This window comes from Juglans microcarpa x Juglans regia, chromosome 8S (genome assembly GCF_004785595.1).
Source record: "Juglans microcarpa x Juglans regia isolate MS1-56 chromosome 8S, Jm3101_v1.0, whole genome shotgun sequence".
NCBI classification, from domain to species: Eukaryota; Viridiplantae; Streptophyta; class Magnoliopsida; order Fagales; family Juglandaceae; genus Juglans; species Juglans microcarpa x Juglans regia.
The window spans coordinates 8,683,462-8,748,565 of NC_054609.1; the positions used below are offsets into that span (position 1 = coordinate 8,683,462).

The 65,104-nt window shown below is 34.6% G+C and overlaps 5 protein-coding genes, 2 non-coding genes and 1 pseudogene across 9 annotated transcripts; 1 reads left to right on the forward strand and 7 right to left on the reverse strand.

The window, feature by feature from the left end:
• Positions 1-716: 716 nt before the first annotated feature.
• Positions 717-6,066, reverse strand: LOC121244050 (potassium transporter 5-like). Its single transcript, XM_041142093.1, has 7 exons — positions 5,831-6,066; positions 5,488-5,713; positions 3,119-3,367; positions 2,699-3,010; positions 2,263-2,430; positions 1,910-2,164; positions 717-1,752 (listed from the first exon to the last, which is right to left on the reverse strand). The coding sequence occupies exons 1-7, from the start codon at positions 6,023-6,025 to the stop codon at positions 830-832; spliced, it is 2,328 nt and encodes a 775-aa protein (XP_040998027.1). The 5' UTR covers positions 6,026-6,066; the 3' UTR covers positions 717-829.
• A 14,076-nt stretch (positions 6,067-20,142) lies between these two features.
• On the reverse strand, positions 20,143-20,748 carry LOC121244196. Its single transcript, XM_041142219.1, has one exon. It carries the CDS (start codon positions 20,746-20,748, stop codon positions 20,143-20,145), a length of 606 nt encoding a protein of 201 aa, XP_040998153.1.
• Positions 20,749-23,797: 3,049 nt separating this feature from the next.
• LOC121244197 lies at positions 23,798-26,603 on the forward strand (annotated as a pseudogene).
• Positions 26,604-27,155: 552 nt separating this feature from the next.
• TRNAQ-UUG lies at positions 27,156-27,227 on the reverse strand. The gene has a single exon. It is a non-coding gene; the product is annotated as a tRNA-Gln (tRNA).
• Positions 27,228-39,191: 11,964 nt separating this feature from the next.
• LOC121244053 (NAC domain-containing protein 30-like) lies at positions 39,192-42,767 on the reverse strand. 3 transcript variants are annotated; one of them, XM_041142098.1, is made up of 4 exons: positions 42,576-42,767; positions 41,573-41,746; positions 40,543-40,814; positions 39,192-40,171 (listed from the first exon to the last, which is right to left on the reverse strand). In XM_041142098.1, the coding sequence occupies exons 2-4, from the start codon at positions 41,733-41,735 to the stop codon at positions 39,572-39,574; spliced, it is 1,035 nt and encodes a 344-aa protein (XP_040998032.1). In that variant the 5' UTR covers positions 41,736-41,746; positions 42,576-42,767; the 3' UTR covers positions 39,192-39,571. The 3 variants fall into 3 exon arrangements, with proteins under 3 accessions (XP_040998032.1, XP_040998030.1, XP_040998031.1); XM_041142096.1 differs by lacking the exon at positions 42,576-42,767 and having other exon boundaries at positions 41,573-41,975; XM_041142097.1 differs by lacking the exon at positions 42,576-42,767 and having other exon boundaries at positions 39,193-40,159; positions 41,573-41,973.
• Positions 42,768-46,354: 3,587 nt separating this feature from the next.
• On the reverse strand, positions 46,355-46,471 carry LOC121245132. Its single transcript, XR_005936545.1, has one exon. It is a non-coding gene; the product is annotated as a U5 spliceosomal RNA (small nuclear RNA).
• Positions 46,472-51,295: 4,824 nt separating this feature from the next.
• Positions 51,296-51,841, reverse strand: LOC121244198. The gene has a single exon (XM_041142221.1). The coding sequence runs from the start codon at positions 51,839-51,841 to the stop codon at positions 51,296-51,298; it is 546 nt and encodes a 181-aa protein (XP_040998155.1).
• A 1,654-nt stretch (positions 51,842-53,495) lies between these two features.
• On the reverse strand, positions 53,496-55,739 carry LOC121244199. The gene is made up of 3 exons (XM_041142222.1): positions 54,683-55,739; positions 53,914-54,597; positions 53,496-53,764 (listed from the first exon to the last, which is right to left on the reverse strand). Exons 1-3 carry the CDS (start codon positions 55,737-55,739, stop codon positions 53,496-53,498), a joined length of 2,010 nt encoding a protein of 669 aa, XP_040998156.1.
• Between the last annotated feature and the right edge of the window lie 9,365 nt (positions 55,740-65,104).

The following is a 65,104-nucleotide window of genomic DNA, read 5'->3' on the forward strand; positions in this document are numbered from 1 at the left end:
TTTTTCCCCCTTAATTTTCTCCTCTTCGTCCCCCATATTAAAAATGTTGCAAAAAAATAAAAAAATTAAAAATTAAAAATTAAAAATAAAATAAAATAAATTAAAAATTAAAGAAAAAACTGTTATCTGCTAATATCTAAGAATCAACCTTCCTCGCTTCATTTTCCTCTTCTTCTTTTTTCTTCATTTTCCTTATCCATTTTTCTTAAAAGTAGGCACTCTTTACAGAGAACCTCCCATTTTTATTAAAATTCCAAATTAGCCTGTATGTACGTATGAGGAAACATGCATCTGATTTCCTTCCATTTTTCCTCTCACATAATGCAAGTAGAAGGAGATTCTGATAATTCACTGTCAGAGAGATTTGAGAATTACTGCAAATAAGTGGAGTCAACAGCAGCGTGGGGAAGGAGTACATACCAGATTTGAGATCTGATAATTAGAGCTTGGTGCTTTAACTCCCTGCCTTATAAAACACATCATGATATACTCAGGGTCATTCCCTGATGTATAGAGATGGGGAAGGAGTATAATATCAGATGGTGGGAATGGTTCATCAGATTTTAAGTATCATGCTATCATATCAAAGGCATGCATTTGGCCTAAAGGAGCACACTATAATTCTGAGAAAAATTTATTCATCATCCATTTTCTCATCATCCTCTCGTTATCCCATGATGTGGCATTAGATGATAAGTTCACAAACTGTACCAGGATCGAATTTCTTTTTAATTAACAAACTAAAACTGTAAAAATATCCTTCACATGAGAAGTCTAATTAACAAAATAGAAAGAGGAAAACCACACGGAATTGATCAAAACTCTATTATTAGACATCATAAGTCATCCCCACTTTGAGAAGTCGCTTGCGAGGAATCATAAAAACTTCATCAACCTGCCTCACACTTCTTCGCAACCAGTTATAGGCGTAGTTTATAACTAATTTCTTCAAGAAGCTTGAACCCTTTGAAGCAACCACCTCATTTTCACCCATCAGATGAACAATATCCCCAACATTCAGAGCTTCATCCACTTTCTCTACCTCCCTTTGAGCTATCTCTTCAGTTCTCAGCCTCGAAACTTCGTTATCATCTGATTCGTATGAATCCATATTTGTAGTGTGTGGCAGCCTAGACATGAACACATCTTTTCTTATGAAATCCTTCAACTGAATTGCCAACATCTCCTTGAAAGACTCCCACTCCGTTCTTGCATCCTTGTATCCATACCGCACAATACATCGGAAAATGCTCAGATCACGAGGCTCCACTCTTTTGAACAAAAATCGATCTTCCAGAGGCACTGTGCAAATGGGCAGGGATTTGATTGAGATAAAGACAAGAACTGAGTGCAGAGCTGGGACATTGGCTACATAATGTGTGAAGATTGGAGAAATGCCTTGGACAAGCTCAGTGTAAAACAGTGCAAGACCGGGGATCCGGTGGATGCTAGCATCAGAAGCTATCTCAACTAACTTTACTGGAGAGACTTTATTATCAAGCTCGTAAATGTACTTCTTGCGGTAGCCATAATTCCATAAATACATAATTGTCATCATAACCATGGCAAATAACAAAGGAAGATAGCCTCCATCGATAAATTTGTAGAGTACTGAGCTCAAGAATAGGAGTTCCAAGAGCCATATAGATAGGGCATAGATGACTATCAAGTACATGCTTGTCTTCCATATCATTACCATCACAAGGACAAGAAATGCAGATGTGATCGTAAATACGAACGCCACGGCAATTCCTATGAACATAACAAAAACAGTGAAAATGGTTTCAATATAGAATTAGCAATTTATATAGTTTTGACAATCGATTAGAAACTTCCAAAAATTGCATGCATACGAAAGATGACAGCTAAACTTGAAGTGTTCAAAAGAAAGATCATCCATTGTATTTACCATAAGCGTTACCGATCTTCAATGTGTTTTTGAATCCAAGGGTGACACCCACACAAGCCAACATGAGAATAGTGTTGATCTCGGGTACATAGACTTGTCCTTTGTATTTAGAGGAAGTGTGCACTACCTTAACCCGTGGGAAACAACCCAACGCTAATGACTGTTGGATGATGGAGAAGGAAGCTGAGATCAAGGACTGACTAGCAATGATGGCTGCCATTACAGCGATAACAAACATTGGCCAGTATACCGGTTCTACATTTACAAGAGATAGCTAGTCAAATTAAGTAGAAAAAATGCAAAATCAATGACAAATTTAGAAACAAAGTTTGTTGTAAGGCCAAGTGATGTACTTGGAACTGAACTATAGAAGGCATTGCTAGCGTCCTGACTGTGTTGGCGGAGATAGGAAGCTTGGCCAAAGTAAGCAAAAACAACACATGGAAAAACTAGAGTGCATGAGCTTATCTGGATTGAGCGAACACTGAAGTGACCAAGATCAGCAAAGAGGGCTTCAGAACCTGATATTGTTTGACCAGCAAAATTAGTTTCATTTTTTTAATATAGTAAGTTTAAAGAAAAACTACTTCAAGTAAAGCTTCAGCTAGTAATTAATTGACTAGAAATTTAATGAACTTGAGTATCAAATATAAACTATGATGTCTGATAGAAATAATTCTAGTCAGCCTACTTAAAAATCACGTTTTCTGGGCTTGAAACTTGAAACAATACCTATGCCATCTTATAACTAAAACAGAAAAAGTCAAATTGATACTGCACGATACGCACCTGTTAGGCATAGGATGACACCTCCAAGAGAAATCCATGCATCCTTCTTGTTCCTACTGAAGTATTGAATGATATACATTGGATTAATTGCCTTGATAACACCTGGATCGTACTTACAGAAGTTGTACAAGCCAATACTTCCAATGAAAAGGAACCAAATTGCGAGTATTGGAGCAAAACTGTAGCCGATTTTATCTGTCCCAAACCTTTGAATTTGGAACAAAACAATCAAGATTCCCACTGAAAACCACATGATCATATTATCAGTGAGACCAGTAGCAGCTTCCTTAACTCCTCCCACTGCTGACAACACTGCACGAAAGACATCATGATATATATTGTTATCACATATTGATGAATAAACTTATTAAAAAGAAATTAGTAGATACAGAATCAGTTGCTCTCTAGATATCGTATTACCTGAGATGCATGGTGTAAGGATTCCATCTCCAAGAACCATGGAAGTGCCAAGCATGGTCATGAGCAATATGAAGAACTTTATTGTTTGGCTATTTTCAAGCATGGACTTTACAAAGGATGCCCTCTTGAGCCGTCGATTTGGCGAATCTAGTCGGTAGTTGGACACTTCTTTGTCTTCAGCCTGCTGGTTAGGTGTCAAGCTTGCCTTGGCATGGCGGCACAGGAGAGAATACAGAGCAAAAGTTCCTCCTATGTAAGATTTTTAAAATATTAATTAACAGAAAATACTTTGATGTTAAGAACGTTGACTACATACGTTGATTACACATATATATATTTATATATAGACATATACAATATAAAAGCCTCATGTGGGGAAGCTTGTATTAATTTATTGAAAAATTAAATCCCGTGACTATTTGACTAATTGGTGCATGCATACATTAAATAATTAAAACTTACAGGTTGGAATATTATACATGCATGGGGTGATTAGTTATGTTATCACCTCTCACCTTGGACCAACTTCAGATTATTATGAACAAGTGATTTTCAAAAAATATTCACAAATTGACGTAGTTTGATATGATACATCATATTATAAAATTATTTTTATTATAAAATAAATTAAATATATTACATAAAATTACGTCAGTCTATGTCAATTTCTGATACCATGTAAATTTCTGTAGAATTAGTCTTGGCTTCAATGCATTCAAAGGAGTTTGAATGCATAAGGAGTTTGAATCAAGATTACATGGAGAGTAGGGGTGGGCAGCGGGGCCCCGCCCCCGCTGCCCCGCCCGGCTTCCGCCCCGCCCCCGCATGGGCGGGCGGGCTAACCCGCTCCGCCCATGCGGGGGCGGGGTCCCCCGCCCCGCATAGAGAGGGTATAGCGGGGGCGGGGGGCGGGATGACCCCAGCGGGGCCCCGCCCCGCCCCCGCCCCCGCTCCACATTAAAAAAAAAATTTTATTTATATATATTAAATAAATATATTGTATATAGATATACACAATTTATAAAAGACTTAAAATTATATTCAAGTCATTGGATTGTTTTGGCCTCCTAGGCCAATCTTTATATAGGAGGCCAAGGCAATACAATAGTCATCCTTAAGCAATGTGGGACTTACTACTAAGTCCCACATTGCTTAAGGATGACTATTGTATTGTCTTGGCCTCCTATATAAAGATTGGCCTAGGAGGCCAAATCAATCCAAAATCTAACTCTAATGAGTTTATATTTTTTTATATTTATAAATTTTAATTTATTATTTAAAATATATTATAATTTTGGTCTAAAAAAATATTTTTAGACCAAAAAAATTTTTTTTAACATAATGGCGGGGGGCGGGGCGGGTGGGGGTTTTTCCCCCGCCCCCCGGCACCGGGGCGGGGGACCCCGCCCCCGCCTCCCGGGGGCGGGGGGCGGTGGGGAAATCCCCAACCCCGCATGGTGCGGGGCGGGGTGCGGGGAAGGGCACCCCCCGCCCCGCACCATGCGGGTAGCGGCCCTAATGGAGAGATTACAGAGATAACAAGAATTCAAATGCATTCAAATGTAGTCAAGAGTTATCTCCTAAACTTTCGGTGTTATCACTTGATGAAGAGTTATCTGCAGCATTCAACCGTGGATAGGATAAGTGAGGATCTGGGCTGTTTTGAATCTTGTGGTTATCAGTCAATAGATTTACTTTTGTAAAATACTTTTTATAATTTGTAGGAATACTATGACAAAAAATAAATCACAGACCAGATCATGTGATCATTGATATTACCTTTGCGTGGATGACAATCGAATATAATATAATAGCTTTGACTATATACATGAATATATAAACAAGAAAATCACAATCATTAGAGATTTTGCCAGGAAGGTGGTGGCAGGCAGATGTGATTGCGACCTTATTGGATGAGTTTTTAGGACTAGCTAGGCAAATCGGAACACTAGGTCTCTTTAAAATAAAAAAAAGTGAGAGGAGTGCACATTCATAAAAAGATTATATAAAATATAATCTCACAAACTGACGTAGGTTTATGTGATCCGTCAAATCTGTTTTATAATAAAAATAATTTTACAATCAAACAAACCATATAAAATCATATCAGTTTGTAAAATTATTTTTATGTAATTATTTTGTGATTAGAATACTTCTCATAAAGTAATACTCTGGGTCGAAAATATAAAGTGTGAGAGTCTCGCGAAAAACGTACATGTATGCAAAAAAAAAAAGGAAAAAAAAAAGGAATTTATCTCCACCAGGGAATGAAACGCATGCATCCTATACCTAAATGATGCAACCATCAAAGAGGAAAATCAATAAAAACGTTGAAGATGTTAAGCATATGTAGGAGATCAGAAGATTACCATCACCATTATCGTTGGCCGCTAGCACAATGAAAACGTACTTGATCAAAGTGATTAACATGAGCGAGTAAAAGATAAGAGACAGCACCCCAAGTATATCATCATTGTGCTTAATCCCAGTAGGGAAAATACCCGGTAACACATACAAAGGTGAAGTGCCCAGATCACCATATACAACACCAATGCTCTGAAATGCTAACTTCATCACTGTTTTCCAATCTCCGACCTGCAATCATTTAAATGTCTTACGTCCCATATATGTAGGAAATAATGATTATAACATGCAAATACGAAAACAAAAGCCTAAAACATGGAGGAAATTAAAACAGAAAAAGTAAATTACCTGAGACGAGCCTTGGTTTGTGGTGAATCTACTTGCCTCTAAATCGAAAGAATCACGAATATTAGCCGGCTTTTTGAGAGATAGCAGGTTCTTACCTTTGAGTATGTGATCATCTTTTTGTTCTTCTAATATTTCTTGATCTACATGATGTTCTTCTCTTGACCTTTCTTCTTCCATAGCATTACCAACCTCCATCTCTCTCAAACAATCTACAACTCAAGCTGGAATATTGTTGATTTTTGAAACGACGTTTAAAATGGAGTCAGTATATCTGCTGATCAGTGAAGTGTTTAAAATGGAGTCAATTAATATTCAAAAGGACTCCTTCTATAACTCAAATCTCTACCAAATATGTCTGCCCACGAGTCATTAAAATTAAAAAGATTGTGCCGTTTTTAACGATAGAAGCGTATTTGTACACGCTTCCATGAGTCCGATGTTGAAGAACCCACACGAGGACGTTGTTGAGTCACCTTGGACTTACCTTTAAAAAAAAAAGTAGCCGAGCCAAAGGAGCTCTCACAAATAGAATTTGAGCACCACGGAGAAAAGTTTGGGATAATTTTGACAGCTCAATGACTAATCTATGATAATAACCCAAAAAAATGATAATAATCTGATAATTTCTTTTAGAAGGGATAAATATATTTGGGAGTTAAAAGAAACTATTACAGAATGTCATGCCAGAGGTTTTAGAAATCACATTATATCATATCAGAGTACAGAACATTTTTAAAATAGAACAGAATCATATCACAAAAATATAATTTATGCACAATTTTCATATTCTCTCTCTTTTACATAGTTCAGAAACAAAATGTCAAAATAAGCTCATATCTACACCAGTCATGATAGAAAATATTTTCTTCTTATACAAAATTTCCCGAGTAATTCAAAACAAATAACTGAAGTTATTTAAAATTTCTTTTCATAATAAAACATGCATATTTTTCCAAAATCAACTTCAGTTCATTTTATTTTATGCAAAATCTAGTATAGAAATCTTGTTTATCTGAACTTTATACCTTTTGAGTTTGCCTACAATAATGTTGAACGAATATTAACCATTACCTATAAAATAATTACATAGCTTTCATAATTTTTTAATTGAACACATATTTTTATACTTAAACCTGTAATATTAAAATAACCTATTTTTTCCTACAAATCTAATATTCGCGTAACCCTCAAACATCATCATTTCTCAAATTCGTTAATGTCCACTTAATTTTTCTGACTAAGATATAAACTCTAAATTTTTTAAAAAATTTGATACCAACTAATTAATTTGAAACCTTAAATATTTTTTGCAAGACAACTTTTTAGGCTAATTTAAAATAAGCCGTTTTCTAATTGTTTTTAACCTTTTAAATGATTAATCTAATAAAATTTAACCGAGTGAACTAAGAATGATATTGTGTACTATATATAGCTTTTTTAAAAAATAAATTTAAAAAATTATTCTTTTTTTTTTTAAGTATAAACAAATTATTCTAGACGTATAAGCAGATGTTGCACTTCCTATAGGAGTTTTAGCAAGTACGTAGCAGTTAGTCTACAAATTTAAATTTTTAAATTTTCTTTATAAGTCAAATTATGTCATATTAATAATTAAAAAAATATTTTGAACTGGAAATTACTTTTAGCATTTAGAATTTAGAAATTAGAATTTAGTTTTATTTTGGAGCCTTGCATTGTAAAATATATACTACGTAAATGTGATATTATTATGTTTATTATTTTTTATTTTTGAGAAATTTATTCTCTCTTTTATAAAGATTATTTAAATACTCTTTAAGAGAGTTTTTTTTTTTCCTGTGATAGTAATAAAAAACTATTTACATACCTGCTACTGAAAGTAGAATTAAATATATGAATAATGCTAAATATAATTTATAGATGTACAAATTTTAAAAAATACATGATACTTGCATATTCTACGACTGCATATTATATATATATATATATATATAGAATAATGATAGAGCCATCCTGCTAGGAGCTACCGTTGGCTCTATTATGTCTTTTTTTTATGTGTATTTTTAATTCCTTTTTTAAATAGATTTTTTAACAATTTTAAATATTTTAAAAAATAAAAAAATCTATGATATCATTAAAAAATACTTCCTTAATCACGAAGTAAAATAAAAAATTTTACTTCGTGATTAAGGAAGTATTTTTTAATATTTTTTTACTTTATGAATAAGGAAGTGTTTTTTAATAATATTTTAAATTTATTTTATTTTTTTAAAATATTTAAAAATATTAAAAAAATTTTATAAAAAATAATTAAAAAAAACATATACTAAAGCCAGCAGTAGCTCTAGCAATACTCATATATATAATACTCATAACTTGACACGTATACGATAGGAACACAATCCTTGCCAACCCTAAATTATGAAAGCCTTTCACTTGGTGAACAACGGGCCGTGAATAAATTTCATGAAATAATAGGAATTAGAAAAAAGTTGGAATAAATATTTGTTGTGGACTGTTCATCCAAATTACATGGTCCAGTAAGAAATAGACACTCAAATTCTTAATTTAATTTGAGAAGATTACATTGTAGTACTCACGCATTGCTAAGTACTTCACACGATTACATGTAGAAAATCTAGAATTGATAGTGTCACCAATTTTAAAGTTTCCCGTCACTAATATATACATATATAAAATAAATTCAACAACTCGAAAATAACATCCTCTTTTTTATTATTTATCTATAATTAAGGTGGAGTACCGCGACCTATTATTACTAAGAGTAATATTAGGTTGTCACTCAGCAGTGATGGCAGAGCGTGCCGTCTAGACAAAATTTATTATTTTTGTTTTTTTTATTTTTTTAATATCTTTAAATATTTTTAAAAAATAAAAAATATATCAATACACTAACAGTCACTTCCTTAATCAGTAAATAAAAATAATTAAAAATAAAATTAAATACTTAAACAGTTAAAATGAGAGTAAAATGAGAGGACTAGTATTAATACTGTTCCATTTTTAAAAAATAGGCATAAGTGCATAACAAATTCAGATAAAGTGATTTCAATCAAATAAAATCAGAATTATTGGGTATCAACAGTACTATATATCATCCGAAATAGCCTTTGCTAAGGATAATTCCCTCCTAAAAAGGTATCTCTTTGGCCATTATTAGCTCTTAACATTATCTGTATAATTCCCTCTAAGTTTCCAGTGTTATACATAAAGCACGAAGATGCGACTTTTAAGGAGTGGAATGACGTTGATTTTTATTGATGAGAAGTACCGCTACAGTCATAAAAATATTTTATAAAATTAAATTCATAAATTGTTATGACTTATATGATATATTAGATTTATTTTATAATAAAATTAAAATTAAAATCTAATGTATAACATCAAGTCTAGTCAATTAGCAGATTTAATTTTGATAGGATCTATTTGTAATTAAAGTATTTTCTTATAAAAATAAATATACTTGTATCATTTTTAAAAGAGCAGTGCTACTCTGCCGCTAGAGTAGCACCGCTCCATTTGACCGCTAGGCTATTTTGGTTTTTTTTTTCCTCTCATTTTTCTTTTATATTTTTATACTTAAATATTTTTAAAAAATAAAAAAAATATACTAATACATTAAAAATCACTTTCTTAATTACTAAGTAAAAAAAAATTAAATACACAAATAATCAAAGTAAGTAAGTAAAGTGAGAGGGTAAAATAATATTTTCCCTTTTAAAAACTATCCTCTAATCGAATGATATTTCATGGAAAAAAATGAAAAGAAAAAGAAATTAAAAACTATGCATCCAACTCTATATGGATAAGACTCAAGCAACTGTCGTGTTGCATCAATAAAGTTATAAACATTTCAGGGTAGAATTGTTATAAGAATAATACTACTATGCCCACCAGTGTAAAAAGTGAGATTTGTGGCAAGACCGAGCAGTCAAGACTCGTCACATAGAAATGCTGATATGCCACACAGCTTTGACAGTTGGGCGTGGCATCAATCTAAATTTCATTTTTTTTTTATTTATATTTTTTTAATATTTTTAAATATTTTTAAAAAATAAAAAAATATATTAATACACTAATAGTCAATTTTTTAAAAAAACTAATACACTAATACACTAATGCTACTATGCCCACCAGTGTAAAAATATACCACCAGTAAGTAAAAGAAAAAATTGAAAAGAAAAACTAAATAAATAAGCGGTCAAAATGAGGGTACAAAATGAGATGGAATAGTAACATTATTCATTTTAAAATATGATTTTTGTTGGTGATGAGTCATGTCATCTAATTTTGGATTAAAATAAGTAAAAATTCATGTAAAAAAACTTTTAGATAATTTAAAATTTTAAAAATTTAGAACACTGCATATTTTCCAAATCGAGTGCGCCATTAGGGAAGTTTAGATAATGAGTTAAGTTGAGATAAAATAAGATGAAATGAAATGAAAGTTGAATAATATATTATTAAAATATTATTTTTAAATATTATTTTTGTTTTAAAATTTAAAAAAATTGAATTGTTTATCAGATTTTATTTAAAAATTTGAAAAAGTTGGACCTATTTGGATTCAGAGATGATTGAGATGATTTTAGATGGGTTGAATAAAATATTGTTAGAATATTATTTTTAATGTTATTATTAGTTTGGGATTTGAAACGTTGAATTGTTTATTATATTTTGTGTGAGAATTTGAAAAAATTATAATGATGAGATGAGATGAGATGAATTTCTAATCTAAACCGAGACTAAGGGTACGTTTGGGTAGTGAGAATACCTAAAAAGTATTGAGAATGTTTGTGAATAGTTATGAGTAGATATTAGAGTGAGTTTGTGGGTCCCATTGAGAGTATTTTGAGTTGTTTGGATGTATGAAGTATGTTAAGTTATTAACTTTTGGATAGGTAGTGGAAAAAGGTGTGGGTCCCATAAATATTATAGTTATTTTATTTTTAGTAATAAATATTATAGTGATTTTATTTTTATATATAATAGTGACAAATATTTTAATGATTTTATTTTTAATTTATATATAATAGTGATAAATATTATAATAATTTTATTTTTATATATAATAGTGATACATATTATAGTAATTTTATTTATATATATATTAGTGATAAATATTATAGTGATTTTTTTATATATATCAGTGATAAATATTATAATGATTTTTTTTTCTTTTCTCATTTTCTCTCTCTCCTCTGGCCCAATTCACCCCACGCCCGAAATGGGTTTTGAGCCTAGCTCGGCGCCGCCGTGCGCCGCCCCTTCTCACCGCCACAACTGACGACTCCCCCTCACGCCGACGACTCCCCCAGGCACCACCAATCTCCCCCACGCACAGTGTTACGTCCCTTGCGGTAACCCAACCGAAATGGGTGAAACCCATTTCTATCTCCCTCTCCGTCGCACACACGCAAACTACCCTCTCCCCTCAACTTCTCAGTCAACTACCTCCGGCTATTTTTGGGGAAGAATGTGTGTGAAAAGTGCGAAAAGAGAGGGAGAGAGAGAGAGAGAGAGGGAGGGAGGGAGAAGGGTGCGTGCAAAGAGAGAGGGAGGGAGAGCGAGGAGTGCGAAAAGAGAGAGAGGGAGAGCGAAGAGTGCGAAGAGAGAGAGAGGGAGGGAGGGAGAAGGGTGCGTACGAAGAGAGAGGGAGGGAGAGCGAAGAGTGCAAAGAGAGAGGGAGGGAGAGAGAAGTCTCTGGGCCGTACGAGAATAGGGTGCGAAGAGCATTTGGATGTAAAATACTTCTCATCCGTACAAGAACCATCAAGAGTATTTCAGAGTAGTTGAACACTCAAACGTAATCTAAATAAGATGAGATGAGTTGAGAGTGTTCTTAAATCTAAACAAGAAGGGCAAAGTCAATGACTCATGGTACGCAATGTTGAGACCTTGGAGAAATTCTAAAGGGATCTTTTCAGCTTGACGGAACAACATGAGTGTCCACCACAAAGTAAAATTTATGAAGGAATCATTAATGTGTTGGCTTCCTCCACACACTAAGCAAGCACGAACTCTACGAGTTCGGAAAGAATAAAGATTTTGGTAGCTGTGATGATATCTTGAAAAAATGGTGTATATATATATATATATATAAAAGAAAAATGATATATATACAATATTTTTTTATAATCTTTTATTCAACTCTGTTTTAAATAGGGGTATTTTCATAAATGACTTAAAAAAATATCGTTTTATATATAGCATCCTTCTTTCAAAACGAGAACAAAAAACAATGTGTGGGTTCAAAATGCTTATAATCAATTTACACATTGTCCTAATTAGAATAGAGCAATGCTAGATACAATTCTTAAATGGGGACTGCAATGCAAGTTTAGACAATTTTAGTTTTAAAATTTTTTAAAATTACAAAACTATCATTCTTAAAATGATGTTTTTCTCACAATGCAAGCCTAGACAATTTTAGCTTTAAAATTTTTTAAAATTACAAAACTAAAATTTTTTAAAATCACAAAACTATTTCTCTTAAAATGATGTTTTTTCTCATTTAATATAATTTCTCATTAGAATATGCTAGAAAATTAAAAGAAGTCATCACTTAATTTTAAACCTCCGGTACAATCTCGGCTTAGATGTGTGAGACTAATTATCATGATAATACAATCTTGAAAAATGATAATATCATTTAAACAAGAAAATAATATTAAGAAATTGAAATAGTAGTATTCTAATTATTTCATATTATACGGATTTTAATAAACTTAGAGAGAAAGATAAGATCAAGGATTGTGGATAAAGATAATTAAATAGTTACGAGGGGATGGAGCTTAGATTTCAACACCTAAAATCCAACTATTTCAAGATGGAGTGATTTTTTAATTGAATTTACAAGTTAAAAAAGGGAGAAAAAAGTCAATGGAAGAGATATTTTTATGTGGATTTTAAATTTATCCACTTTTTTTTTTTAAAAGATCTCAGATTTGCCCACTTTTATACACTGTAATTAAGACTATAAATATTTTTTTTTTTTTTAGATATTTTTATTTATTTATTTAAGTAACGCTACTCTTCGGTCAATATTTTATTATTCTTAATCTTGTTGATTGATATGACATTTTAATTCGCTTTGTAACCCAATTATTTTAATGAAAACCACTTAAAATGCAGCACATCAATAAGTGTGATTGTGGATAATAAAATAAAGGATGAAAAAGAACATATCTTTTTTTTTTTTTTTTTTTTTTTTTTCCAAATTTTTCCAAATAGAAAGAATAGGAAAAGATAAAATTACCTATTTCAAGTTATGCATAAATTCCTTAATTTTTCAAGCAGAGAGTCACAATTGTATCCACAAAATTTCGGCCCAAGTTGATTCATATGGCAAGTGGATCATGCTTTGTTGTGAAACCATGATGATAAACAAGTGAAAGTAAATATAATCAAATCAATCACATGATATAAAACTAACATGGTTCGGCAGCGTGCCGACATTCATTGAGCGGAAGAGAATTGTATTATATTGAAGAATCACAAATTACACTTTGGGGGCAAAATCTCACTCTTCAAAACACTTAGGGCATACTAAAATGTTCATTTAGTACATATTTATAATGTCACGTGGTGGAAATCCTAATTTTCACTTTTCTATATTATTCATTCTAGTAGAGTGTCGAGCGCGTATCGAGCGAGATTTCTATCTAATTCTCTCTTGAGCTACCTGTCGAACGATACTCGAGCAATGGAGGGAGTATGTGTACGTTCTTTATGTGCAAACGCTATCTAATTTTGAAGTGAATAACATGTGTACGTTCTTTATGTGCAAACACTTTGTAAAGTAGAGAATATGTAAAATAACAAGAACAAATTAGAAAAATAAAACTTATTGTTAAGGTAAGTTGTGATGGACGCTTTCCTTAGAGTAGATTCCGCCGCCTCAAAATTTAAATATGCGCTAGGCTTCTTGACAATCTACTCCTAAGATATAACATCGGTTCCCGTTAATTACCTTGTCGATGTACACAAATTGAAATTCTCGAACCTAACATAAAATAGCCAAAGCCCATAAAAAGAAAAACAAAAAGAAGGACAAAATGTTTCTCTAATTTTTGTAAAGAATTTGGAGTGAGTAAATTTATGGGTGGAGTTTCCTATTTATAGAGAATGAATGACACTTATAAGAAAAACACAACTTATATAAATGAAAGTATATTTGTGAAAAATCATAACTTATAATATAAATGAAATGGTACTTGTGAAAAGTCACAACTTTTCAAATATAGAGAATATATTGAAAATATTTATAATTCACCATAGGGCACAACCTTCATTCTGCAAAGGCTTAGTCGAAGGTAGATAGATACTTGGCAGCAGATCTTCACCCATTTACACGAGACATTGATATATGGTGGAATACCAATGTCGGGAAGTATCCCATCTTTGGAGAGATAACCCGTAGTATTTTGCTCATTCCTATTAGCGTTGTAGCCTCAAAGTCAGCCTTTAGCACCGAAGGGAATATATTGGATCTATTTCAAAATTCATTGTCTGACCATTGTGGAGACATTGATTTGCATGTAGGATTGGATCAACGAGACATTTCTTCAAATTTTGGATGTTCTTGACTTTGAGGATACTGACAATGAGGAGGGTGGTGATCAATTTGGATCTAGTAATCGTGGATATATTTCATTTATTTTATTTTAATTTATTTATATTCATTTAGCTAATATTAATTTCAAATTTAATTGTTGCAGTGATACATGAGACGACGACTATCTCCATTACAATATAACTTTGTGTCTATTGGACCCACTATGCCATTGGTTACAATTTGTCCCTTAATTATTTTTTGTATTTATATAATTTTTGGTAATTTCAATTTGTTTTTAGTACTTTTTTTTTTTAGTTTTTATAGTCTCACTGTCATATACCCAATCCTAATCCCAAGGACCCAATGATCTCATTGTCATCTCCATCCCAATCTTATCTTGGTTAGTACTTTTAATATTTTTAGTTTCTACATTTCTAATAGATGTTTGTATTTTTTATTTTTATTTCTTGTTTGTAATTCTAATTTGTTTTCCTATGAATGTTTTAGGTATTATGTTCTCACAGTCTCATAGTACAACTCACTAACTTTTTCCACCACCATGACCACCCTAAATTCCAATGCCAAAGCCAATTTAAAAATTGAAATTATATTCTTGTGTTAATTGTAATCTTGCTACAATTTGTTCCTTAATAGTTAACTATGTTATCATTATTTATTTAAATTACGTGACAACTTGAAATATTTTTTAGATGAATTTTTAATTTTGTAATAGTTTTAGCTTAATTTGTATTATTGTAATAGTTTGATTATGATTATTAGTTGCAACTTAATAGTATATAATTGTAAATTGTTTTGTTTTATTTGTATTTTTTACTCCAAGCTATTTTAGTTAATTTTTGGTCCCAAAATGGTCCAAAATAGGTTTTGACCCATTACATGTGTTTCTAGGCCCAAAACATATTATGAGTCCAGTGAGCCAATTGCCCATTTGGAAGGGGGTGTTTGCCCCTACCTCGACATCCAGACGAGGGACCCTGCCCCCTGTGTGTGGGAGTGAGTGTAGAGGGAAAAATCCCACCCCTGCCCATTTTTTCACCCCTATCCATGCATGGGCGGGGTGGGCGGGGGTGGAAAGGGAGCTACTCCGTCTTGTAGGGTACGGGTAGCATTCCTAAGTCTAGCACCAAAATAAAAATAATATTAAAAAATTAAAATACTATTTTTTTAAATTTCAAAATAAAAATTATATTCAAATAAATTTTTTATTTTTTTATTCAATTTTTTTCTTTTATTTCTTAAAATTTAATAAAATATCTTTAACTCAACATGTGTGTGTGTATATATATATTTTATATATAGATATAGAGGTTTCGATCCTTAGTTCTCTTAGAGCATCCCCATTGGACTCGACATATGGGATCTATCCTTATAATTTGGGGATAAATTTAGGATTTTGGAGAAAAACCCATCCCCAATGGATTCCCCATTTTGCAGTTTACATTTACGAGTTCTACAGTCGTTCCCCATATATGGAGAACGACTGTAGATCCCCATCGCATTCCAGAGGCCTTCTGTCCTGCGTCTTCTTCTCTCTCGGCTCCAACCCCTCCCTCGAAACACCAACGATCACAGCCCCTCTCCATTGGCAGATTTTGTAAGTTTTGATTTCGGTTTCCTCAAAATTTTGTGACTTTGATTTCGCAACACCAAATTTCGCCCCCACTCTCCCTCATTTTCAAATTTTTTTTTTGCAAATCATACCTCTCTCCTTCTCTGTTTCTCTCTTCCCCTTTTTGCTTCTTCTCGAGGCCATGGTTAAGGTAAGTATGCGATGGAGAGCCTATAATTTGGTGCTCTGCATCGGTGATCTCTTCGTTGTTTGGCTGCCGAGAATGTTTCAATGCTTTCAGATTGATTCAATTTTTTTTTTTTTTTGTCACTCTCGTTTAGTCATTCTCATTTTGGGCTTTGATTGAGGAAACCGATTATTATTTTGACCTTGCATTGCCATTGATTTTTCTGTATTTTGGTTGGCTGTGTTGAGTGTTTGACTGCTGAGAAAGTGATGATGTTTTGTAGATTTTTTTTTAAATTACTATGTATAGATGTTTTTTCTTTCACTTTCTATGAGATGTGACTTTCGGACTTATGTGGTTGTGAAATTTGTTTTGTGCTGTGGTGGAAGCTGATATTTCCAATTTTGTTGATATTTTCTCACCGTTGTTTGGTTGCTGTGAAAATCCAGTTATATTTATTGAATTAAAATTGTGTTTTATGTTGTGCTTGTGTGGGATTGTTTTGATTTTGCTCTCATTTTCCTTCATGGACTGTTTGCTTACTGTGGAAATCTCCAGTTGCAGAAATAAGAAGAAACTAAATATGGGACCCATTGTTTTCGAATTATCTCTTTGTTAATGTGTGATTCAACTTGTGGTTTATCTTTTTTCAACATGTACTATGTAATTATTTGTGGTGTTTGATTTCATGGGGGGAACTATTTGTGGTGTTTGATTTCATGGATTTTTGCTATTTGTTAGTTTATGCTGAACTATTTGGAGGGTAATGTAGTGCTCATGATCTTTTTCTGAGTTCAACTTTCTTATTACACTGTGCTTCTGAAGTTATTGTAGTGTGTGTGTGTCTATAGCAGTTATGTGTCTAGAACTTAATATATATATATATATATATGTGTGTGTGTGTGTGTGTGTGTGTGTGTGTGTGTGTGTGTGTGTCCAAAGCTATATATATTTATAGTATGTGTGTGTGTGTGTGTGTCTATAGCAGTTATAAGTCATAAATGAATTACAAATAGTATTAATTTTTTCTCTGCAACCAAGAACTTAATATTTCCTAATCAAAATATTAAGTGGAGAATGGAAAAGAATAAGAAATGATGGGTAAATTTCATGGGTTCCTTAAACCAATTATGTAAATTCCATGATATCCTACAAAATGTAATTTTAGGTTCCTTAAACCAAGTATGTTTCATTGCTCTTTCCATGAGTAATTTGTTCTGTGTTGTTGGCTTTCTTTGCAGTGTTTCGTATCTCTCGAGGGAGGGGCTGTTATTAGGTTGTGATGATGGTGTTATAGTGCGGGTTAATTCACAAGTGTTAATAGGGCCCCATCGATATGGCGGGATAATCCTCACCCGAATTGCCATATTGCAATTTGTGGTACTTTCTAGAAAAGGCAATGGACGTTCAGGTGGGGTTTTGCAGCCATTCGATGTGAATGGCTCATTGCTTACGCATGCTGTCAATATTTTCACCATTCTGAACCCCATTTATTTCTTTATTTTCATAACTTTATGGGGAATCCAATGGGAATGCTCTTATTTAACATTATTGTGATTTGCATCTTGTTTGGTTATTGTTTTGTGTGAATATGTGAATTGGTCAGTTCTGTGCAGTTACTTTTTGCTGTGTCATTGTTTTGTGTTATTTTGTGATAGAAAAGTAATGTGTCAATTAAACCCCCCTCGGCTGTGATGATGACAAAGCGTGGTGGAAATACATAAAATTTATGGTCATTTCCTCAATGGCTAGGTAACCCGAACTGCCAACAAGTAGTGACAACCGGTTGTTTAGCCATGAAAGGGTGGCCAAATTTCATAGATGTCACCATTCAGTTCCTGAGCCAACGATGAAAAAATCCCAAACTTCATTCTTACGTGTCTAACATTTCAATGCATTTTTAGATATGGATTCACAAGACCCTGGCCATATGTACTTCACCAACCTCCTAAGTGAAGATCCTCAACTAGACCACACTTACAGTGGGCAAAGTGGAAACTCTCCTATGACTATTGATGACTCTCCACCCCTAACCCATAACGATCTTATCGGCGTTAAGAAATTAGTCAGGAGTGCAAACTTCACCCCCAAGGAAGACAAGTTACTTGTCTCCGCATGGCTTAATTGTAGCTTTGATGCCGTTTAGGGAACAGACCAAAAACACTTTCAACTTAGGAAAAAAATTTATGAATACTTCCATCAATTTAAAGAAACAAAAAATGACCGGACCATCAAGTCTTTAATACATTGGTGGTCAGTTATTCAAAAGGCCACAAACAAATTTTGTGCGAAACTAGTGCAAATTGAAGGGTTGAATCAAAGTGGCATGACCGAGTAAGACAAGGTAGAATATCCACACCCTTACTTGTTTTATGAATATTTATTTTTTTTATACATTGGTTTAACATAAACTTTTTTGTTCACATGCAAGTTTGACAAGGCGAAGGTTATGTACACATCGCTAGAGAAATGCTCATTCCAGTTCGAGCATTGTTGGCACCTGTTAAAGGACCAACCTAAATGGATTTGGCGTTCCACAAATCCAGATCCAAAGTGAAGGAAGACGATGTTTCCGTCCCTGACCCCGACTCGATGTTCGGGCCCTACGGTGGATTCAGTTTTTTATCTAGAGGCGGATAATGTAGTAAATAATGACGTGGTCGAATTTGATCGACCAATGGGAAGGAAAACGAAAGGCCCAAGCTTCGTTAGCACAGGAGATTATTAGGCTTAGCAAGCTGAAGTATACGCTTTTGGAGAAGTCACGTACTCAGGAGAAAGATTATTTTCGTCTTAAGGCTGAAAAGATGAAGTATGACAAGGAAAAAGAGCTAAATTTGTCTTGAGGATGAAAGACTGAGGTTGGAGGCCGAGAATATGGAATATGAAAAGTAAAAAGAGTTAAATAAAATCCGTCAAGAGGACGAAAGATTGAGGTTAGAGGCGGAGAAAGTAGAGCTCGCCAAGAAGGAAGCGGATCAGCGCATTATGATGATGGACATGAGTGCCATGCCAGGATTGCAACGGTTATATTTCGAACAACTATAGAGGGACATCATGGCAAGACGCAATGATGCAGGACATTTGGATTGATTTTTTTATGTAAAAAAGTTTATTTTTTTATTTATTTTTTGTTTCAGACAATGATGGATGACAATATTAAAAGTTTATTTCTTTAATTTAATTTAAAAGAAATATTTTATACTAACATAAAGGAAATACGAATTGAAACTTGATTAACTCAAATATAGTCACTATAACATAAAGGAAATACGAATTGAAACTATTAACTCAAATATAGTCATTATAACATGAAGGAAATACTAATCAATTATGCGACATGTCTACTGTTGGGAATATAATAGCCATTGATGTTCAATTAGATCTGCTTGGAGCTGATAATGTGCCGAGGTGTCTCTAATATTATGATGACGTTGGATGAAGTCCGTAAGCTCAGTTGTATGATTGCGTGACAATTCGGAGACTTTATCATCAAGTTGATCATACTCAATGTTTGATTCCTGACTATCATCACGCTCGTCTTCAATGATTATAATATGTAGAATAACACATGTCTTCATTATATTTGTTAGTTCCTTGACTTTGAACATTCAAGAAGGTCCACGAATGATTGCAAATCGTTGTTGAAGTACCCCCGATTGCACACTCAACATCTTTTCGTGCGGATTCTTGTGCTTTCACAAAATGTTTTTTCTTATTCACTTGTGGTGATGGAATCGTTTTGACAAAAGTTCGCCACTTGGGATAAATATCATCCGCAAGGTAATACCCCATCTCGTAGTGGTTGCCATTGATTGTATAATTGACTGGAGGAGCACGCCCTTAGGCAAATTCTGTGAAAATAGACTCTCTAGCACATTAATGTCGTTATGTGAACCGGATATACCAAAAAATGCATGCCATATCCAGAGATCATATGAAGCAACTGCTTCTAAAATAATAGTTGGTTCACAAATATGGCTGGAGTACATATGTTTCTAAGCTGCGGGATAATTTTTCCACTTCCAATGCATGCAATCAATGCTTCCCAACATTCTTGAAAATCCTCGTTGTTCACCAACCGCAAGCAATCGAGCAATATCATTGGCATTTGGAGACTGCAAATATTCATCTGAAAAAATACTTACTATTGTCTCAGAGAATTTTTTAAGGCTCTCCATTGCGGTGCTTTCACCAATACGTACGTATTCATCCATAAAATCTCCAGTAACCCCATACGCCAGCATTCTAAGTGCTACGGTTTTCTTTTGCATAGAAGATAAACCGAGTCTTCCGGCACTATCTCTTCTTTGGACAAAGTACGGCTCGTACGACTCTACCTCATTTAGAATACGGAGAAATAGGAGACGGCTCATGCGAAATCTCATTCGAAATAGATTCGAGGGATATACTGGATTTTCTGCAAAATAATCGCGTAATAGGCGCTCGTGCCCTTGAATATGATTACGCCGAATAAACTTACGGCGTTGGCGATTGGTACGATGACTCGATGACTGTCCATCGGACTCGTCATTAAGAACAACATCCAACTCATCTTCAAAGGATAAGTATGCGAGCAATTTGCGAAAGAATGTACAAGCCATTTGATGAAGTGAGTGAGATATTAGGGGAGACTGTTGAATTTCGGTTCTTTAGATCAAATGAGACTTGAGTTTGTGAGAATGTGAATGCAAGCATAATGCATATTTATAGAGGAAAAAGTTACCGTTACATGTAGGACAAAAAATGTTACCGTTTATGAGAAGACAAAAAAAGTTACCGTTGGAGAAAAGACAAAAAATATTACCGTTGGAGGCAGGAGTTGAAGATGTTACCGTTGGCGGTAGGAGTTCAAAATGTTACCGTTAGAAAATGCACATATTAAAAAAAATTACTATTTTTATAATACGGATTTCGATTTAAAAAATGATACTATATTCGGTAGTTAAAATCGTATAAGTATTTTGGAGAATGTGATATTTGAAAAGAAGATAATAAGACAAAAGAGTTAGTAGTTAAGATTGTAAATGGAAATGAGAAAAAAATAATAAAGAAAGAATAGAGAAATATTATTTAATAGAATAGAGATATGGACAAGGAATGAGATGTAGAATGTTTTTGAAAGATGAGTAAAATTTAGAAAAAAAGTTTAGGAAATGTACTTTTTAGTTAAATTATAGGAAAAATTATGGAAAATCCAATAGGATGCTCGTAGTATACAGAAATCAAAGTGTTGCAAATGGATCAAAAGATCTTTGCAACTCAACGTATATATTGTGAGATATTTTAGTATACAAACGGCCTTACTACTCATTTTCTCCCTTTCCTTAGCTCCTTTCTCTTCCCCTCACTCTTTTCCTCCTTATCTCCCTAGTTCACTCTAGTCTCGCACTGCTTCCTCAGTAGCTTGGCACAAAGGTATTTGTTTTTTTTCCCCCTTGTAGAAACCCTAGAATAGGGAGAGTATTTTGGGAAAGTATTCCTCTTGTTCGTAAACTCTTATTTCCCAAATAAGAAATGAACAATACCGTAATTACAATGAGAAGAAACTAATTTATATACATGTCCAAAATAGCTATAAGCTATCTAACTTAACATAACTAAGAGACTAAAATGTAACTTTTACCAGCTAAGCTTATTAGCTCTGATACTCCACCTCAAGAGTTAGTAGTTAATTTATATTTACTGTGAATTTGCTGTTTGTGCCGGACTGAGTCCGAAGAGTAAAGAGGTCGGTTGGATTGGATGATGGAGTTGTTTGTGTGATTGGTTTATGCTATGAAATTTGTTGGCTGTTTCGGATTTAAATATTGGTGTTTTGAGTTTGACGTTGGTCATGGTGGATATTTGTGATTTTTTTAGGAAGTGGTGATATATTTTGGGATTATGAGGGTTTTAAGTTTTGAAAAATTAAGATAGATTATTTTAGAAGCTTAGGCTTAAATATGGAAATCCGTGATTGATTGAAAACTTACGGAAATTGTGTGATTATTTTTATAGGTGACGATTTATAGTCGATTCGAGATTTTTGAGGAAATTTCTGAAAAGCTAAGTTGCCCAGGTAAGCGGGGTTCATATACTAGTTTTGCATAAAACAAATAAAATGAGGTTGACTTTGAGAATAAATATGCTTAATTTTTTTGAAAAGAGATGATCTGAAAACAACCTTAGATGTTTATTCTGCATATGCATAAATTCTACATAAGAGAAAGTGTTTTTCTGTCATGACTGGTGTAGACATGAGCTAGTTTTGTGCATTTTATTTCTGAACTATGTAAAAGAGCGAATAAGGAATTCTAAAAGTTTTGTTATGAACAAATGAGAATGTTTTGTTTATGTTTATCTCGAACATGTGAAATGATCTGAAGCTTTTCAGTGTTTTGTTTTGATGTGATGTGTCATCTGAAAACATTGGCATGAAGTTCTGATTCTGTATATGATTGTAATCGGATTTTCGATGAAATCCGTTCTGTTTCTGTTAAGGCCCAGCCACGGGTATAATGGTGGTTTATAACCCTACCACGGGGGTGAAACATGGTATACGGCCCAGCCACGGGTATAATGGTGGTTTATAACCCTACCACGGGGGTAAAACATGGAAAATGGCCCAGCCACGGGTATAATGGTTGTTTATAACCCTACCACGGGGGTTAAACATGGTATTGTCCCGATGTGATATTAAACGATGATAAGATTATAATGTTTCAGTTTAGAAATGCCAACGGATTCTCTTTTTGGAATAAGTATATTTTTCTGAAAAATTTCGCTCTAATGTTTTTGTACAAGTTTTGTTTCTGCATTCTGAAAGTAAATGTTTTGTTCGGCTTATCAAATGTTATAAATGCTCATGTTTACATGCTAGTATATGCTCTCTGCTTGCTGAGTTGTTGATAACTCACCCCGTTAATCTTCATAATATTTCAGATGACATCGATGGCTCAGCTGAAGATCAGTATTAGAGTCTATGGAGAAGATTAGCATTGATTTGTTGTTGGGTATCTCATAATATAGTGTTGAGGTTGGAGGTTAATTATCTTTCTTAAGTTTGCTTCAATGGATTTAGACGGTTTATGGAAACTATGTTAATGTTTTATTATTCTTAGTTGTTATTTGAGACATGAAGAAGAGTTGATTTTATTTGGGTTATTGGATTGAATATTGGATAAATGAGTTTATTTGATTTATTTAATTGAAGTATTTACGTTCGATTTGAGGTTTAAAACATGGATATATTCTTGAATTTGGAAGTACTCTAGCCTTGTTAGAGCTGATTATCAGGTTTTATGAGTTAACTCTCCGGACCCTCGGGATCGGGACGTTACAGTTTGGGTAAAAACGCAGCTAATATTCAATATCTCGAAATGGGTGTTTCTGTTTTTGTAGAAAAAAGGTTTCTTCGGTTTTTTCATCTTTCTATTCTTTTGACACATTTTTCTGCACCCTTAGTCATCAAAATTGGTCTGCTGTGACCAATACCCGTTTCATTGATCACCACGTACTTTCCTGTGAATAACTTGAGGATATACATGGTAAAAGAATAAACAAAACAAAATAAGGTATTTACGTGTACATGTAAATTCTCGTCTTTTGATTGTAATTTTTAAACTTACTCTCTGAAAATTACATCTCTGTCAATCTCTTATGGTGATCGCTATGGGTTTGTGTTGGTTTTCCCATTTTGTTAGTGTTGGTGTCCTCCACCTTTTTGTCCCTGAACTCAAGGTCTTGGAAGTTGCAATTGCCTTATCTATTTCCTCTCTCTATTTGGTGACAGAACCGTGCATTTTATTTTCATATAGGTACAAAAGTAAAGTGAACATTGGTGTTGGGTTGAGAGTGAAATAGCAGGTAAACACGACTTGAGGGCTGAGGACTTGAACTTTTGCTTAAAGGAGGGGTGAAAATGGAAGGTGGTATCATCACTGAGTGGAAGGATATTCCCACGAAGTGCTTGTTGCAAATTGTTTCTCTTGTTGATGATCAGACGGTGATCATGGCGTCCGGAGTGCGTCGTGGGTGGTGAGATGCTGTTTGCTTGGGCCTTATCCATCTCTCTCTCTCATGGTACATTTTTTTTTCTTTTCTCTCTGTTTTCTTTTTTTTTTTTTTTATCTTTTTTTGGCTTCAAGTGTTCGTGTTGCTATTTTTCTGGGTTTTGTATCGTTTCATGGACAGTAGTATCATATAAATTGTCATCCTTCAAATTAGAAGAAATTTGGCTAATTGCAGTTGGTCAAGCCTTTAGGTTTAAGGGTGAATTCAATTTGTATATTTCATATTTTGATCTTTATGGATTTAACCAGGCGCCCTGAAAGGAGGAAGAGGATAGAGAGGGATAGGGTTTTTATAAGAACTCATTGCTGCGCAGTTCTGTTGTGGAACCATTAAGCTTTAAGGGTGTAAAGTCTTTTAGCTCCACTTCTCTTTATTTTTGTTATTTTTCATCTCATCATTATCTGGGAGGGTCTTATCTTGTATTTTAAAGTTGTCTATAGTTTCTGTAGAATCTTACGGTACAAAGTTTAAAAACATAGCATTAAGTGTACATTCCTCTTGCTCTATTTTCTTTTTGTGAAAACTTTGATGGAATGAGTTCCAGTAATTTGCACTATTTCTTCTCATGATTATAAGATTTTGCTAATTTTTTTAAAACTGATGGGCATCTCAAAACAAGAGACAGCTTCTAACTTTTTTCTTTGTAGTGCTAAAGATCATGTCATTGTGTTGCTTGATGTTTCAGTTTCAACTCTTGCTGTTACACAATTTCACCCGGAAATTTTCTATTTCTGGTGATTCATGGCAAGGGAATATCATCAGTTGAACTGGAAACCTGAATTCAATAGATGGCTTTGTTATTTGTTACTGTATGGTCATGGAAACCTTTTTTTTTCTTTTTCAACTACTCCTGGTGATTTATATGCATTATGAATGGTAATTATTTTATTTCAGAAATCCTGGTTCATGTGGAATCAATTGCATGCTGCCTTCCGTTGGACCTTCATGTTTGTGTTCAGATGTGAAGCTGTGTGAGGAAGGCATGTTTCTGCAGTAGATCCAAATTATTTTGTTTTTTTGGGATATGATTTCTTTCCTCATGAATTTCAAGATTGTTAACTGGGGAACAAATGTTTCTTTCAAGTTTTAATACCTTAGATATTTGAGTTTTTCTGAATATGGTTTATGTTCAAATGAGTTTAACCAATCATATATTTTCCTCTTCTTTTACATTGTCTAAAGGTGATAAACCGAGATATTTTATATTTTTTGCAGTTTCTGTTTTACAGTATAGTCCATCAAAAATTGTTAATGACGTTGACGGTACATTTTTCTCTAAAATTTTAACAACATAAGTAGATCCCGGTTCCTGTGAATACCTTACCTACCAGATGGCAGGACTCGTTTTTCAGGTGCAGCAAGAACATGAACAACTTGGTCCTATCTCTTGCTCCAAAGTTCACAAAATTGCAGTCTCTCATATTGCGGCAAGTTAAACCACAGCTTGAGGATCATGCTGTTCAAACTATTGCAAACTGCTGTCATGATCTGCAGGTCCTGGACGTCTGCAAAAGCTTCATGCTTAGTGACAGATCACTGTAGGCCCTGGCTCATGGTTGTCCTAATCTTTCAAAACTCAACATCAGTGGATGTTTAGCATTCAGTGACAGTGCTCTTGCATATCTGGCTAGTTTTTGCCATAAGTAAAGGTTTTAAATCTTTGTGGATGTGTTAAAGCTGCATCTGACAGTGCATTGCAGGTATAAATGATTTTCTAAATTCTAATTGTTTCTTTCAACTCAAGTCATAAGAAGTGAGATAATTTAATTATATTTCTTTGATGATATGCAGGCTATTGGATGTTACTGCAGTCAGTTGCAGTCTCTAAATCTAGGATGGTGTGATAATGTAAGTGAAGTGGGAGTGATGAGTTTGGCATATGGATGCCCTGATCTCAGAACTCTTGATTTGTGCGGCTGTGTTCGCATAACAGGTATCTCATATAGAGGGGCAATGAATCTATATTTTTGTTAAAATGCTAAAACTAGTGGGTTCTGTTGCTAAATTTTACCAAATTATGAGTCCCTTGTTTAGATTCAGCGGTTTCATCACCTGCAATTACCTGGTTCCTTCTGTATACTTAGTCCGAGATATGGGTAATGAATCACAGACAGAGCAATGTACTCTTTGTCCCAAAGCCAAGTGAAAGAAGTTAATGATAAGGAAGGACTTAGGACTCTCAACATCAGCCAGTGCACGGCGCTCACGCCCCTGCTGTTCAGGTGGTGTGCGATTCATTTCCTGCACTCCACACTTGCTCGGGAAGGCATTTGCTTATCATGACCATCTGTCTGAACTTGAAGTCTGTGCATTGTGCCTGTGCACACCGCACAGCCAGCAATGTTGGTCACCCAGATCATTGAATGAAGGTTTGAGCTAAAAAGTAGTATGTATTTTTGTCAGAACCCAGCCACAATTTGAGAAGTCTGTTACTAAAAGTTCTGTTGGTTATGGATGGTATAAAGTTGAGAATACTTGTATCGTTACTAAAAGTAGCAGTCATTTACTCACAACTCAAATTGCCAATTAGCATCTGTTTTTATGAAGCCCTAGCCTTCTTGTTTTTAACAGGAAATTGTCACTTTCTCGGTAGTTGCTGACAAGTCATGTTTTTGTATGCCTCATTTTTCTATGGCAATGTTAGATACAGTTTTAAAGTGTGTAAGTTTAGTACACTCATTTAAAAAAAAAAATGAGATTCACTATTTTTTAAAAAAAATAATTTTTTCATTTAACTCCCAAATTTAATTATTTTTTTAAAGAGCGTGAAATTTCACATTCTAAAATTATAAATATCATTTTTCTTTTTTCTCCTAGGAATCATCTCCCTTGATATGGTTAAATTGTAGAGTATATAGTAGTAGCTTTCATCCAAGCAATAGACCACCAAATAAAATAAAATAAAAAATCGATTATGAATAAAATCATTCATAAAGAGACTGATTTCTCAAAGAAGAGGTCCTACCGGGAGTCGAACCCAGGTCGCTGGATTCAAAGTCCAGAGTGCTAACCACTACACCATAGAACCACTTGTTTCTTCGCAGTCAGGATTTTATATATTTCAATGTAAAAACGCAATACTTGTTCAATTCTTGAAAACAAACCTCCATTTTTTATAAGTGGGTTACTATACTGCCCAGTGCTATTTTTTTTATAATTTTTTAATATATTTAAATGTTTTTAAAAAATATACTAATATATTTAAAATTACTTCCTTGATTATTAAGTAAAAAAAAATAAATTATTTTGACCAGCAATCAAATAAAGCGGTCAAAATTAAGAGACATAATAGTTTTATTCTTTCCCATAACCCTCAATATTTGGAACGTACCCAAACTGTGCTGACTCATCTCTGCCATCCAAGCCAGACCGACGCAGCTCGTACCCTCCCACCAGACTCACAGTGCAACGAAGGTTTCGAAGACCATTTTCACAAATCCTCCCCGAGACAGATTGCTTGATTTTATAACTATTATAAAATACATAATTATTATGTCTATTTCTTATAATAGACATTTTCGATATTTTATAATTACGACTTCATTGGATTGATAAGATTTTAATGTAAACAATAATTTATTAATGCAAAGAAAAATATATTAATGTAAAGAATAATTTTTGAATGCAAAGAATAATTTATTAGTGCAAAGAAAAATAAGTATAAAATTGCATAAGGCTTTACAATGCGAAAATGCAAAGAATAATTTATTATAATAAATTTGTAAAATTATTTTATATTAATTATGTGGTGTTACTATTTTTTGGTTATATATTTCATTATTTACCAATTATCCATTAAAATTTATTTAAAAATAATACTTAAATTATTACAAACACAATGCAATCATTGGTGGGACCCACAACTCTCAAATCCCAAAAAAGTTAAAACCATCTCATCTCACATTTAATTCAAACACACATAAAAGAATCTTATCTCATCTCAACTTAACAATTTCACTACTATTCACAAACAATCTCAACGCATATCAACTCATTATCCAAACCCTACCTTCATTTTTATATTAATTATGCTTAAATTTGGTTTGGTTTGATTTATTTTATCTATTTGATTTGTCAATCATATAACAAACATGATTGACAAGTTATTTTCGGTGGTCGTAATTGGAGTAGTAGTAGTTTTGGTGGAGGATCTACATGGTAGTGGTTTTGGTGTAGGTGTTGGCAGAATTAGAGAATGAGGCGACGGTGGTGGCAGTGGTTAAACTCAGGTGGAGGAGAATGTGCATCTAAATGGCTTCCGTAGGATTCAATAATAATACACTCAATGAATGATTTTTTGTAATATAAAATATGATCGTGCTACACCCATCGAGAGTGTAGCTCGAGAGATTCTCCAGATAAGGTCATTTGACCTTTTTTTTCATATATTTTTTTATACCTTTAATCATTTAAAAAAAAAATTGAATCGAAAAAATATTTCGGAACCACCTATGTCCAAATATTTTCCTATGAAATACTATTGTCAATGTTCCATTATTTGTGAGTATAGGTGAACTACTGATGGATACAAGAACGGGGCAGCACATGAGCCGTGCATAATCTCTACTCCTCATAAGGTTTCCTGTCATTAGGCATATATACTTTGGGTTTTGAACTTCTGTTTTTGTTTTTGTTTTTATTTTTTAAATAAAACTCATCTCTTTATTTATCCACGTCACGTGGTGTGCGGAGTGTTCAATTTTAAATTCTCAATTTTTTTATTTAATTATTATTCAAACACAAGAATTAATACAAATTTTACAAATTTCAAAACAAAAGTAAAATTTAATTTTATAATATTTTTATTTAACTTCTTATTTATCATTTTTCAAGATTCAATACAATATTTATTTTTAAACTATTCCATTATTATTTACAAAATTCCGAAATACCCCAAACATGCCTCACATGTAGAGCATCTTCTCTCACCGCTATTATTCCAAAGCTTTGTTAAAAGCCCTACGAGCTGAGGAAGATATACCCAAGGGTTTGCATTTTTCTCTTTAGAGGTATGGGCCTATTTTTGGAATGGGCTGAAGCCTTATTTGGTTAAAGGTCAAAACGGACCCAACCCGAATATTCTGATTCGATGCAGTACTTTGATAAATGAATATCTAATGCTTCTATAATACTTATATATATATATATATATATGTAAATATAATGAACTTTTTCTTTATCAATATATTGGCAAATAAAAAAGGAGAGGCATGCTAAGGGGCAAAAGTCATTGGGGGCCAAGGGCGGCTAGTAAGCCCAAAAAAAAAAAACCAAATTTAGAACACAATTTTGGATTGTTCACAAGTTTTTATTAGACAATGTTTCAACATATACCCATAAATCAACACGGGAAAACATATAGAGAAATGTTTTGGCTATAAGAAATTTTACAAAAGTAAACCTATAAATTAATATAGTTTGATGTGGTACGTCAAATTGTAAAATTATTTTTATTATAAATTAAATTTAATGTATCATATGAAACTATGTCAGTTTGTAAATTTATTTTATGAATTTTTTTTGTAGCTGCAGCACTGACTGAACATGGCACACTTGTAGATTCGTATCTCGTTGGGATACGGTCATGAGCTGGATTTCCATGTTAGTAAAGTCTTTCTAGTGTTTATATCTATGGATTGATCCCAATATTAGAGAAATACGAGTATTTGACTTTATCCTTGAATCCATAAGATATATTTGATGTAGCTATACCTTTTAAACGCCTCCTATCACATAAATCCCTCGTGATTTAACAAAGCAATGATTATCCACATGTTGAAATCCAAATATAAATAAAAAGCTTTTCCTTTTTTTTCTCTTTTATATATATATATATATATATATATATAATGTTGTTCAGTAAATTAGAAGTATTGGCTAAACAAAAGCCTTTCATCAAACAAAAAGCATCAGCTGATCATATCGAGTTCTCAATCCGATCATGCCAGAGACATCTTATTCATAGAAAAATCACCAAAATGTCGAAACATGCAGGCAATATCAAACTAAGACCCGTGATGGTAAAGAAATGTTAATTGTAACTCCAAGCATCGTTGCTGAGGGAAGGCTCAAAGAACAACCTTACTAAGAAGATCAAGAGGAAGAGCTCAACAGGAAAGCTAGCTGTTGGAGAGGATATATATATATATATATATATATATATGGAAAATGCTACTTGAACCAATTATAAAATTTACCAATAAAAGTGATCGATTGAATCTTTAATTTTTTTTACTTAAGGATTAAGGAAGTGACTATTAATAAATTGATATTTTTTTTATTTTTTAAAAATGTTTAAAAATATATAAAAAAAATGATTGAAATAAAAGGGAAAAAAAAGGGTGCATTTGCACTTATCAGTCAAATTTAATCGGTTCATCGTCGGTTTCTGTAGCATTACCTTATATATATATATATATATATATATATATATATATATTTATATATCCTGTATAAAGCATCAATGTGTACAAATATTGTAGCTTATTCCCAGGAAGTAGTACTACTGGCATTAGCATGCAATAACTATCCCAAAGTTGAAAGCTTATTTGTTATATATATATATGTGTGTGTGTGTGTGTGTGTGTACGTATGTATGTATGTATGTATGTATGTATGTATGTATGTATATGTCTGTTGTGACAAGTAACTACTCAAGGTTGCTAATAATCACTAGCTCACACCGGGGATACAGTAGTTGTTCGACGTTTTGGTCATGATCTTGCATGATGTTAATATATACAAAAATTTAATGGCCGCTGCTAGTAATTAATTAATTGAGAACTCCTTTGATAAGGCTCAATTTTAAAAAGGCAATTTTGGGCAGCATGCCAAAAAAAAAAAAAGAGCTCAGATGATTTATAGGATAACTAATTAAGGCAAGCAAATTTTAAAGATAAAAAGGAATTCCATGCTATATATTCATCATGGGTTATCATGATGATCAGGAGAAAAGGATTGGGTCTTGGAGATCATGCATGCACTTGTGACCCCTACCAGTACTAAACGTTAATTAATCTACAAGCAATTAACTGTACGCTATGCCAAATTCTAAAGCTAGAGAGAGAGATGGAAGAGAAGTTGCAAGATTAGTCATGATGAGTTACAACAAATGATCCTTAATTAATTTCCTCCTTACAACAAGCAATGAAGTACTTGGTTACAAAATAAAACCCAAAAAATAAATCCAAAATTTTTCCTTATACCATGTCGTTGTGTATTTCTTGCAAAAATGGAGGAAGTAGGAGAATTTTCGATTATGTCGATCCATTTTGAAAACAATAGCAAAACACTTTCTGAAGTTTATCAGCAAAGACTTTAAGAATAGAGTCAAATTGGTGCCACCATCTTAAGAACCAAAGAGAGAAATTAGTATTGAATTTCTTGTCAAAATTAAGAAACCAACAGTGTGCCATCTCTGGGGTTTAGAATAGCATGAATTTAAACCAAATATCGAAGTAATCATAGTAATAGTAAACAATATCAGAATGAGGGAGTTTTTTTGAAGTATAGGGATGGGTTCCCCATTTTTCTTCAGTATTAATATTCAAGATGTAGCCACTATGATAGTAATCATAGTGAATTCAAATTCATGACAAACAATGATAGTAACTTTAAAAAACCATTTGAGAGTAATAGTATGATGGATCAAACAAATTTGATTGTTATCAGGAGGAACTTCTTGTTGACTTGAGTCAGAATCATCATTTTGTTACTCATCATTATCAGAAGGAGTATCTTGATAAAAAAAATTTATCAATTTTTAAACACAATATTTCTTTCTAAAAGAATTATTTTCAGAGTTGATATTGTTCATCTAGTTTTGAGGACAACAATCTCTTTTTTAATGGAAACGATTTCTCGTTGTAAATCATTACTAGAAATTTCTTTGGATTTTTTTCTTTTCAAATCTTCCCAAACTTTATTGAAAACTAATTTTGGATTTAGAAATCTCAAGTTCTTTGTCGAACCATAGTTTTCTTGAACTTCTGAAGATACTTTTCTTTAAGCTCAAGATTAGTAATTTGCCTAATCAAAGTTAACAAAAGATTTTCTTATTCTTCGGCCTTGGTTAAAATATTGATTATTTTATCCAAAGGTTTACAACAAGTGTAATGCCCTGTACCCTGAAGGGTCAGAAAATTACTACCTGTCACTTACCAATTTGTCTCTTCAAGCACCTAAAACTCCAATGATTTCATAAATCGCACACAATCTCATATTTTCCAAATAACCATAATACAAACTCCATAAGTCATCATTACAAAATAACATAAATCAAAGAGGTCCACAATTTTCCAATAATCTCAACGAAACAGAACGATACATCTTTAAATCTCAATAGGTTCAAACAACTCAAAGTACTTCAATTACTCAAGTTATACCCTTCTACTAACAATGGAACTCGACCTTCTATCCATATCGAGCCAAGTTCCAATTTCTAATCCTGACCCCCAGTTGGGCAATCAATGTCATCTGAAAATATATGAAAATAAGATGTGAGTTATTAAAAACTCAGTAAGCAGATAACATATACTAATATGTAAATATGGGCCATTTTTAGAAAGTTTGGTATGCAGAATTAAAATATTTCATTTTTATATGCACATCTCGAAACGTGTTATTAGAAAAATCAGAGCGACTTTTCAATCTTTTCATATTCATAAACCATTTTCATATTTAAAAACCGTCTTGGCATAACATAACTGCACATCTTCATCTTATCATGTCATATCATATCATATCATATTATGACATATATTATGTTTAACCCCCGTGGTAGGGTTGTGCTATTTCCGGTGGCCAAACTAGGCAGTATCATGTTGTGAAACTTCTCATGTTTCAATCTCGGAGCCCCGAGTGTGCACACAGGAAAGAACACATCAAAGACCACTTTGTTTCCAAAGTGGGTGCACTCATATCATATTATATCATGTTGGTACCAACCATATCACGTGAACCAGTATCTTTATATCAGAATCAGAATCAAAACAGATAAGTATGCCAAAAGTTTTTCATATCTATATCATATCAAACACGTGCATATCATTTTCAGATGATCAATAACAGATCCAAAATATTTCATATCACATGTATAAAAATCTAAATTTTCATATTCGCTCTTTATACATTTCAGAAACATATCAAATTTTGCTGATGTCCACATTATTCATGTCAAAAAGTATTTTTCTCTTTTATATAGATTTTCATGAGTGAATGCAACACACAAATTGATTCTCTTGTTTTAAAATTTTCAGATTTTAGTGGGTTTATTTTATGATTTTTAATTTGTGAAAATTAAATTTGACATGTTTCCTTAATATTAATTATTGTTATGCATTTAAATTTCTTTTCATATTAAATTAACTTCTTGTTGGATTTAATTATTTATTTTCATTTTAATCACTACGTTTGAATTATTTTATTTTACTTGCTGTTTTGAAATCATTTTTGTTGGATCATTTTTGTGACCCAAGATGTGGGGATTGGACCCCATTTATTTCCCTCCATTTTTCTTTTTCCCTTTTCCTTTCTTTTTCTCTTTCTTCTCTCTCTCTCTCTCTCTCTCTCTCCCCGTCCGTTTCTCTCTTCTCCCAGCCCAGTCGCCGCCGCGCTGCTGTGGTCGGCACCGCCCACCCCTCTAGCTTCCCTTCCATCCAGCGACCACCCCCTCCAGTTTCAGTCTCCCTCGCACCGTCGTTAGCCACCACGAACTCCTCAAAGCCGCGACGCATCTTGAGCTCCAGCGCCGCCGTCGCGTCGCCGTCGCGCCACCTCCGGCCACCAACTCTTCACCACTTCATCCTCGACCTCCTAGTAACCCAAAGCATCCATCCTTGGCTCCGATCCGTCACCGGTGAAGTACATCCAACTCCATTTTCATTTTGGGCATTTTTGGTCTAAAACCACCCTCTACGCCGCCACCCACGGCAAACCACCACCACCACTAGCTTCATTGACATCCCTAAGTCCTACCCTATCAATTTCGAGTCTTGGTTTGTCCCCGTTCAAAAGTGATTTTTTGAGACCCACGGCCACAGTGCATTTTGCACTGTTTTGTTACTGTGCCGCCACTTTTAGCACCTCCGTGATCTTTCAAAAATTATATTATGACATTGTAAGTATTGTTCCAAAGAACTATCGTGATTTAAATATATTTTTTACACTAACTCATATTATTGTGATCTAGATGGACATGCCGGACTGAGTCCGAGGAGTTCGGGGGTCGGTTGGATTGGATGATAGAGTTGTTGGTGTGATTTGGTTTATGCTATGAGATTTGTTGGCTGTTTCGGGTTTAAATATTTGTGTTTTGAGTTTGACGTTGGTTACGGTAGATATTGATGATTTTAGAAAGTGGTGATATATTTTGGAATTATGAAGGTTTTAAGTTTTGAGGAATTAAAATATGTTATTTTAGAAGTTTAGGCTTAAATATCGAAATATGTGATTGATTGGAAACTTACGGAAATTACGTGATTATTTTATAAGTGACGATTTATAGTCGACTCGACATTTTTGAGGAAAATTGTGGAAAAAATAAGAATTCTAGGTAAGCGGGGTTCCTATGCGAAACCTTACACAAATTATTGAGATTGAAATTGACTTTCTGAAAACTTTGCATATTTTTGTGATGAAATGAGAACTTGGAAAAAACCAACCTCGGTCGCTTATTTGCACTATTCATGAATTCTGTATGAAAAAGAGAAAATATTTTCTGACATGCATTGTGTATACATGAGTTAAATTTTGTCATATTGTCTCTGAAATCTGAAAAAGAGCGATATTCAGAATCTGAAAAATTGTGCATTGATTTAGAAAGATGCTCTGACTTTTGTTTTCGGTATGTGAGAACGATCTGATTATGCTTTGGTACTCTGTTTTATTTTGATATGGCATCTAAAAACCTTTGGCATGGTGTACTGATTTTATATCTGACTCTGTCTCTGCTCTGCTCTGTTTGGATTGGTACCAACTTCTCTGTCTCTGAGTGCACCCACTTTAGAAACAAGGTGGTTTTATTATGGTATTTCCTGTGTGCACACTTGGGGCTCCGAGAAGAATAAGGGAAATATTTCACCTATGTCTCTGCCCAGTTTGGCCACCGGGAATAGCACAACCCTACCACGGGGGTGAAACATGGTCTCTGCTCTGTAAGATGCTTTGTTTTGATATGATGATGATGCTCAGATTATGTTATGCCAAAGTGTTTTTAAATATGAAATGAATCTTTAAATATGAACATTTGACTCTTTTGGAGTATGAAAAGATTGAAAAGTCGCTCTAATTTTCTGATAACATGTTTTTGAGATCTGCATATAAAAATATAATGTTTTGTTTCTGCATACTGAACTTTCTGAAAAGGCTCATGCTTGCACGCTAATATATGTTCTTTGCTTACTGAGTTGTTGATAACTCACCCCCTCTTATCTCCAATATTTTCAGATGATTGAAATATTTCTAATTGAGGATCAAGAATATGGAGCATAAGTAAGAGGAGTTAAGAATAGTGGTTTAAGCATAGGAGGTTTACATGAGTATTGAGGATTTTGTTTTTTAGTAAGTTTGTTGTGTTCTGATGATATGAATTGTTGGGAGGTTGATGTTTTTATTAAGACTTTGTATTGTCTTGGATTAATTATACTGGAGTATTTGATGTGAATTAATGAGTAGTTTGTGAGATAGAGAAAAATTTGATTATGTACTATGTGGATGGAAAATGATTTTTAGCGACATGAGTTAACTCTTCAGACCTTCGGGGACGGGGCATTACACATATACTGAGGTTGTTTTCACGTTTTCTTTTAAAACATATCATGCACATTTTACAAACTAACCTCAGTTCATTTTCCTTTTTATGCAAATCTAGCATAGGAACCCTACTTATCTGGACTTCTTAGCTTTTCAAAAAATTTCTCAAAAGTGCCGAACAAAAATTAATCGTCACCTATAAAATAATCACATAATTTTTGTAAATTTTCAGTCGATCACGTACTTCAATATTTAAGCCTAAAATGTTAGAATAATCTATTTTAATTCCTCAAAAACTTAAATTTCCAATCCCTAAAATATCATCACTTCCCAAATTCTTCAGTATCCAACTTGACCTTTGACTAAAATATTAAATTCTAACTTATTTACTATTGAAGAATCAAATTATCAAATTTAATACTAACTAGAATAATCATACCAAAATATTTTAAATTATATAACAACAATTATTTAATAAACTAGATCATAATAAAATTACAACGTTATCGTTTACTTTTAAAAGAAGCTTTACTAAAAATAAATTTTAACTTACCAAAAATCATTTCTGTAAACATGAAAAACTTAGAGTTTACAAATATATATTAAAGGTTTAAAACACAGTGATGAAACTTGTAACTCGTAGGTAATAATGAAATTTATTTATTTATTTTCATTAGACCGACTATGCAATGGCTTTTGAATATCTATATAAATATATATATATATATATATATATATATATATATACAACTATTTAAAATCAACAACATGACAAGAAAATAGAGAGAGGAAGTGCAGGAGCTTACGACCAAACCGTGTGTATGCGTGGAGGGACAAGGTGCGGTGGGCTGGTTGGAGGAGCTACGGTGGTGCGAGTGGAGTGCAATAGAGGTGTACGGAGGTGGGGCTACCTACGCTGGACAACGAGAGTGAGAGAGAGACGCATGGTGAGAGAAATGAGGGAGAGACCAAGAAGGAAGAACCACCAACCAAACAAAAAAAAAAAAAAATGTGAGCTTACCGGGGGACTTGAGGCGGCGTGTGGCGGACTGGGTAATGGAGAGTCCTCGTCGACAGTTTCTGTGGGGGTCACCACGTGGATGAGCTTTCGGTGGAGGGTAATAGTAGCAGCTTAAGGTGGCCGAATGATGCTCTGTTTTGGATAACAAAAACAGGGGATTTCAAGGCTTGCAAATAGAGGCTAAGGGGGCGTTGGGCAGCAGCTTCGTGCTGCTGGGCACGGTGGTGAGGCTTGGACAGAGGTTCACAGTGGAGTGTGGATGAAATAGTGCGGCAGCAACAAGCGGTACAGCGGGTGATGGAAGTTGTGGTTGCCGACAAAGATCCTTGCTAGCAAAGTGGATAGGGGATCTCGGTTTGGCCTTCTGTGAAGAGGAGAACGAGCGGCACTTAGTCTAGGGTTGAGGTTGCTTAACATATATATAGACTAAAATTAGGAAACAGATCAAACGTAAATAAAAGGGAAGAATGAACGTGATGAAAATGGAAAAAAAAAAAAAAAAACGGTGTGAACCCGTGCGACGTATTCTGGAAACATTTTCCACGTGCATGATCTGGCAGTGGCTAGGCCTTACAACAAGAATCATTACATTTAAGCTTAATATTTGGAGAATCAGATAGTTCAACCTCTAAGTGATAATCAGAATTATTTGAACTAAACTCATTGATATTAGATGATTAAGAGGATTTTGATTCAAAAATTTGAATCAGTTCCTCACGATTATTGTTATCAAGTTTTAATTGATTAAGCTTGTTTTGAAATTTACTGGATTTTTTGGTGCATTCTTTAGAGAAATGACCATACTTGTCATAGTTGGAATATTTTCCTTTTGAATGATTTTGAAAAGTCTTTTTCCTATAAGAAGATTTTTTTAAAAATAAAAATCAAGAGGCTTTTTGTAAAAATGATCACGCTTACTATTGCTTTTCTTGGCATGAGTTTTAGCAAATTTATCAAAATGCTTGTGCTTCTGTCTAGTAGGAGTAATAAGTGGAAGGCTAAATTGTTCACATAAAGTTTTCATTTCATATTTGGCTTTCTTACTATTTTTCATCTGTTGACGAAATATTTTTTGATCATTGTACATATTAATACCAAATTTCTTAATTGTACTGATAATATCACCATAGATGTAATTATAATAATTAAGAAGTCCCAAGATATTAGTAAGTTCATCCTTAACTTTGTGAACAAATAAATGAGGTAATTCATCAATGACTGTCACTTTCCAATAGGGTTTCTTACTATCTTCCCTAAGCATAACTCTAGAAAGAAAAACATCCTGATACCATCTATAATCAGACGTTTGACGACATTTCAAATTATTCAGATAACACTAATGCAATTAGTAATGTTGGAGGGAGTTCCATCAAAATGTTTAATAATAGTATAGATCAAAGTATTAATACCATCAGGGATACCCATTCCTATGGTTTGATAAAAAATAGGCATGTTGTCATCATCATGTTTGACAGCATTCCTAATGGTTTTTCTTGCTTCTTTTCAGAGGTATTTATCTTACCAATGTTGAAGCATACTAGATAATCCGTAGTTAATAAATCAACTACCTCGGTTTGATTGAGATTGTTGTTATTAATATATGCATTTGCAACCATAGACATCTTGTTCATGGTATTGAGGATTTTTTGTTTAGATAATTCATCAAGATTTCATTCATACAATTTGTCAGAAGAAACAAAAAACTAAGTTTGAAAAATTCTTTCTTCAGACTGTAAATTAAGAAGAGTAGGCCTGGAATACCAATTTTTTGTAATAGTCATGTGATGTTTTAACTGTGGAAAGTATGGTCATTTCTCCAAAGAATGCACCAAAAAATCCAATAAATTTCAAAACAAGCTTAATCAATTAAAACTTGATAACAATGATCGTGAGGAACTAATTCGATATAATATATATATATATATATATATGTGTGTGTGTGTGTTCGTGTGCATGTGCGAATGTGTGCGCGTGTGCACGCACTTAACTAGCTTGCCTATGCGTGGCACCTATGTATCAGTAGCAAAGGATGTAAAACGAAGGTAGTTCTAAGATGCAAGAGCTAGAACTGCTTTTTATTGCTTTAGGTTTAAAGAGTTCAAATATATAGAAACTCCAAGAAAGGGAAAAACAAATAAAAACTATTCTTAAGTACTGCAATATTATATATATATATATATTTATATGTTTGAGATTAATACATGCAATGAAGCACGATTTTATAATTTACATTACAGAACACAATCTCACAACAAACGAATTCATTAAATCCAAATTAATGCATGCAATGAAGCACGATTTACAGTTAAAAAAAAAAAAAAAGATATCACACATAAGTAATTATGCTGGTGAAAACTTTCACCTAGATAAACCCTAAGACTGGAGGATCAGATTTTACTGATCTGCAGGAAGTCTCCCATCATCAAATCAAATTCGTGAGTGCTCTTTCTCTAGTTTATATGTGTTTTCAGTAAGTAATCTCTTTGAAAATTCTACACGGGAATTCAACTACGTACCTTAATTCTAAAAGATTATTATTATGATGAAATCATCATCTTACAGATAAAGATGGTGCATGGCTGCTGCGGGTGAGCTTTGCGTTACAAGTCAGGAAAGCACCCAGGGAAATGGCCGCCTGCATTGTAATTTTGAGCTTCTAGAACTTCATTTTCCTGGGCTATCAAAGGCAAGTTTGGATGAGGAAAGGAATTAGTTGTGGCTGTAGTACTAAATATTTGTGATGATAGCAAGTCATCAAAATTTCTCCAGTCAATGTAATGGCTGGTAATACTGCTCCTTTCGTCGTCGAAATCTTCATTAAGGGCGATACCATTGTGCTGTAAATTACCTTCTTTTGTTGCCAAACTGGTTGATAGAGTACTAGGGCTATCCAGTTGTGGTAGCTCAATCAGTTGGTTGGTCAAAAGATTAGAACCATGGCTGCAAACAAGCTCTTGACGTACTGAATTGATCATGATGATAGGTTGACGATCATCAAAAGTTGCAGCTTGATTTGGATTAAGTACCTCTTCATGTGTTGTAGTACTACTGCCTACTAAATCCGAAAATGCTGGAGGTCTAACTTGGCTGTTATCTCTGTGATAGTACCCATGAGCCCAAGCTTCAAAACCTTGTCTATGATTAGGACTGGGTTTCTTGAATGCCCTACACACGACCCATCCTTCTTCCTGCAGTTGCCACTGATATTACTTATTATTTTACATCGATTTCATGCGAAATGTGATCATTCCCGAAATGGCGGATAAGTAAAAGATAACAAATAAAAAATATATGAACCATAAAAAGTAAACACTCCCTATATGCTTATTATTCATGCATGTTTTTTCAGAGATCGCGTATTTCAACCACAGCTTGCACATACTTTGAACTAGTACTGTTATTGGCCGACATAAATGGGCCGGTCACTGAAGTTACCTGAGGAGGTCCATTTTCAGATGTTTGTAGCCTATATTCGTGCGTGATCCAGTCTGTTTTAGAGATATTTTAACCACTTGCACGTACTTTGTACTAATACTATTATTGGCCGACATAAATTGGTTACTGAAGTTACCTGAGGAGGTCCATTTTCAGATGTTTGTAGCCTATATTCATGCATGATCCAGTCTGTTTTCCGGCCACTGGGTGCTCTTCCCTTGTAGAAAACCAAAGTCTTTCTCATCCCTATGATTAGGTTCTTTGAGAGCACGGCCTTATCCCTTCCTGTTGCCTTCCAGAAACCGGCAGCAGTGGCTCTGTTAGTACGTGTTCCAGTTGGGTATTTTTTGTCTTTGTGACTGAAGAAGTACCATTCATTCCTTTCATCATACCCTAGCTTGCATTTGGCTGTGTAAACCCATTCAGAAAATTATAGAGATAAGAAACCACATGGTACCATTTGATCTGAATTAACCAACTTCCCTACTTAATGAATTAATGATTTCCCTAGTTGCATTTTCTGCGAATTACACGAGTGCAGCAGGCTGGTTAGAGGTATATAGTTAAAGCCACTTTTATGAACATATAGGTGTGAAATTGCAAAAATTAGTAGCAATATTCATGTGTTTGGATTGTCAAAATGGATATACTATTCATGATAGGAAAATTATTAGGTATTCACATAGTATGAATGGCGTGATATTCTCATCCTATCACAAAATGTTATGCTATTAAAAATTGTTTACATGCATGAACACCATTTAATGACCTGTTCTTCAATAATATGATAAAATACTATGAGTTCCTACTCCGAAACTTACCTATTAATTAATTATTCTTCAAAACATCACATTAATTGACATTAATATAGATTACTCGAGTAAAAATATTAACTTATTAGATCAGGATCATGTCATTTTCTTTAGTTTCCCTCCTGTAACAGGTCTGTAACAGGAAGTTTTGATCTTTCCCATATAACAGTTATATTAATTGTAAATCTTTCACCGGCATTGGTAATATCAAATCAGCTTGTTTCCTGCATATTGATTGGTTTTGTTTGAAAATCAATATATGATATATATAAAAAGTGTGTAATGCAATATTCAGGAGTTCATGTAGAATTTAAAATAGTATATTCTTTCTATAATTGTTGCAGTTTAAAGTACCTTGGATATCCCATGGCTCAATTTTGTAGAGATCAATGTCAACAATAACATCTAGATCGATTTTCAGAGAGTTCATCTTTCTCCTCAGGTAGTAACCCACCAGTTCTTCTTCTGTTGGGTGAAATCTAAAGCCTGGTGGGACACAAGACTCGATCTGATCCATTGATATCTCTCCTGAGACAGAGACAAAACTATGTGAGAGAGAGAGAGAGACACAGAGGGAGAGAGAGAGAGAGAGAGCAATTAAGTTCCTTTCAAAGCTCATGTTTGCCTTTGTATATTGTTTTTCATTCACATGATCCCCTCACAGAAAAACATTGGGCTATAGGATATGATGGTAATGATGATGATCATACTTTGTGGGGACCCATCAGTACTGGTGCACGCATGTGTTTTATATCAATAAAAATGGCAGACCAACTGTGGAGCTAGCCCACCAAAGATCCAAAGGAAAAAATAATACTTTTGTTTTTTTTTTTTTTTTTTTGTTAAAAGGAAAAAATAATACTAAATACTAATTTAAGTGGCTTTAAATTGCATGAGCTTAACAGAATCTAGAAGTATATGGAACACAAAAGTTTGCCGAAAAGCTTGACTTTGCTGGCACAAAAGCGTGCTATGTTTCTTTGAGTGCAGAGCACTCCCGACCGGCCCGGTTCCTACTGGCAAGGCGTTTGGATAATGTTTTCACACCAACCATATGTAAGAAAGCTTGCTTGTCAATGACTGTTACTCTTGCAATATGTACAGTTCTAAACTATGCAGAAAGCTGCATGGCTGTTTATATATATCTCTCTCAAAAAATGTAAATGGTTACGATTTTCTCAAAGAAAGAACATAGCCCATAAGGCTCCTTCTTGAGACCATTCAATCAAGGCAAAATGCATGACAGACCTAAAACAAGCAATCAGGATTGAAATATTATAACTTGTGTGCATCGCAAATGGTGAAAAATGGTGACTAGAAGCTACAGTTGCACCAAAAACTGACCAAATATACTCACAGAAAAATGTGTTGCTGCTGCGTTTACGATCGAGAGGACCAGAGAGAGAGAGAGAGAGAGAGAGAGAGAGAGAGAGAGAGGTGTTGATATTGAGTTGGGTGAATGTTTCTGACGAGAGAGCGAGAGAGAGAGAGAGAGAGAGAGAGTTCTGAATATGCCAATGATGTATTTATGTAGAGGGTGGCAAAGGCCGAAATAATTATTGATATGTTGTGCGAGAGAAAGAGGAGTCATAATAAATGTATATATACATGAATAAGCTGCATAGAGGGAGATGAGAGGGGAGGGTGGGAGTGTTATTGATTGCGCATGGGGTTGGCAGACACACGAAAGGTTTGTTTGGACGGCGTGAGTACTCCTTGTTTTCACGCCACCACCCCCCCTGGCGTCCCTCTCTCTCTCTAATATTGCATTCCACCGCAATTTTGTGTACTAAGATTTTCCATGCTTGCTTTTTCCGATTGGATAACTTTTCAGACTGCTTCATCATGGGATTAAATTATGCTTTACAATTGAGATTCAATCCCATTCAAACATATATATCCACGTGAAATAATATTGTAGGATTCTTGCATGTGTCTATATCTGTTCTGAATTAAACCATTAATATCAGCAATCCTAAGCTTTTACCTGAATGCCATTTCATATTAATCCCACATTTTAACATGAAATAAAATACTATATACATCCATCAATACATTATTCTCTCTCGAGTAATGTTACTCATCATCTTATGATGTGATATTAGATAATACGTTATTTCATCCCATAATGTGGCATTAGATGATTAGAGACTATTTATTATATTTCATTTGTCAACCTATTATCTAATACCACATCATAAGATAATGAAATGATAATGAGAAAAATGATGATGAATGGATTTACTCCTATCTCTCACCCCATAGTCCAGCTCCTCCTCCTGCAGTCTGTTTGGTGTGCCACCCCTCTCCATTTGGCACCACTCATATATAGAACACCTGTATGCCATGCATGCCATGTCAGACTTCAAATTGATCAGCTGTATGTTGGCAGCTTCTTACGAGATCAGTAGTAGTGAAACGCAATTTTGTTAAGTACTTTAATTCTTCTATCTAAAACTTCACGTTTCTTTTATTGACAAATTAACAACTCATGATCAGAAGTTTGATCTGTTGGGTACTTAATAAGTTAATTAGTAATTAAAACCGACTATTTTGATGTTGTTTGAGTAGTATTTCTTACATGGACAATTAATACTGGACATTCATTCGTGGAGAAAAAAGCATTATCTTAAGTACTTTTTACCTATAAAAAAGACAAGAAGTACAATGTACGTCTTGGGAAATTAAGAACATTATTTATTTTCATCGAACTGATTAATTTGGTACTTATTTAGGAATGTTGTTATGTTGTACAGACTGGACCCCTACTATATATATATATATATATATATATATATATATATATATATATATTATTGGACCTAAATATTGATCTAATGTTATAACTCAAAAGAACGAGTTTATTAATCGAATGCTTGTCAAGAAAGTTTGGATGACTTATGGCGACAGTGAATGACCTCTCTATTAATCTATGAGCTTCATTGTTCTTCCTAGCTAGGGTAGCTAATATATATTTATTTGGCAAAACAGTAGGCCGTACGAATAGTTTTGTAGCATTTTTTGGTCTGCCATACCTAGTGCTAAAGAACATAGTTTTGCAAGGAACCATCTATATTGTCATGTTTTGGATTTATGCTGACAAACATATGATCATTATTAGGGATGTAATAGGTTCGGTTTGATTCGATTTTAAACATATTTTAGAATTGAATCGGTATATACTGATTTTGAAATTTGAAGAACCGATATAGTACCGATTACACCTTAAGGTACTTCTAGTTTTACCTGTTTCGGTCCGATTCGATTCTGTTTTTCCGGTATATTATATATATTATAGTATATTATAATATTATATAGCGATTTAGTATTAGAGCACTCCTAATAGATGCTCTATAATACATTTTTCTTTAAAATATAATGAAATTCTCTTAAAAGTGCTCTCCAATGGATTTTGTATTCCATCATTCATTTTATATTCTGCTATAGTAACATGCTAGATGTGGAGGCCGGAGCTATTCATCATTATAAACATTTTAAATTAGTTTATCTCTCCCGTTGTTTGATTTTCATTTCAGATCCTCTCTCTCATTCCTACACTTTCTTCTTTGCTGGACGCCAAAGACAATATTTCAAGCTGAATTAATCTCTTCTTTTCATTATATAATCTCTTCTTTTTATTTTTTGAATTAATTTATATTTTGGTTTAGTTTAAATTTGGATTAATTTAAAATAGAATATAATTATATGACATTGTATATAGAGAGATATCGCAAATATCAAAAGATTTGAGAATATCATTGATAGTTAGAGAAAATATTTGAAATGAATAAAAAAATATTAAAAAGTATAATATTTAAATAATATGAAGAAATAATAGATAAGTTGATATATGGTATATTATAAAAATCAGTATGTAAAATAGAAACAGTAGATTTTGGTGATGTATTTTAAAGGATAAGATGAAAAATCTATTGGGAGTGCTTTAAAGTGTGTGTGTGTGTGTATAATAGTATCATATAGTGATATAGTATTTGATCATGTATAAACTAAGTGATAATATATTAGCATTACTCTATTTGATCATATATGTTAATGATAATGTGATGGTTACATAAACTTTTTTATATAAGTGTATATGATCAAATGTATATAAATATATTTATAAAAAATATATATTATAGTTTATTATGCTATAAAATGTATTTATCCAATATATATATATATAGTTTATATTAAAACATATGATCAAATGTCCATTTTTAAGATTAAGATTTTATGTTATAAAATTAAAATTTTTAATGATAATGTTATATCAAATGTTATATTCATTTTATGTTATTAGATTATTATTATACATGAATAATAGGATTTTAAAATTTAATCTTATATTAATTAGCAATTTAGCATATAATATAAAATTATTTTATATATAATATAAAAAAATCATATATAATATAAAAATCATATAAAAAATATTGTATATAATATAAAAAATTAATATATATATATATATAACCGGTTTGGTCCAGTGTTAGAAAAAGGAAAGCCAGAACTGGATCAGTTCCGACCGATTTTGAGAAAAATGGAACTAGTATCGAAGCGAACCAGTTCGGTCCAATTCACCTATTTTTTTTTTCATTCCTAATCATTATCATGTAAAAAAAGTAAGCAATCTAACCATAAAACTTGAAATAGAATTTCTCCTTCAAGCAGCATTTCAAAATATTTTTTTTTCTCCCTTTTTTAAGAAAAATGGGAGTTCAACAAATTGGGCATATCAAATTATTAAGATTATTATCTCTATATCCATACTTAATTATCTCATATGTGAACCCTAAACAATCTATGAAATTGATTAAAAAAAAGTGATTTCTATCCCTCATTTTCATCTTATTTGGACAAAATATTGCAACTGACACTTGAAAGATGATGGTGGTTATTAGCTCAACAAAAAATTATTCATGTTGATGCAATTTCCAAGTATGCCTGTGGCATGCCCTAACGACGTGTTGCCAGAATGGAGAACTCGAGAAACCAAGTAGAGATGCCTCGAACCCTTAAGTCAACGAGGAGTTAAGCTCTTTCAATGACTAATGAATCTTTATTCCATAATATGCACTTGGTATGTTATTTATAAGGGTTAAGGTAACCTTCTTTTTTTTTCTCATAGGTGCTGGATTCAATTGAAATCTACCCCTTAAAAAAATTGGTGTATGCCACATTGAGCGGTGAGCACACAGTATTCTTTAGTAAAAGGCAAAAGATAGTTCGCTCTGTGCTCACCGCATGGCTCCATTGTGTTAAGGTAACCCTACTATGGCAAAACCTCTTCATAAGCATGATTCTCAGTACCCATGCAGTTTGGCATATTACCTTTTGGAACATGATTTGGCCGTTGATAGTGCTTTTCCGGTGCGGATATCTCTCTTGAGCTTATCTTTGTACATCTGTATCTCATCAAGACACGGTTAATTAGGTGACATCTTGTACTCATGGCCTCTACCCAACTCTTGCCCAACACCTAGAGGATCATGTTATCATGTTGCATTGTTTGGAGGCTACGGGATTAAAGAACAATGGTGAGGTTCTTTTTTGTCCATGGCGTTAGATGGCATGATAGAAATCAGTGTAGCTTCCATTCATGAACGGGATATCGATTTTTCCATCTAGAGTCTTACTACTCCCACATTAAGAATTGGGACTGGATTTTCTTTTTTTTTTTCCCTGGAGTCGGCTGGGAGTTTCTTGTGGGCAAGGCCAATCGTCCCAAGTTTCCTGTTAGGGCCTTTTGGCATTCTATTACTAATGGCCGTGATTTCGAAGTTACTCCCACTAGGAGAGAGACAGAGTATTTGGACCTCTTGTACTCGAGTTACAAAAACCCCAAACTCTGTTAGTTCTGACATGATCCTTACTCATGAAAATATTAACCGTTTCTTGGTGGTTCCCGACTAGTTGGTAGGTCCAAGACCCTCTCGTGGGCGCAAGAGGTATGCTCCTGCTCCATTGAACACCAAAGGGAAAAGGCCATGTACCAAAGGTGATGGAGTTCGGGGTGGGTCATGTGCTTCTCACGACCCACTTGTCCAAACGGGGCACGAAGTATCCTCGGCCATCGACTGCCCCTTCGTGTGGCAGCTGTCAAGAAACCCAGCGTTCACCTCCATCGTTACATCCTAATCATCTCGTGGATGTGATTAATAGAAAATAATCAATCTAAAAAATTATCAAAATCTGCCCCTAAGTCGGGCTAAAATAGCTGTAAATCAAAAATATCAGAATTTTGCCAAAAATAGCTAAACCCCAAAAATAAACCAAAAATAAATACACATTTAAAGAAGTAATCTACTAAAAATCTGGTCTAAATTGGGTTTAGAATCACTTCCCAAACAATAAATGAAATATTATCATAAAACGAAAAAATTATCTAAAAATGGAGGTTCGGAGGGGGAAAAAATGGATTTTGACCTTGAGAACGATGCATATTGAGCATAGATGGGTGATCACAACATGTGTGCCGAAAAGTGATTTCCGAATTTAGGTCATTTGCGCAATTTTGATACTTGTAGCCAAAGTTATGACTAAAATACCGAAACGTGCTCAAAACTGCCCCAAATCAGGAAAAGATAATTGTTTCTTGCCATATTTAAGCTAATCTGCCAAGTCAAGGTATTTTAGCAACATCAATGGGCAATCTGAAAACTCAGTATCATCTAACTCAGATCCTCCTACATCACTCGCCCTGGGTTGGAAAAGATTTGTTCTCGAGTTCACAATAGCTTCATCGGAATCCACAAATCAAGGACTCAGGTGTTCACATTAAATACATCAAAATTCTTCAAATGGTTGGGGAGGCGCAACCTATACGCGTTATCATTGATCTTCTGTAGAATCTCACAGAGTCTAATCTTCCACTCTTTAAGCTTATTATACTCTCTAACAAGAAAACGATCACGAGTTAATACAGCGCAAACAAAATCACCAATATAAAAAAGTACATGTCTGCGATGATTGCTGGCTCGAGCCTTTGTGGTTAGTATTACTCTTGTGGATGGCCAGCTTCACCTGCTCATGGAATATGAGGAATAGGTGTCAAATCAAGCACACCCGATGGATTCTGGTCGTAGACAATCTCAATAGGGCTTAGTTGTGTCATTCTGTTCATGGACATGTTATTGGAAAATTATGCCTGAGGTACAGCCAGATCCTATTGCTTTGGTTTATTCCCTACTAAACTCCTTAAAAGGTTACCCAAGCTCTGATTCACTTCTTCGGTTTGACCATCTATCTGGAGATGGTAGGCACTGCTGAAATTCAACTTCGTCTCTAGTTTCTCCTATAAACTCTTCTAAAAATGGCTTATGAACCATCACGATCAGAAGTAATTGATCGTGCAATGACATGTAAAAGGAAAATCTATTTGAAATACAGATGAGCATCCGTACGACATCCATCGTCTTCTTGCAAGCAACAAAATGGGCCATCTTGGAGAACCTGTCATGTGACGCCCTCGACCCCCACGTTATTTTTGTGGAGTTCGTGACACCGGGATGATGACCACACGGATCACGCACCCCAACGACCAGTGCTCAAAGTGTGTACAACATACAATAAATGTACAGTAATATTCACGGCGGAGAAAATAAAAGGGTCTTTCCTTATTAAGTACCAGAATTGTTCAAAAAGCAGTAAAATAACTTTACAAATATTTTACAGTCTTCCGTAAGATAATTTAAAGAAAGCAAATAACATAAGGGAAACAAGTCCCAAACGCTGAACAACATATCAGCGACTTAAGCTTCTGGAGGAGTCGGTCCTTCAGGTTCATACTCGGGCTCTGCGTCAAACTCTACGGCACCATAAAACGGAACCGTAGGGTAAACACCACTATGAGATTATGACATCTCAGCAAGTAATTAACCAAAATAACATCCAAGAGATTTAAGACACATTTATACAAACACGTGCTCCCATGCGGATAAAATAATAACTTACATTCCTTTTCCCAAAAAATACCATTTTTATTCTTGCACCCCAAACATCCCATTTTTGTCCCAATCATATTTATTATGAATTTACGCATGCACCACGGTCTTCCCTATGGACCGTCCGCACACCTTGGCTCTCTTCGTCACATCACGGGTAACGTCCGTGCATGAGACTTCGTAACGAGCGATGCTTAGTTCCCCACCCAGCGCGTACATGGCCAAGCATCCTCTAACCTCGCCAGCCAAAGGTCACGGAATCGGTACGAGAGCGTTACCGTCTCGTCCGTTCCCGTCGTCGCCCTGCGACAACTCAGAGGACGTCACGTCAGTCTGTTACGCTCCCGAGTGACCAGAGGAGCTCCACCGAGATAATACCCCATCTCGGCTTGGGGTCGTGATACACATGCACCCACGCCATTAATAACAATAGTCTCAATTTCAACAGACCACATGACATCATAGCACAATTTATTATAAACGATAAATATGCATTGCAACAGTTATTGAAATAAATATTAAATTTTTCATTTACAAAAATAAACCTCCATTTACAACTATACAGTTTCACAATACACGCGTAATCCCGTTCATTAATCTGGCCCAAGGCGCAAATCCAACAACTCTAATTTTAACAAGCCCAACACTTCAACGGCTCAAAGCCCAATTTCCAACAAAACCAACAGTTCAATAATTTACAATGAACAGCAGTTATAAAGTCAATTTAAATCACTTGAATTTTCGATGGAAAATTACATACACACGATGAAGGGTATATCTGAAAGATCACTCAAAGACGATGCTCAAGGTGGCGGCTCAACGGAACAGTGCCCAAAAATTGGGTTTTTATTACACAGCAACAACAACCCAACAGATAATTTTTTTCTCTCAATTAAACAAAACAAAGTACAACAGAAATTCAAAGCTCTCGGATTAAAACACCCAAACTCGTGAATCACTCGAATCACCCAAATTCACAATTTCAGATGTGAAATTCTCGGATTCAATTACCCAAACTCATGAATCACCCGATTTGCAGCTCTTGGATTCAATCCAAACAACACTCGGGTTCAACCAAAACTCACAAATCAATTCAAAATTTAGAAAGAGGTGAAATGGCTTGAAAGAGGATGAGTATTTTCCAAAATAATCTGAGGAAATCCATGGAATATATATAGACTAGCAATGGCGGTTTTGAAGAGCTATGTGTCGCACGGGTAGAGAAAAATGAAAACGACATCAAGCCGTGGAGGACAGAGATGAAATCGCGCAGACGTGTGGAGCGGCGGTGACGACAACTCATTCGGAGTCCATGCCTAACGCCACCGAGATGCTATGGAAGAGTGAGGTGGTGGCGTGGGGATCGGCAGCTCGACAGCAAGGTTTCGGAGTCACTACCGAAAGACACGGAGTGAAAGAAGCATGGTGGAGGTGGCGGCTCGCGGTTGGCTTGCGGATTGAAGTCCCGAAGTGGCGTCGGCAGTAACTGTGTGGAGAGTAAGCTGCAGGTAGAAGAAGGAAGAAGAAGAAATAAGAAGAAGAAGAAGAAGAAGGAAGTCGAGCGGCGCAAGGGAGAAATGATGGAACCCTAGCCCCCAGATCAAAACGGCGTCGTTTCGGAAAGTGAGAGCTGGGTCTCACAGGCCGCACGGCTGGGCCGTGTTTCGCACAAAGCCTGGACCCCTTGCTGGGCTGGGCTGGACCTCGGGTCACCAACACACACACACACCCACGACCCACAGAAAACAAATACACATCCACACACACAGCCCAAATAATAATACAATAAAAATTACAAAAAAATTTACTAACACAAATATAAAATAATAAATAAAGAAATTAAAATCCCAACATACCTATTTAATTAAAATAATAAATTAACCCAATATTAAAATTTTAAATAACTTAAACCCTTAAAAAAATAGGGATCTCACATCCTTCCCCCTTTAAAAGAAATTTCGTCATCGAAATTGCCAAGTTCCTATATTGATTCCAAAACATGATACAATACAAAACTCTAAACAAACTTGAGAAAGAATACAAATATTCAAAACTACTCGAACAAGTAAGGGTAGAACTTTCTCATGTCTGCCTCTCTCTCCCACGAAAAATCCTGGGCTAATGGATCTCCCTAAGATACCATAACTAGAGGTATCGACTTGGATCTTAATTGTTGCTCCTTCCTGTCAAGGATCTGAGTTGGGACAACTTCATAAGTGAGATCAGACCGGAGTTGAATGCTCTCTGGATTAACGAAACGTGGCTCCTGCTGACCAAAGCTATTCTTTAAAGACGACACGTGGAAAACATCATGAATTTCACCAAAATGTTCTGGCAGAGCAATACGATAAGCAACTGATCCAACCTTCTCCAGAATCTGAAAAGGGCCAACATATCTCGGACTAAGTTTCCCTTTCTTACCAAAACGCTTAACACCTTTCATTGGAGAAACTTTGAGGTAAACACAATCACCATCCTCAAATAATAAATCTCTTCTCCTCATGTCCGAATAGCTCTTCTGACGACTCTGCGCAGCTGCCATCTTGTCTCTTATAATTTGAACCTGATTCTTCATCTCCTGAACAATATCCAGTCCAACTAGATTCCCTTCGCCAACTTCATCCCAAAATAAGGGAGATCGACACTTCCTCCCGTAAAGAGTTTCATAAGGGGCCATTTGAATAGTCGCTTGAAAACTGTTATTATACGCAAACTCTATAAGCGACAGATGACTTTCCCAACTTCCATTAAAATCCAAAACACAAGCTCGCAGCATATCCTCAAGAGTCTGAATAGTGCGTTCTGATTGACCGTCGGTTTGAGGATGATAAGCACTGCTGAATTTCAACTTGGTGCCCAAAGCTGTTTGCAAACTCTTCCAGAAGTGAGACGTGAATCGTGGGTCTCTATCTGACACGATACTCATGGGTATTCCATGAAGACATATGATTTCCTTGATATAAATTAGAGTCAAAGTTCCCAAAGTATCAGTGTTAGAAATAGGTAAGAAATGGGCTCTCTTGGTCAACCGATCAATAATAACCCAGATTGAATTCTTCCCACTAGGTGACCTTGGTAAACCAATTACAAAATCCATTGCGATGTCGTCCCATTTCCACTCAGGAATAGGGAGTGGTTGAAGATAGCCAGCGGGCCTCTGATGCTCAGCTTTAACCTGCCGACAAGTTGTACATTTCGCAATAAACAAAGCAATGTCTCTTTTCATTCCCTCCCACCAAAAACTTTTCTTCAAGTCTTGGTACATTTTTGTACTTCCAGGGTGAACTGAATAAGGCGCTGCATGGGCCTCAGTCAAGATTTTTTTCTTAAATTCTGAATCTGTAGGAATACCCTACGATTACGAAATAAAAGAATGTCATCTCTGCTTAGACTGAAATGCGCGGGTCCTTGTGACTTCTTGACTCTTTCTTTAATATCTAACAACTTAGAGTCATTTTCCTGCAGAGTTTTCAACTCCTCAAAATCAAGAACTCGGATATCAAGAATTGAAGTCAACACATCTTCCTGTTGTGAACTAGTAGTAAGAAGTCTCCTTATACCAGAAAGAAGAGAGTCTAACCCTGATGACTCAGCCTCATCAACTGAATAAGACTTCCGACTTAGTGCATCTGCAACCAGATTTGCTTTCCCTGGGTGATACTTAATCTCACACTGGTAATTACTGATTAACTCTATCCATCTCCTCTGTCTCATGTTAAGATTTTTCTGCGAGAAAAGATGTTTAAGGCTCTTATGATCAGTGTAAACTTCACAAGTCTCGCCATATAAATAGTACCGCCAAATTTTGAGAGCGAAAACCACAACTGCTAACTCCAAGTCGTGCGTGGGATAATTCTTCTCATGATCTTTCAATTGGCGGGATGCATACGCCACAACTCTTCCCTCCTGCATAAGCACACATCCCAAACCAAATTTGGAAGCATCACTAAAAACTACATACGGCTTATGAGGTTCCGGAAGTGCCAAAATAGGTGCTGTAGTTAACCTTTTCTTCAGCTCTTGAAAACTCTTCTCGCATTTGTCGGACCAAACAAACTCAACATTTTTCCTGGTAAGAGTAGTGAGAGGTCCAGACAAACGAGCAAAGCCTTCTACAAACCTGCGATAATAACCAGCAAGTCCTAAAAACTTCCAATTTCGTGCACCATTGAAGGACATGGCCATGCCAGTACAGCTTTGACCTTTCTTGGATCAACTGCTACTCCCTCCCGGGACATAACATGACCAAGAAATTTAATCTCCTTCAACCAAAATTCGCACTTGTTTAGATTTGCAAAGAGTTGATGATCTCTTAACTTACCCAAAACCAATCAAAGATGGCTGGCGTACTCTTCTGGTTCTCGAGAATAAACCAAAATATCATCAATAAAGACTATCACAAAGGAATCTAGATAGGGTCGGAATACTCTATTCATCATATCCATAAATGCTGCAGGGGCATTTGCTAATCCGAATGGCATTACTTTAAACTCAAAATGCCCATACCTAGACCTAAAGGCAGTCTTAGGTATATCCTGATCCTTTATCCTCAATTGATAGTATCCCGATTTTAAGTCAATTTTTGAAAAAGTAGTAGCACCTTGAAGTTGATCGAATAAATCATTAATTCGAGGTAGGGGGTACTTATTCTTAATGGTACCTTATTGAGTTCTCGGTAATGTATACACATTCTGAGGGTACCATCCTTCTTTTTAACAAACAACACTGGTGCTCCCCAAGGTGAAAAACTAGGCTGAATAAATCCCTTATCTACCAATTCTTGTAATTGACTCTTCAGCTCTTTTAACTCTGCTGGCGCCATTTGGTACGGGGCCTTATGAACAGGTGCCGCACCAGATTCTAGGTCAATGGCGAACTCCAAATCACGAACAGGTGGCAAGCCGGGCAAATCATCCACAAATACATCAGAGAATTCCATCACAATCGGAATATCTGCTACAGATTTCCTTTCCGAAAGTGCAGATACCACATGAACCAAATAGGCATCTGCCCCATTAGCTAAGTCCCTGCTTGCTTGAATGGCAGATATAACTGCAGGTTTCGCCTTTATCTTACTTCCTGCAAACTCTAAATACTTATCCCCAGGTAGTTGGAAACTAACAATCCTACTACGACAATTAATGCTGGCGAAATACTGATATAACCAATCCATTCCTAGAATAATTTCAAACTCAAGTAATTTAAACCTTATCAAATCTGCCTTAAGTGTCATTCCATTTAAAACCAGAGGACAACCTAAGGTAACCTTCGAACACCACACAGTTTCCCCATTTGGTAACTTCACTACCAAGGACTGTGATAAAGGTTTAAAAACCAGGTTGCACATCCGAGCAAAGGTGGCAGAAATGAATGACTGAGATGCTCCTGAGTCAAATAAAGTGCAAGCATAATAATCATATAGTCGAACTGTACCTAAAAAGATTTAAAACTACCAATTAAGTCTAACCAACAAAATACCCAAATAAAGTATCTCAAATGATTGAATAGAAATCTATACCTGTGATGACTCCAGCATTTTGGGTTTCCTGAGCTTCATCATCTACCTCACCAGGTGTCACTGCGTAGACCCTAGCTTGAACAGTTGGTCTTGGGGTAATCCTCCCACCACGGTAACCGCCTCGATTCGTCTGCATCATGGTAGGGCAGCTGCGAGCAAGATGTCTTGTTTGCCCGCATCTGAAACACTGAATCCCAGACATGTGGCACTCGCCGACATGTGACCTATTGCATTTGCCACATACTGGCGCTCGACCTCCCATTCGTACTCCGGTGGCCATCTGCGGTCGGGCCCCAGTTCTGGAAATAAACTTAGGTGTAGACCCTGAACTACTTCTTTCCCCGAAAACTCTTCTCTTTTGCCCAATTGGTGAAGCAACAGGATCAATAAACTCCCGCTTTGCAATCGAAACAACCTCTACTAATTGCTGAAAAGTTGGAATTTGCAAGCAAGCAACCTGTCTACGGATCTCCCGCCGTAGACCCTCCTGAAATCGCTCGATCCGCATCTCTTCCGTAGCAATCAAATGTGTAGCAAACTTCCCGAGTTCTATAAACTTCCGGGCATACTGCTCGACCGTCATCACCCCTTGTACTAAATTGTTAAACTCTCGTGCCTTTTGTTTCCTCATAGTATTCGGGAAGAAACGATCATTGAATTCCTTTTTAAACCGCGGCCAAGATACCGCCGCAATAGATCCTAACTCCATTTCCAGAAGCTCCCGCTTGGTTCCCCACCAAGCAGTCGCGTCACCTTGCAACAGGTAACTTGCGTATAACACCTTTTGAGTTTCAGTACACCCACAGATCTCAAATGTCTTTTCAAGATCACTAATCCACCTTCCAGCACGAAGTGGATCCTCTTGCTCAGAAAAAGTAGGGGTCCTATGAGCTAAAAAGCATTCGTACGGACAACCGTTCTGTTGCTCTCTTTGCGGCGGAAAATTTTGTTGAAGAAATTCTGTCATACGGGTTAAAGCTCTAGCCATGGCGAGATTCCCATCAGAGCGAGACAAGTCAATCTCAGGTTCCGGATGCGGTATTCCTGATCGGTCCATCTTACTGAATGAAATATACAAAAAAAAACGTCCCTTTTAAAACTCGATATTTTTAAATTATTATTTTTTTTTCTGGTACTATACCTAGGTATTTATACGGTTTTACCCAGAGCCAGACCGCTCTGATACCACCCGTGACGCCCTCGACCCCCACGTTATTTTTGTGGAGTTCGTGACACCGGGATGATGACCACACGGATCACGCACCCCAACGACCATTGCTCAAAGTGTGTACAACATACAATAAATGTACAGTAATATTCGCAGCGGAGAAAATAAAAGGGTCTTTCCTTATTAAGTACCAGAATTGTTCAAAAAGCAGTAAAATAACTTTACAAATATTTTACAGTCTTCCGTCAGATAATTTAAAGAAAGCAAATAACATAAGGGAAACAAGTCCCAAACGTTGAACAACATATCAGCGACTTAAGCTTCTGGAGGAGTCGGTCCTTCAGGTTCATACTCGGGCTCTGCGTCACACTCTACGGCACCAACAAACGGAACCGTAAGGTAAACACCACTATGAGATTATGACATCTTAACAAGTAATTAACCAAAATAACATCCAAGAGATTTAAAACACATTTATACAAACACGTGCTCCCATGCGGACAAAATAACAACTTACATTCCTTTTCTCAAAAAATACCATTTTTATTCTTGCACCCCAAAAATTCCATTTTTGTCCCAATCATATTTATTATGAATTTATGCATGCACCACAGTCTCCCCTATGAACCGTCCGCACACCCTGGCTCTCTTCGTCACATCACAGGTAATGTCCGTGTATGAGACTTCGTAACGAGTGATGCTCAGTTCCGCGCCCAGCGCGTACATGGCCAAGCATCCTCTAACCTCGCCAGCCAAAGATCATAGAATCGGTACGAGAGCGTTACCGTCTCGTCCGTTCCCGTCATCGCCCTGCGACAACTCAGAGGACGTCACGTCAGTCTGTTACGCTCCCGAGTGACCAGAGGAGCTCCACCGAGATAATGCCCCATCTCGGCTTGGGGTCGTGATACACACGCACCCACGCCATTAATAACAATAGTCTCAATTTCAACAGACCACATAACATCACAGCACAATTTATTATAAACGATAAATATGCATTGCAACAGTTATTGAAATAAATATTAAATTTTTTATTTACAAAAATAAACCTCCATTTACAATTATACAGTTTCACAATACACGTGTAATCCTGTTCATTAATCCGGCCCAAGGCCCAAATCCAACAACTCTAATTTTAACAAGCCAAACACTTCAACGGCTCAAAGCCCAATTTCCAACAAAACCAACAGTTCAATAATTTACAATGAACAACAGTTATAAAGTCAATTTAAATCACTTGAATTTTCGATGAAAAATTACATACACAATATGAAGGGTATATCTGAAAGATCACTCAAAGACGATGCTCAAGGCGGCGGCTCAACGGAACAGTGCCCAAAAATTGGATTTTTATTACACAGCAACAACAACCCAACAGATAATTTTTTTCTCTCAATTAAACAAAACCAAGTACAACAGAAATTCAAAGCTCTCGGATTAAAACACCCAAACTCATGAATCACCCGAATCACCCAAACTCACAATTTCATATGTCAAATTCTCGGATTCAGTTACCCAAACTCATGAATCACCCGATTTGCGGCTCTTGGATTCAATCCAAACAACACTCGGGTTCAACCAAAACTCAAAAATCAATTCACAATTTAGAAAGAGGTGAAATGGCTTGAAAGAGGATGAGTATTTTCCAAAATAATCTGAGGAAATCCGTGGAATATATATAGACTAGCAATGGCGGTTTTGAAGAGCTATGTGTCGCACGGGTAGAGAAAAATGAAAACGGCATCAAGCCGTGGAGGACAGAGATGAAATCGCGCGGACGTGTGGAGCGGCGGTGACGACAGCTCATTCGGAGTCCATGCCTAATGCCACCGAGATGCTATGGAAGAGTGAGGTGGTGGCGTGGGGATCGGCAGCTCGACAGCAAGGTTTCGGAGTCACTACCGAAAGACACGGAGTGAAAGAAGCAAGGTGGAGGTGGCGGCTCGTGACTGGCTTGCGGATTGAAGTCCCGAAGTGGCGTCGGCAGCAACTGCGTGGAGAGTAAGCTGCAGGTAGAAGAAGGAAGAAGAATGAAGAAGAAGAAATAAGAAGAAGAAGAAGGAAGTCGAGCGGCGCAAGGGAGAAATGAAGGAACCCTAGCCCCTAGATCAAAACGGCGTCGTTTCGGAAAGTGAGAGTTGGGTCTCACGGGCTGCACGGCTTGGCCGTGTTTCACACAAAGCCTGGGCCCCTTGCTGGGCTGGGCTGGATCTCGGGTCACCAACACACACAAACACCCACGGCCTATAGAAAAAAATACACATCCGCACACACATAGTCCAAATAATAATACAATAAAAATTACAAAAAAATTTCCTAACACAAATATAAAATAATAAATAAAGAAATTAAAATCCCAACATACCTATTTAATTAAAATAATAAATTAACCCAATATTAAAATTTTAAATAACTTAAACCCTTAAAAAAATAGGGATCTCACATGTCAACTACTATCTAGATAGAATCCATGGTCCGTTGTACTTACATATCGCATAGTTAGCTATCCAATAAACGTGAGGATTTTTTATTAAATATGTTTCACCGAGATACTTGCAAACCTTAAAAGAGAAATAATCTAATGTGAATACTATATTCTAATTTAATTTCTTGAAATAAAACAAGAAAAGAAAAAAAAATGTAGTTTCGATAATATTTTAAGTGAGACCAAACTCTAATTTGATAATATATAAGAAATACCTATTAAAAGATTGTTCACAATTTGCAAGGGACCCTTTGAGATTGACCATTGAAGAGCATTAGTCATTCTAGACATGAATTGTGGATAGGAGCAACAACGAAAGTGTCAAAAACCAAGAGAGACGGACATGAATTGTGGAAGCCAAGGCCCCCGCACGCCCCCTGGCATTGTCCCAAATAACATGGTCATTTGCCATTTGTTTGAACTACGCTAATGGCCCTATCCTTGATTCAATCGCACATCTAAAATGCTCAGAATTTCACTCGCTCCCACAAAATTCAATATAGATTCTAGCATAATTTGCTCACACGTAAAACCAACAAAAGAAATTGACAAAGAAAACCGAAAGAGAGAGTGAACAAAAAATAATTAAAAGAACTAGAAAAACTAGATTGAACATATGCAGTGTAAATACTGTCAGCGCGAGGGGGACGTCGAGGACGATTGGGCCTCTGCAATTAGAAACCGGCCAGTTTTTACATTTTTGGAACCGATTCCAGATCAGTCCAAAACCGGACTGATTCCACCGGTTTGGGCCAGTTCGAGCCGGTTTTTCAATTAAAATTTACACTTTTATTGAAAATGCGACTCACTGGATGAAGGTTAAGGCATAAGGAAAACGTTTCTTTTCAATCCAGTTTTTTCTTCTCATCTCTTGAGATCAACCATCAATGACATTCAAACGATGGGGCCCACTTTAAGTGAAACGATGTGTTTCATGGGCGTGCGCGGGGAGTCCCCCATTCACGGAATGCAAGAAGAATTCTCCTTTAAGTATCTCATTATGAAGTTATTAAACTTTCTTGTCATTCTCCTAAGTCTTAATCACTCTAAAATTAACTATAGATTGAACATAAAGACTGCCCTATATATGACCATACAAATTATGAACTTCTCCCGTCATTATTCATAATTAATTTCTCATCATTCACTAATGCAATATCCAAAATTGATAGAAAAGTGAAAAATAATAAACACTTTTTTTTAACCATGTGATGTTAAAAAGACCATTTATACATATGTTTTCTTGTGTTTTTTTATTTATTTATTCAAAATGGTCCAAAAAGTGAACTATATATAATATATCACAACGTAATAAATTAAGCAACTTTAAATTTTTCCATCTACAAAATGAAACATAATTACATTATAGAAATCAAACCCTTACTAAAATATATATATATATATATATATATATATATATATATATATATAATCATACCAATCTCGTACACAGGGGAGTAAAATTAACCAAAAAACCGGTACAGGTACGGTTCTAGTTCTATGCTTTTAAGGATTGGATCAAACCAGTTTACTATATTATATATTTTACATTAATTTTTTAAAAATATTAAAATTACAAGTATATATATAAGATGATGTTATTATAATTTATAACATGAAATTTTAATCTTAAATATGAAAATTTATTTGATCATATGCTTTAAACATAAAATATATATATATTAATAACATTTTATGGCCTAATAAATTCTCAACATATTTGATAAATACACAATATATTAGTAATACTAATATATATTAGTATATTAATTACATTTTGCTTTAATTAAGTAGTATACATTAGTATACTAATGTATATTAGTATATTAACTATATTTTATGCTCTAATACTAATACCATTAAAAATGAAAAATCGGATCGAAACTAGAGATACCAGTTTAGGAGGGTAACCGATGCGTAATCAGTAAATACAATTCGATCCTAAACTTTGTCAAAAATTAGACCGGACTGGTTACACTCCTGTAATCGTAGGTATCATTACATAAATCTAATCATGGGATCTTATAGAACTGACTTTCCCTTTCTTTTGAATATTTTAATATAGGCTACTCATCAAAATTGGTACATCATGTATAGAAACGCAAAATTGGTACATCATGTATAGAAACGCTTTCCCATGGGCTACCTTTCTCTTTGAAATCTTCATTTTCCAATATTTATATAATGTTTTCTATTTCTAGAAATAATGATTTCACTTGAGAAAAGATCCAAATCAAGGAAAGAAGGAATCATGGGCCATCACATAAGTCATCTTAACTCATTTTATCTTATTTAATCATTATAATTTTTTTAAACTCTCACATAAAATATAATAAATAATTCAACTTTTTCAAATTTTAAAATAAAAATAATATTAAAAATAATATTCTAATAATATTTAATTCAACTTTCAACTTTTAATACAATAAACACTGGTGAAAGGGCATAAGTACTTCTTTTAAGACCTTTACAGCTTGCTGTCCCATTATTTATTCATTCACTTTTCTATATCATACAGGTGGCAGTGGTGGTGAATTAAGCTAATTATAATAAAGAAGTAAATAAGTTTTTATCACACTTAATTTTTCTTCATTTCCTTATTAAGTCTATCAAAAGCATCTACTCAATATATATATATATATATGAAGCAAGTTCAACCAAAATCTATACGAGCTGAGCTAAAGTTATTCACGAATTACTCTGTTCATTTTGCAACCTCAATGATAAGAGACATTCGACAGCACAAAACAACAAAGTAACAGTAAGATCAAACAATGCATGCAACAACTAAAGGCTGTCGGGGAAAGGCGGCATCCAACCTGACACTTGTCCTACAAAAAGGTAAGTGGTTGAGTCTTGATCTCACACATGATCTCTCTTTAGTCATGGCATTACTCTCACAAAAAGCTACCAAAAAAAAAAAAAAAAACCTTAGATATTTCTCAAAGTATATGTGCCAATTAGCAAGAGTTATTTTTTTTCTTTTTTAATCCATATGTTTTTTAATCCATATGGACATGTATGCTGTATGTGAGAATTCTACTAAAATCTACTAACTGTATTGAGTGTAAACTAAAAGAAAAATTATTCTCATCAGATACTATTTACTATTACACACCCCACACTCTTTAAAAAACACCTCCACACCCAATGAATATTTGATTTGTCTACTTGATAGTCGATAGACGATTCCCTTGACCAATAGATATACTCTCTCTTGTAGGCTTATTTGCTCAGTTCGCATTGTGCATCTTCTCATTGATCAGCCACTTGGGAAATATTTGAAATGGTTAGATGATAAAAAACGGGGAGCCCTACCAAATCATACATAGATATACGGAATAATGACCATCTTGAATTTGTGAAAAAGCATTATATATATATATATATATATATAACCTAGTTGAGTTCATGTGGTCAGCACTATATATGATTAATTAATACTGAACTCGCTAGATAAAGCACATGCAATTTTTATTTTCAAAAGAAATCATTTTTAGCCAGCTATTCTTGGTTTACAAAGAGATTTTTTTACAAATCTTGTAATTTGATGTAGTACGTTAGATTGTAATTTTTTTTTTTTTTATAAAAAAATTGACATATCACATTAAGATACATCAGTATATACTAAACTTCATTTTATAAAATTTCTTTACAGACCCAACACTTGAATTTGAAGGAAATGGAGGTAGCTATCGATTAGGGGCATGGCTTTGGCTCAAATACATGGCATTAAAGCCATCCTTACTTATATATATAAAGTGAAGAAACTTTGTTCACACTTTTAAAAGTGAATAGTTTGGTTACAAAGATGAGATGGGATAAAAAGTTGAATAAAATATTGTTAGAATATAATTTTTGTTTTGAAATTTGAAAAAGTTGAATTTTTAATTGTATTTTATATGAGAGTTTGGAAAAATTATTATGATTAGATGAGTTGAGAATAGATAAGATTAGATGATTTATGAAAACAAACGAAACCAGTTTTAGAGCTACCCTACAAATTAAAGTTGGCTGGCTGTACAATTTTATCCACATTGTTTCAAATTAAAGGAGTACAAGTAGCTAGCGTTCACAATGGAAAACTCAAATCTGCATGAAATCTCTCGTTCAAGCTATCAAATGTGATGTTGGAATTAGACTTACAAATCACAAACAATATTGATTGTTTAGTGTTTTTTCTGTTTTTTCATAAGTAAATGTGCAAGTAATTATATTAGTCATTGATATATAGAGAACACAAAGGAATAACAACTACAAGATAGCTAGTAACTAGAAAATTTCTTTTTGCAAATATGCTTTTGGACACACCAAATACATAACTATTGAAGAAGCCTACCACATCAATTAGTATAAAGAAAGAGCAATGCTAGATATACTCTTAAAGTGTGCAAGCCTTGTGTACTCTTTTTGAAAAAAAGTAAGATCCACCGTTAAGAAAATAATTTTTCATGTAAGTCTAAAATTTACCTATTTTTTTTAAAGAAAATGTGCGGGACTTGCATATCGTAAAATTGTAAATATCATTTATCTCTAACTTAATAATAAAAAAATTCTAATAAAAAAATGGGCATGGGAATGCGAAATCCATTCAAATTATAAACAGTTCTAAACACCAATACTTTTAAAATGTCTGCTATTAGATGACTTATTTTTTTATGCTAGATTATGTTGATACCAACAGATGTGTTGAGTGTGTTGCTCGATAATCCATCCATCACCACCGCATTCCATATATAGGATATATATATTCCTTTACGCTTAAATATCGAGCAAACCACAATCTTTCTTTTCTTTTCAGTTTTCATTTTGGGAGGTGATTTTTTTATTGGCAAAGCAGAAACAGTGTGAATGAAGCAAGTAGGTGGGGGGGCGTATGGGGCGGTTTGTGGGACTGCTGGAGGTTGTGCTGCTTCGTCCCCACATACATTTATTAATGTATCATAACACCTCTTCAGCCCTACCCTCCTCATTGTATCCCTATCTATGCATTTTTGTTTTTGTAAACAACAAACCCGCTTCTAGATAATTGGAGAGAGAGAGAGAGAGAGAGAGAGAGAGAGAGTTGAACTAAGCTTGACGATGACTTAATTAAGAAAACTTCTCTAGAGAGGCACATGGATATATATATATATATATATATATATATATCTAGAGAGAGAGAGAGAGAGAGAGAGAGTGAAGCTAAGCCGCAGTGTTGATAATGACATGTCTCCTCACATGCACAACCTAAGTTGGGCATGTCCGGTTGTGCATGTCCTTTCTTTCTTTCTATCGTCTTGTTCTTCTTTTTTGGCCATCTTAGCCCTATTAGTATAACAGACATAGACAGATTCGTGATTACTTGTGGGGTTTATTCTTTTTGTCTGTTCTTGTTCCTGTTCCTATTCAGCTATTCCTACATTCTTTAATTTAGTTATGTATCAGAATTGTGAGGAGAAGAAACCACGCAGGGTGGAGAAACCATGCCATTGATACTCTCTCTTTTGTTTCTTTTAATCCATATTTTATACGTACTTTACTTGGTTTGAAAGCTGGACAACGTTAAGCATGTTATTTTATAAATAGGAATAGCTAGGAAAGTCTACTTATTCTTCTTGATTCTTTCATCGATATATTTTATCTAAATTAAAAGGTGAAGAATAGTATCATCATTAGGAGAAGAGCGACTTATTTAAGCTTGCCATAAAGAAAATTGAATATGCTTAAAGTAACTGATATTGCCGGACCAAAAGATTCTCATTGCATAAATGAAGAACATAAACAAGTGGAACTGAGAGAACACCAAGGGGTTGGCCTAAGTGGTGAAAACCTTGGTCTTGAGGTATCACTGCAAACAATCCTTTGAGACGACACCCTCCCGGTAAAAAACTAGAGATTTAACCAGTTTCGTGTAGGAAAATTTTTGAAGGTACAGTGCAGAGTTTACTTTGCAGAGGTGAGTCCAAATGGCCCTACCTTGAAGAGGTTCCCCGTCATTTAAAAAAAAAAAAAAAAAAAAAACTGATATCTTAAAGCCAGGATCTTAAAAAAAAAGAAAAAAAAAGTGAGAATAATTCAAAATTTACTGTTTTTTTTATTTATATTAAGATTATGTCCTAGACTAAAATCTTAATGCTAGGATCGTAAAAAGTTGAACTATCAAGAGAAGAAGCAACAGAGAAGTTGAGAAAGTGTAACTGATCTAGTTACTTCAAGGGGAACCATGTCTTCCTCTTATAATTTTGTTAAATTTCACCAAAATATTAGTATTTATTCATAACCAGAAGTCCTTGTACATACAAAATTCCCTCTACTGCTATCAAACCCACTTTTGATACCCCATGAAGATAATTTATAGAATGTATTACACAACTCTTCTGTATTGTATAAAGAACCAATTTTCGAATCACAGGGGATAAATAAAAACTCAATCGTGAAAATCTTAATGCAAATGTATAAAAAAGCATAATCTACTATGAATCTAAGTCCTAGTCTAAAACAACTTAAAAATAACAATCCCTCGACTAGAAGAATTCCTGATTGTTTCAAATACTTAATACAAACTAATTATGACAGAATTCTACTAAATTTGGAATTCTTAACAAACATCAAGTAATCGTGTCTAGGCTTCCTAAGCTCAGTATGCCATGGAGAAAATAATCTGATCAGGTTTGAAACTTTTAATATTCACTTTCAATCCAAACATCTTGAACCTCCAACATAAATTTTGATATCTCAAAGAGCTTCCATCTAATATGAGTTTTCTTGGGAAAAGAAAACAAGC

Coding starts and splice junctions, on each gene's coding strand:
- LOC121244050 (XM_041142093.1), bottom strand. CDS start 6,025: ATGGAGGTTGGTAATGCTATGGAAGAAGAAAGGTCAAGAGAAGAACAT. Junction 5,714..5,830: donor CAAACCAAGGCTCGTCTCAG/GTAATTTACTTT, acceptor AAATGATTGCAG/GTCGGAGATTGGAAAACAGT. Junction 3,011..3,118: donor CCTTACACCATGCATCTCAG/GTAATACGATAT, acceptor TCTTTCGTGCAG/TGTTGTCAGCAGTGGGAGGA.
- LOC121244196 (XM_041142219.1), bottom strand. CDS start 20,748: ATGGCTTGTACATTCTTTCGCAAATTGCTCGCATACTTATCCTTTGAA.
- LOC121244053 (XM_041142096.1), bottom strand. CDS start 41,837: ATGAGCTTTGAAAGGAACTTAATTGCTCTCTCTCTCTCTCTCTCCCTC. Junction 40,815..41,572: donor TGAGCCATGGGATATCCAAG/GTACTTTAAACT, acceptor GGGTTTACACAG/CCAAATGCAAGCTAGGGTAT. Junction 40,172..40,542: donor CTGAAAATGGACCTCCTCAG/GTAACTTCAGTA, acceptor AAGTAATATCAG/TGGCAACTGCAGGAAGAAGG.
- LOC121244198 (XM_041142221.1), bottom strand. CDS start 51,841: ATGGCCCCTTATGAAACTCTTTACGGGAGGAAGTGTCGATCTCCCTTA.
- LOC121244199 (XM_041142222.1), bottom strand. CDS start 55,739: ATGGACCGATCAGGAATACCGCATCCGGAACCTGAGATTGACTTGTCT. Junction 54,598..54,682: donor AAATGCTGGAGTCATCACAG/GTATAGATTTCT, acceptor AAATCTTTTTAG/GTACAGTTCGACTATATGAT. Junction 53,765..53,913: donor TAAGGGATTTATTCAGCCTA/GTTTTTCACCTT, acceptor ATCAACTTCAAG/GTGCTACTACTTTTTCAAAA.